At 49.7% G+C, this 72089-nt stretch overlaps 1 pseudogene; it reads left to right on the top strand.

The window, feature by feature from the left end:
- The first annotated feature begins 36003 nt into the window (after window positions 1-36003).
- On the top strand, window positions 36004-37168 carry LOC144098188 (uncharacterized; annotated as a pseudogene).
- The last annotated feature ends 34921 nt before the right edge of the window (window positions 37169-72089 follow it).

Raw genomic sequence — 72089 nt, 5'->3', positions numbered from 1 at the left:
TGAAGGCAATAACAGCGCAATGAGCAAAGACGAGCAAAAAACTGGCGCGGAAAAATGTAGCTAACAAGTGAGTTTACTTATGCAAACTAAGAGGCTGTAGACTCGAGAAAAAGCAATATTATACATGAAAAAGACAGAACATTGCACAAGGCATGTTAGAAATGTGCAAGAAAATCAGAATTTAACACAGTCTGCAAGGTGTACCGTAGCTTCTGGCTACCGTAATTTGTTCCCGTGTACAGTAGCTGCCACTGTTCCGATGTCCTTGTGTCATACATAGTGTGATGTAACGGGCCTTTTTCATGGTGGCACTCTGCGCATGCGTTCGCAGTGTATTGCGGGAAGCATAGTTTCTTACTATTAACTAGAGGGAAAGCTGCCGACACTGCACCTGTACCTCCATGGGCGCGCAAAAAATCATTGGGTGATGAGGTACTTTGTGCAGGACAGTAAGTTTTTTCAGGAAAACAGAGTGGCATTACTAAGATGTCCCATTCCGTATCCACTTCGGCGTAAAAGTAGTGCGCAAAAGCCATAGTATCGAAAACGCAACACCACACGCCGCCAATAAAAGGTTTTTGTTTTCTGAAATGCTGCGGGAAAACCTTTTAAAATCTTGCAGCCACATTTTTTTCAAAAACATTTATTTTCTTTAAAATGCGCCTGCTAAGCACAGAATATTGGTTTTTAGGGTCTGCAATGCTTGGCCAATAGAAGAGCAAGCCAGCGCTTATTTGAGCAAAATTTGCATTTACAAGCTTTTCTGCTTGTTTGACGCGATTTATAGACAGAATATTGAATAATAGGACGTTCTTAATTATCGAAGAACGTTTGTTCTTTTATTATCCTTTGGACTAAAGTTGTTCTGCAGTCGGTAGCTCTCCGCCCCATGATGCTTAGAGCGCCCATGGTGGTACAGGTGGTCTCGAGGAAGCTTCATGTAAACTCCCAAAGGCGGGGCGCCAGCTTTCCCTCTAGTTAATAGTAAGAAACTCTATGGCTGGAAGCGCGCAACCGCCAAGTTTTTTGGTGGTTAGTCGCAAGACCTACTGAACTAGAGACCTGCACACTTCGCGGGGTCCTATGGGACTGCGTGCACCAACTTTCGTTAACTTTTTGGCCGTTGATTGCGCTTGGTTGACCTGTTAGTCATTTGTGAGTTAACTGGTTTAGACAGGTAGTTAGTATTCCTTTCTAGGTGATTGGCTTTTGCGGTAGGCAGAATTTTATTTGAGCACGCGGTTGCAAGTATTTTTTTTTCTTTTCTAGCATTTTGTGGTAGTAATAATAGAGTGCTCCAAGATGGTCAAGCAACTTAAGGTTAAATGCAAGGAGAGTGAGGCGTCGGTGAATTTGAAGGAAACGCGGTTCGAATCTGTAGAGGAGGCCGAAGGCGCGGATTTTATGTGCAAATGCTGCGTATTAAGCGCACGCCTGGACAGGGCTGACGAAGCGAACACCAGCCTAGCGCTACTTTTGGATGTCCTAGCAAAAGAGCTACAGGTAGAGAGAACAGAGAAGCGGAAACTTCAAGAACAGCTTAGTCAAGTGTTAGAGGCAAAAATGGCTGACACCGCCAAGCGAAGCCACATGCGGAAACTTCAAGAACAGCTTAGTCAAGTGTTGGAGGCAAAAATGGCTGACACCGCCAAGCGAAGCCACATTGGCGGACATTCCAGCGCCAGCCACGTGAATGGGGCCTGAGCTGACACGGACTGCGTTAAGGAATCAGGTCAGGCAGGTTCAGACAGGAACAGCTACGCACACGTGGCAGCTAGGAAGTCTGGAGGAGATGGAGAGAAGAAGAACAAGCTAACTTTCAGGAACGAGGTCGCAGTTACAGATAAGAGGCGGCATAATAATCCGGAAGTTAGGATGGAGGAAGGGAATACCCAAGTGCTTATCGGTGGTGACTCAAATATGAGTAGGTGCAAAAAAACTATAATGGAGCGTGTAAAGGGGGATAAGCGGGTAGCAGTCGGGGCATTCCCAGGCAGGAAAATGGACGCAGTTCTGAGAACGACAAAAAACGAACTTTCTGAGAATGTTGCAGAGCGCAATTTGGTAGGGATAGCTGCGGGACTAAATGGTGTCTTGAATGGTAAAGCCGCAAAAGTAGTGGAAAGATTAGCGGAGGGAGTTGACGATTTAAGGGCGATAGCACAGCAAGTCCACATCGTGGTGTGCACAGCGCCGGAAGTGCAAGGACGAAACGGATAAATTGCCAAGGACGTTGTGGCTGTTAATCGGGAGACAAGGAAGTTAAGCCAGGAGAAAGGCTTTGAAGTGGCAGATATAAAAAAAAGAAGTGCATAGAGCAGGCTTTGGCGGAGGCTTTACACGAGATGGCATCCACTTTAATGGAAGGCTAGGAGCCGAGATCGGGTGGCCCCTGGCAGGCCGGGCAGTAGCTTCTTTAGGGGGTCCACTGCGGCTCAGGGCATAGAGGTAGGTAGAAGCAAAGTATAAAGTGTAGCAGTGAAGGCTGACGCCAATAAAATGGCCACTAGGAGGTCCAGGAAGAAAACTACAAGAAGAAATTTAGCACCAGGATTAGGTACATAAACATGCAAGGCGGTAGAAAGAGAGCGAAGTGATTAGGGATAGAACAGCAGTTGAAGGACGAAGAAGTAGGTGTATACGCGCTATGCGAGACACATCTCAGGGATCTAGAAGACCCACCATTTATTGATGGCTACGTCTGGGAAGGGAGCTACAGAAGAACAACAGAGAGGAAGGGAGGAGGAGTAGGTATGCTGATACATCAAGGAACAAATTGGCAAAGAATAAAGTCAACTTGCAAAGAACATGTCTGAGTATCGGGTACAATTGCCGGCAAAGGACATGGCTAGGAGTATAGTTTATTTAGGGACAGATGCAGGCAAGAGAACACGGATCTAGTTAAGTGTCTCAATGACGATATAAAGCAGTTTGGAGAAGGCGCCGATATTATTCTGTTGGGGGACATGAATGGCGACATCGAGGATCTGGATGGATACACAGATTGTAACGGGAAGTTGATGCTAGATTTCTGTGAGCGACACAACCTAGTTATTGTAAATAGAAAAACTAAGTGTGAGGGACAAATCACGTGGGAATCCCGTAACAGGCAAACGACCATTGGCTACTGCTTAATCTTGCAGGGGATGTATAGCAAGCTCGCAATAATGGAAATAAACGAAGAGGGGAATTACAGCCTCGGCAGTGATCATAAGCGTATTAGTCTACAGTTTGGAGCCCTGCTCAAAAGAGAAATGAAGGGGAGGCAAAAAGAGTACGCAAAATTAAATGACGAACAAATAGCGCAAATAGCGGCCAACATAGAGGAAGCAATAGAGACATCCCATGGAAAAGTGAGATTATAATAAGTTAGAACTACTCATTAGTACAAAAATAAAACAGGCCGCAGCGGTGGCTGAGTGGTTATAGCGTTCGGCTGCTGGCCCGAAAGACGCGGGCTCGATCCCGGCCGCGGCGGTCGAATTTCGATGGAGGCGAAATTCTAGAGGCCCGTGTACTGTGCGATGTCAGTGCACGTTAAAGAACCCCAGGTGGTTGAAATTTCCGGTGCCCTACGGCATCCCTCATAGCCTGAGTCGCTTTGGGACGTTACACCCTCATAAACCAAATCGAACAAAAATAAAACAAGTAAAATGAGTAAACCGCTGGAGAGGAAAGAGGAATCCACAAAGTTCGTGGAATAAGGAAATTAGAGAGGCCATCGAACAACGACTGTTGGCATCACGGGAACACAGAGAAGCAAAGAGGGCTCAGTTATCTGAAGAGGGAATATGCCGAAAATGGGTATCTTATCGACAAAAGAAACAGCATGTGCAGGTCCTCGTCCAGGCTAAAATAAAGCAGTCCTCTGATCGCTGGCTGGCTGAAGTTCGCGATGCAACTAATGGGGGACGAAGAAAATTCTGGAAACATATAAGCTGGCTGGGCAAAGCGAATCACAGAAAGCAGGAACAGATTCACGATGCCGATGGAAAATGTTTAGAGGGAGATGACGCTGTGAACCACATTTCATCAGTTATAGCTGAGTCATTTAAGAAAGACGATAGAGTAATCACCTCAAATGAGGGAGCAATACAGGACAGCACAATAGAAAACAGCGTGGAACTGACGAATCTTAACTGGAAAAAGGTGAAAGCAAATATTCGAAGATGTACGTCCGCAGGGATCGACGAAATTCCAATCAAGCTAATTAATGAACTTGACCCAAGAGTCAAGGAAACGCTGATAAATGTATTGGAGGCAGTCATAACAAATCAGCAAATTCCGCACAGCTGGAAACAGATTAAAATGAATTTGATTTATAAAGGGAAAGGCAATAAGACGAACATAAAATCCTTCCGACCGATTACGATAACATCAGTTACATACAGGCTGGCAATGCAGGCAGTGAAAACAAAAATGCAGTCATGGGTAGAAAGTTATAGAATACTCGGAGAACTTCAGAATGGGTTCAGAAGTGGTAGGCGCTCAGATGATTGTCTGTTCGTGCGTACCCAGTGCATAGAAATAGCTAAGGCGGACAACAGACCTCTGTATTTAGCCTTCCTGGACATAAGCGGTGCATACGACAACGTGAACAGGGAACTCCTGTGGAACATACTAAAAGGTGAACGTGTCGGTCATTAGGTAATTAATTTTCTACACGAAATATATCGAGAAAATGAAGTTGAAATAACATGGGAAGGAATAAAAGAGTGCAAGAAATGTCCAGGTACTCAAAGGATTAAGACAAGGTTGTCCTCTATCACCGCTGCTGTCCATGCTTTTTATGATAATTATGGAAAGAAGGCTACAAGGAAGCAATCTAGGTTATGATCTCTCGTACACATTAGGCGGAAAGGTTGTTGAGCAACGACTACCGGGTTTAATGTTTGCGGATGATATTGTACAGTTAGCAGATAGCCAGGAAGATTTGCAAACTTTGGTGATTTGCTGCGGAGACGAAGGAGACAGTCTAGGTTTCAGTTTTAGCGCAACTAAGTCAGGGGTGAGGGTTTTCAACGGTACACCTGATCAGGAGCTTACAATGCAAGGCCATGAAATACCCCGAGTGGCCGAATACAAATATCTCGGGGTATGGGTAAACAAAGGGCATATATACACGGAAAAGCACGAACAGTCTCTCATAGCAAAATGCCGAAGAGATGCCGGGGTAATGAAACATAGGGCATTGTGGGGGTACAACAGGTATGGAGTCCTCAGAGGTATTTGGAAAGGAATAATGGTGCCGGGGCTTACTTTCGAGAATGCGGCTGTATGCCTAAGGGCTGAAGTTCAGTCGCGATTAGAAGTAAATCAGAGAACTGTTGGAAGATTAGCACTAGGTGCACACGGGAAAACCACAAACGAGGCAGGGGGGGGGGGGGGGGGATATGGGCTGGGCAACGTTCGAAGCACGGGAAGGGAGAGTAAAGTACTATACGAAGAACGCCTGAGGAAATTGGACGATAACAGCTGGGCAGCTAAGGTATTTAAATACCTGTACAGAAAGAGCGTTGACACGCAGTGGCGGAAACGAACTAGAAAGCTGGCCAGTAAGTTTTCCAGAGACGAGGAAGGAGAAAGAAAGGGCATTAAACGACAGGTTAAAAGCGTCGAAGGTAAAAATTGGATAGATTCAATGACAAGGAAGCATTGTGTAGAACTATATCGATGCTGGAAAATGGAGATCAGGAAGGAAACGCTTTATGATAACTGAAGAGGCAGTGCCCTCCTCTTTGAATATTGTGATTCTCGATTGGGGGAGGTACATCAGGATGGGGATGGGGGAAATATGGGAAAGCTCAGCCCGGTAATTGCCTCCTTGTAAGGGGTCACCTCAACTGGGCTTCGCTGGGTAGGGGGATTGATAGGATAGAGGGAGAAAGGAGGCGGGTCTGGGGAGGAGAAGGGGCACTGGGGGGGAGACAGGCCGGTATGCCGGCATGGCATACGGGGCGTCCATATCAACACCTGGGCAGCGCGGCGCCCGCGTGCGCCAGCGAGGAGCATCCACAGTGCAGACGGCGGCGAAGTGTTCGGCTGGCTCCGAGGTCCAGACGCGGCGCGACCGGTTTGGCTGCGGTGGGCGGGGCCTCCGAGTTGGGCGGGCGCGAGGGGGAGCGACGCGCCGCGGGCAATCGGGGAAGGGCGGCGGAGACGGCGGATGCTGGAAAATGTTTTGTGAGCTTCAGGAGCGGCGATGCGGGAGCAGGCGGCGGCGGAAAGGGGCAGATGGGCCCAGGGTTCAATTTGGGGAGACAGCCATGCGCTCTGCCACCCTCAGTGCACACAGGCGCCCGCACCCGCCTGGGGACCACCGCCATGCAGCCTAACCCGCAACGCCACAGCCGCCGCACACACCGTCCGTCTTCACAACACAGAATCCGACCCGATGCGGCCTCGCCGGTAGTCTCCCATCGTGCCGACTAAAGGCGGGGGCGGAGGTCGCACCTGCCAATAAACTTCAGTAGGTGCCGAAGTGCTGTGGTCTGGCTCACGGGGGGGGGGGGGGGGGGGGTGCGTCGGGAACAGCAGTTGATCCAGCGTGCTGCAGGGCAGTCCCAGTTCACCATACGCCTGCCGCAGCGCCAGTCGCTCCCGCGAGGAAGCTGGGCACGTGCACAAAATGTGCTCGAGGCAGTCGGCGCTCCCGCACAGCGCACACAGCACCGCCGGGGGATCACGGTGGCGGCGGAGGCGATCCGACGTCCAGCCGGAGCCGGTGCGCAGACGAAGGAGCAGGACGTAGTCGGCTCGCGCGAACTTTCCTGTGTTGACCGTTGTGAAAGGTGCCGCCGAGGCCACTCGGTGGTCAGGGTGCAGGCGCGTCACAATGCGGCGCAGAGCCAGCCTAGCGCTGTCATACGGGGTAACAATGCGCGACAGCGGGACAGTTGGGTGCAGCGCAGCACAGGCCAGTTCGTCTGCCGCCTCGTTGCCCTCTATACCCATGTGGGAGGGGATCCACTGCATGGCGATGTTGCATCCGCGAGCCCCGAGCAGGTGAAGTTTGAGGGCTGCTATACGCAGCAGGCGAGAGCCTCTTTCGGGGTTGTGGAGTGCCTGCAGGGATGCCCGTGAGTCGCTCAGTATGGCAGCCTTCGAGATGTCCGGGTTTGCTGCCAGGATGTCAGTCGCGAGGGAGATAGCCGCGAGTTCCGCTGTCAGGGATGACGCCGGCGTTTTTAGCCGCGTCTGTCGGAGTGGGGGCGATGCACGCCGCTCCCGCGGCCTCCTCTCTCACGGACCCGTCCGTATATATGATGGTGTGGGCAGCGAAGTCCCGATGGAGTTTTCCAGCAACCTCCTGGCGCAGGGCGCAACGTGGGGTGCTGCGTTTGGATATGACGCCCGGCAGCGTTGTGGCGATTAGTGGCGGCGGCGGAAAGCGGGGCGGCGGAGGGGATGGCGGGCCCAGCAGTTGGTGAAAGTGTCGGACCACCTTCCCCATGTGACTGAGGGGTTGTGCCTTCAGATGCGACAGCAGGTTTTGGCACGTGCCCGATCGTTGCATGCGCTCGGCGTGGTGGAGGGCGGTGAGCTTCGCTCGCAGTGAGATAATAGTAATAATAATAATTGGTTTTTGGGGGAAAGGAAATGGCGCAGTATCTGTCTCATATATCGTTGGACACCTGAACCGCGCCGTAAGGGAAGGGATAAAGGAGGGAGTGAAAGAAGAATGGAAGAGAGAGGTGCCGTAGTGGAGGGCTCCGGAATAATTTCGACCACCTGGGGATCTTTAACGTGCACTGACATCGCACAGCACACGGGCGCCTTAGCGTTTTTCCTCCATAAAAACGCAGCCGCCGCGGTCGGGTTCGAGCCCGGGAACTCCGGATCAGTAGTCGAGCGCCCTAACCACTGAGCCACCGCGGCGGGGCCGCAATGAGATGGGCCAGGAGCGTGTTTCCGCGTATGTGGCCGCAGTTGGGGAGCTTCGCGGTAGGCCGTAGAATTGCCGGATGGCGTTGCGATGTGCCATGTCCACTCTGTTCCACTGCGCCCTCGAGAGGCCGACGAGAGGAAGTGCATACAGAGCCTTGGCCGTCGCCACCGCATCGTAGACGCGGAGGCAAAACGCGGGAGAGCAGCCGCTGCCCTTTGCCAGGAAGCGCCGTGCTAGGGAGGCGATCAGGGCTGACGTGCCGCGCAGATCTCTCAGGGCGGGTCCCCAGTTGAGCCTCGCATCAATAGTAAGCCCCAGGTAGCGGACGGTCTTGCGCCACGGGAGCGGGGTGCCATCCAGGAGGAGTGGGCGTGTCCAGCGTCGAGCCACGGTTCTCGGATGCACCATCAACGCCTCACGCTTTTGCGGCGACAAGGCGAGGCCGACTCCCCGAAGGTAGTCCGCGATGGCGCCGAGGGTCTCTTGGATGCGGGCAGAACGGCCGTGGCAGGTGGGCGCCCGTGCGAAGACCGCGATGTCGTCCGCGTAGATTGCGATGCGCACTCGGCCCCGCGCGCGAGGTGGAATGCACTTGGGGAGCTGCGCGAGCACAAAATTGAAAAGGGCTCAGCACACTGCCCTGGGGCACGCCACGCGGACACACATGTAGCGGTTCTGCAGGAAGGCCTTCAGAAAGCGGTGGAGGCGGCCACGGACGCCCAGCGCCTGGAGGGCGTCGATGATGGCCCGGTGGGGCAGGCAGTCGAAAGCGCTCTTTATGTCGAGCAGCACGAGGAGGGCCACCTCTCCGAGGTCGCGAGCCTGTTCGAGTGTGGCCACCACATCGGAGAGGCAGTCCGCGGTGCTGCGCAGGTGGCGGAAACCGCTCTGCTGCGCGCGGGGAGCGCGTCGCAGGCAGCCGTAATCCAATTAAGCCGGCCCAGTGCCATTGCCTCCATGGTCTTCACCGCGGCGGAGGTGAGTGATATGGGGCGATACGATGTGAGCAGCCTCCTCTGCCTGCCCCGCTTGAGGACGGGGATGACGACCGCTGTTCGCCAGGTGTCTGGGAGTGCGCCGCTCCTCCACACCTCGTTGAACGACTCGAGGAGAGTCTGGCGCTGCGGCACGTCCAGGTTGCGCAGCATTTGGTATGTTAAGCCGTCCTCCCCCGGTGCGCTGTTGCGTTTGCGCGTTGATAGGGCAGATTGTAGCTCTTGGATGGTTAGAGCGTCCTCGCATAGCGCGAGAAACTGTCCCTGAACTTGCTCGGAGATGACACGAGCAGGGGGAGGGGGCAGCGCAAGATCTGGCCGTGCAGGTGTTGCAGCGGGGATGAACTGGAGCGCCAGGCGCTCAGCCAGCTCCTCGGTGCTGATGCCCAGGTGGACGGCTGCCGCAAGGACGGGGTGTCTGGGCAGCCCTGGGTTGAGGAGAGCGCGCACTATACGCCTGGGTTGGTTGTGCGGGTCCTCGAAGGTGTAGCAGAGCGACGCCCAGCTCTGTCGGCGGCGGCGATGTGCGTGGCGACGGCAGACCGCGTCGATGCGGTTATAGGTAGTCTTGTCCGACGGGCGTCGCGTGCGAATCATGCGCCTCTGTGCGCGTGGGCGGGCGGCGCGCAGGTTGAGGAGCTTCACGTCAGGCACAGGCGCACCGATCGGCACCACGCACACGGTGGATGACGCCCTCGCGCACTGCACTATGCACGTGAGGAAGTCCGCACCCTCCGGTATCGACGCGCACTGCTCACGAAACACCTCCCACCTGATCACAGTGCACGAACGCGTGATGGCTGGTAGGACGGCGATGGGGCAGTGGTCGGAGCCGTGCGTGTCTGGTGCGCACTGCCACACATAGTCTGACACACAGGCCTGCGAATGTGACGTCGATGGCGGTGGGCGCTCTCAGTGCATTAAGGAAAGTTGCGTCTCCGCGATTGAGGGGAAGTAGCCCGGCAGAGAGAGCAGCGTCATAAAGGTCCCGTCCGCGTCGATCACACCGTCGGGAGCCCCATGCTGTGTGATGAGCATTGTAATCGCCGCACAGGATGCAGTCCCCGCCTAGGCGAACGGCGGGCCGCGTGTACACGCTCGCCACCGAGGTGTCAGTGCCCCGGATGCGAACAGACACCGCGACACACTCGGTGGGGCCAGAGGCGAGGTCCGCGACGTTGTGTACTGTATGTGGAAGGTCGGCGCGCACATACACGGCTGTACGGGGCGCGTATTTCCGTTTGCTAGCCGTTGCAGACAAGCCCAATGTTGCCCATGCCCGTTCCCGACAAGTGCAATGTTGCCAAAACAGACGCTGCAGCCAAGTTCAGTGTTGCCTACGCCCGTTCCCGACAAGTGCAATGTTGCCAAAACAGACGCTGCTGCAGCCAAGTGCAGTGTTGCCCACGTCCGTTCCCGACAAATGCAAGCGTCTGCCAGGCCCAAGTTGTATTGTAGTAACGCTAGCCTGGCCTGCATTTGTGCGACTAGGTGAGTGTCACAGGCAGTGTGTAAAATTCCTGGCCTTTCACAATAAGAAAGCCAACATTCCTTCTGGCACTTTTGTTTCATTGTCGGTGATTTTTCTGCGTAACCGTCGCTTTGTTGAGTCTTTTCTCTTAGCGGGGCTGCTGCTGTAATGTCCCTGCCTGAGTGGTTTTTGTATGATGTAGGTTTTCAGCGTATATTTTCGTGGTTTACTGCAAAAATTGTCACTACAGTGCATACTCATTTTGCCCGTTCTTCGTCTTGGGTTGTGGCATTTTTTTTTTCAAAATGCTGAATCATCAAACGTTCATATCTATCTCACACCTCTCATGAAAACTGCGCGCGGTTACGGGGGACGTTGTCGTATGATTGATTAGGCGAAACTGAAATAAAGGATCTTGTGTCAATTGTGTCAGGCAACCTAGAACAGTGTATTGGGCTGTAAGATCATTTCCTTAATTGGGCTTGTCTGCAGCGGCTAGCAAACGGAAATACGCAACCCGCGTAGAGATAGCTGTTCGGCGCGGCAGTACGTTTCCTGCAGTTCCAGCACGTCGAAGGGGTGTTGCGGCAGGTGCTCTGCCAGCTCAGCCTGTCGGCGGCGCAGGGAGTTACAGTTCCACTGCAGCACGCGCGGCCGGGACGAAGCTGGGCTAGCCATGGTTGGTGAGGGCACGCTGCGCGGCGAGCGCCACTGCACACAACTGTCGTGCTGGGGATGAAGCAGGCAGCTCCTCGATGAGGGCCTGTACGGTCGCCGTTAGCGCAGCAATCACAGTGTCGCGGGTGTCACGGGGGGCCTCGACTGTGGTTGGGGTCTGTCCCGTGAGTGCGTCCCTGAAGGATCGCTTGTCCCGGATGGCGGCAGGGGCGCTGATCGGGGCGGATGGGGGGGGGGGGGGGGGGGGGGGGGGGGGCGGCGCTGTTGCTTGCTTGCGCCGTGTTGTTTCGAGCGGCGAGCGCGGCAGGGGTGGTCTCTTCAGCTGCAGACTTTTTGGGGCCTGGGGCCGAGAGCTCTCTGGCGCGGACGAGGCGCCTGGCTTCAACGCGTGAGATGCGTGTGGCAGAGCTGGCGATGGTTGCCGCAACGCGCCGCTCGTGCTGCCAGCGAGGGCAACGGGGCTCGGTAGCGCCGTGCGTTCCCCCGCAGTTCACACAGCGCGGTTTGGCTGCGCTGCACTCGTTGCTGCTATGTGCGGCTCCACAGCGCAGGCAGCGAGGTTGGGTGGTGCAGGTCGCTGTTGCGTGCCCAAGTACACCGCACTGTGTGCACTGCAGCGGGCGTGGCAAGCGCGGCCGGACCCCGCGGCGCAGTTTGAACAGCGTTATTTCTTCAGGGGGCCGCAGGCCCGCGAAGCGGAGGACCACGTTATCGCGGTTGCGCCAGCAACCCACCACCGGAACTCAGCTTTCGATGCCGGCCAGGACATCAGCCTCGGACAGGCCCCTGTCCACGCCGAAGATGAGCCCCGTGGATGTTTTGGGGCCGAGCTCCTTGGCGCGCACCGGAACTCCCCGGAGAGACTTCAGAGTCAGGAGCGGCGCCAGGTCTGATGAGGGGTGGGCGTCGACAGCGCAGACGTTGCGTCGTCTGTTCACTCGCACTGCCGTCACCCCGGGGAGCTCTGCCAGTTGCGCGGCTATCGCGTCTCTTGAGGCGGCCAGGAAATTTCCCTTCTTGTCCGAGGGAAAGTAAAGGATGGTGCAGGGGCCTGAGTTGGTAGCAGGCGGCCTTCCTGGCGCTGCGATGCGAGCGCTCGCCGCCGGCTTGGTCGCGGGGTCGACCGCGCTAGCAGACGACGCACCAGCGGCTGTAGACATCGGTCGCAGCCCCGGGGAGCGCTTCCTCGAAGGGGCGGAAGGCCAGGTGCCGCCTGCGATTCGCTCGCATGGGGGGGCTGTGACGGCTTTGATTGGCCGGCTCGGCCGCCGCCTGTGGTGCCATCTCTTGACCGGTGGGGCAGTTGGGCGCCGGTCGGAGCAGTGGTGTCGTTGGGCAAGGGTGGCCAGTCGGCGAAGCTCGCGCTATCCTGGCTGGTGGTGGTGGTGGTAAAAACATTTATTAATTATAGAGAGAGGTGTTGGGGTCCGTGACCTGAAGGGTCACGCCCTTACAACCACTAGGTGGGGATGCCTAGTCAGGCACCCCATTGGCGGTTGCCGCAGCCCGGGCACGCTGCGTTAAGGCCCTTTGGGCCTGGAGGGTGCAGCAGCCGGACAGGGTCGCCTCCCAGTCCTCTCGGGTGGGGTTTGGGATAGGGGGTAGCGATGGGTTCTGCTGGCAGGCCCACACCATGTGGTAGGTGTCCGACACCTCCCCACAGTGTGAGCACCGCCCGTCGAATTGAGGATTGAAATGCTTGAGAGTTGCCGGGCACAGCATCGTGTTAGTGAGCAGGCGCAGGAGTACCCGCTCGTTGGCCTTCCCCAGCCCTTTGCAAGGAGTGGGAAGAGTTTGGTGGGTGGATTTGTAGTAATCGCATATTTCGTTAAAAGTGTAAACCTCGCGACCGCGTCAGGAACAGCGCGTGTTGACGCGGCTTGGGCGCGGTCAGGGGATGCCACTGCGTCTGGAGTGACGGCAGAGGCAGCGGTGCCTTGGTGGGACAGCGGTGTGGAACGGGTTGTCGCCCTGTTGGTCTCGGACCGTGGGTGCTCGATGGCAGCATCGCTCGGTCCTACTCGTGGCGTTGAGTGGTGGGGGTGGTTGCCGCCTGGTTTAGGGCTTGGTGCGTGCGACCCAGCTCTCCGGAAGAGAAGGGTGCTCTCGTCCATGTGGGGTAGAGCCGGCGGGCGTCTTTCGGTGGTGGCAGCGTCCTGTGCCTCGAGGAAGAGAACGCTGCTCTGGGGGCCTGCCTCCACCAGTATAGTGCTGACCAGGCTTGTGCCCGTAGCCTGCTGCGGTAGGCCTGGGATCGGTGTGCGGGCATCGCCCTCCGCGCCCGGTGTCTGCGGCTCGGTGACGAGCGGCAAGGGGCTGACGGGGTGCAGTGTTGCAGAGATTAGGCGCTGGGCCTCCTCCTGCGAGGACAGGATGTCGTGTGCCTCGTCCAAAAGGCGCTGCACCATGCGCGGACAGCCGATGCTGCCCCCCCCCCCCCCCCCCCGTCGATGTCGGCCGGCGAGCTTGGAGCGGGTGTTTGGGGGCTTTGTTTAGGCGCCTCCATCGTCTGTTTAAGACGGGGGGGGGGGGGGGGGAGAAAAAAGAGAAAAGAAGAAAAAAGAAAGACTATGTAAAGGGAAGCAGCCCCATGGCGGAGTGGGTTCTTCGCGACTGTTGACGCGAGGGGTCGGAGAGTGGGCGAGAGGGACCGTTATCCAGCGGGGATTCCGACCGGAACCAACCGACCCGTACGAAATCCTAACGGAACTCCCTCCTCTTTGAAGCTAGGTGAGGGTGAACAAGCGTTTGCGGGTCGGTAGGCTGTAAACGCTGATTGGTTTTAAAAATTGTGACGTGACGTCGTGGTCACGTGACTTTTAATGACGTCATGTCCGGTTGGGGTTAGACACATTTCCTTTAGGTTTTTCTTGGAATTCCCCACGTTTCTCCAACGCGCGCGGGATAAAAAAGAAGCGCATCTTGCACGTGTCTCTAGTTAAGCTAACTGCGCCGCTGATTCCGTATTGACCATTCCTGCCGAAGAGGCTCCAGGGAAGTCTGCCCTGTCTGCGTTTGATTCTGTTTACTTGTTTACTCGTTTTGGCCAGCGGCACGCGAGTACATGCATCTATAATCCTTATCTGTTCCGCGAATCCGCCACCGTCTGTTTCTGGACTAGACGCCGCTCTGCCTTGAGGGCGCCTATTCTCCCCTCCTGCTCCTCGTTTTCCTTTTCTCATTTCTCTTTTTTTTTTCTGCCCGCTCCCCACGGCTGCTCGGTGGACAGGGGGCGACAGCGCGGATTTCTTTTTCTCTTTATTCTCTTTCTCCTTTGAAAAAACGCTCTCCTTCGAGCAAACAAACAGATCACACAAGAGACAAACAGCGAGGGACCGGACTCCTCTCTTCGACTCAGGGGAAGGAGTAGGGTTGTCAAAGGAACAGACGAAAAAAAAAAGGGAGGTGGGGGGGAATGGAAAGCAGAGGTTAGAGACAGTGGGGGCGGAGAGGGGTGAATTGTCCGCAAGAAAAATAGGGGGGGGGGGGCGCCAAGAATTATAATGGGGGGAAGCTTCCTTCGGCGGAAGCGAGAGGTTCGAACACGAGGAAAGAAAATATCATAAACAAGAAAACAGCAAGAAAAGAACAAAGAAACTGAAAACAACACTGCGCGCATATGCCTCAGAGCGCGATGCGCTCCCCGCGGGTGCGGCTGTTAACAGTTAAAATGTGAGTTACGGCGGCGGTGCGGCCGGCCAAACGCACCGCAGAAACCCGATCCCGCAGCCGGGCGCCGCAAAGCGCAAATGTCTCCGCGCTGCCTCGCGTCAGAAGGGCGCCTCCGCCCCGCGTTCCGTCGCGGAGACAAAAAGAGGGCTCCCTCCTAGAAACTGAGAGAGAGAGGACAGTAAAGATAGAAAATGGGGAACGAAGGCACGAAATCGCCCAAGTGTCCGTTATTGCAATGGGTTACTGTCCTATATGGAGCATCGCGCTCTACTATCTGCAAAGTAGGAAAAAAGAAATAAAGAAAAATAAAATATATAAGAATATAGAAAGTAGAGGGGGGGAATAGGCAATATGCTTTGCTCTCAGAACTGTTTTCTCTGGTCATGAGCAAGAAAGAATGGCAGGGGGAGGAGAGGCCGGCATGTGGAAGCAAGCACGTAAATTGGCATGACCGCAGGCGGTGCAGTCGGGGTGCTGTGAATTTCAGTAGGGCTAGGACTATGATCTCTGAAGTGTGGAGAGAGTGCCAGGGTTTTCATTCATACCGGCCTGCACAGTATTAAACTGATATATAAAGTATGATTCTCGTTGCTCACGCTCACGGGTATTTTGGAAGCCGCTCTGTAGCAGCGTAACTTTTAGTTTGTGAAACTCGTGACCTTCCTGGGAAAGATTTTCGACGGGGGAGGAGAGGAAGAGATCTGGTGTTCGCGCGGTGTTTGTCGAATCTAATTCGGAAGGAATTCTCGGTTTGGCCAATGTATTGCATCTGACAATCGCCACACTCGAGCATACCACGTTACTACTGTTACAATTCAATTTCACGGATGAAGTGTTTGAAGTTAGAGTGTGTATTTTGAGCTAGTGTTGTTGTCCGTATATGCTGGCAAACTTGACATTGATTCTTCCTGCAAGGTAGGCAACCAACAGGCTTTCCCTTATAGACAGTAGAGTGAGCTACATAATCATGTATGTTTTTTTGGTAGCCTGTAGGTAACGTGTGGAACTGTTGGAAAAATTTTTGACAGCCTATCGTTTTGTTCGATTATGTTGAAATATTTTTTTTAGAATTTTGTTGACATTAGGAAGGTTGCTTGCGAAGGTTAAGACGAGATTAGAGCGGTGTCAGTTGCGGCTGCTGATGGGGGATCCCCAAACATTTCGTTACGTCTTTTTGCTTCCGCTTTCCTAATGGCACCATTGAAAATAGAGGCCGCGGATAGCATTGGTCCCTCAGAACCTCCCGCATACGGTTAGAATTTTCTTTGAAGTCTTCTGGTCGTGAGCAGATTCGTTTGAATCTGATGGCTTGGGAATATGGAATTGAAGTTTTGCAGTGGCGTGGGTGGCAGCTCTTGTAATGAAGGTACTGTTGTCTATCCGTGGGCTTTCTATAGACACTGGTGATTAAGCTACCCTTCTCCACTCGAACTGAGAAGTCCAAGAAATTATACTTCCCGCTGACAAAGGCAACGCTACCGTCATCTTGGACAGCAACGACTACGTTGAGAAAATGACTGGCCTTCTGCAGGACGACAGCACGTACTTGTCACTGAAGCGGGACCCTATACGCTCAAGGTAGAAAGAAACTTGCAGATTCTTTTGACTGACGTCTTCCGATTTGTTTCACCGGACCACAAGTCACTTTATTTCAAGCTCCTCTGCCACAATGGGTCAGCTCCCGCCTTGTATGGTCTCCCGAAGATCCATAAGCCAAACGTCCCGATGCGACCAATAGTTGACTTTACGCGGTCGCCCTTATACCGCTTGTCGGGCTACTTACACAAGGTTCTTGCGCCACTCGTTGGAAAGGGCTCGACTTTCATACGTGACTCTTTCGATTTTATTGAAAAAGTACGTGATGTCACGGTGGAGGACGACGAGGTCATGATGTCCTTTGATGTGAAATCGCTGTTCACCAGCGTACCCGTGGATCTGGCTGTGGAGGTGTGCCGCTCAGCGCTGCAGAATGACGACGGATTGTGTGAAAGAACCCCCATCGAAGCATCGGATCTTCTGAAGCTGTTGCAGTTCTGCCTTGAGAACACTTATTTTGTTTTCCGGGGTACAGTCTATAGACAAGTTCATGGCACTGCTATAAGCGCATCTATATCGGTGACAACCGCAAACCTTACCATGGAAGCAATAGAAGCTCGCGCACTGGCTACCTTTGAACCGCGCCCAAAGGTTTTTGTGCGTTACGTCGACGATTGTTTCTGTATTATGAAACAGAATGCGTTAGGTCCTTTCACCGATCACATCAATAGCATGGAAGATTCCATTCAATTCACTGTAGAGGAGGAGGCTGCACGCCGTCTTCCTTTTGTGGACGTTTTGGTGGAACGCCGTGGAAACCGCCTTTCTTTCAAAGTTTATAGAAAAGAAACCCACACAGACCGGTACCTTCATTTTAATTCTGTCCACCCGGTTTGCCACAAACGCTCCGTCGTTGCTTCCCTCGTCCGACGTGCCAAAAACATCTGCCCAAGGCCAGAAGATCGGGCTGCTGACCTACGCCAAGTGCGCCGAGAATTGAGTGAATGCGGCTACCCCAAGCACTTCGTGGATTCTGTTCTTCAACGGTCTTCACGCCCATCAGAACCAGTTGGTCCTCCTTGCCGAGCCCGAGCCGCTATCCCATATGTGCCGGGCGTGAGCGAGTCTTTGGCTCGCGTTCTGCGCACTCACGGTGTGCACGTCACTCACGTTCTGCGTGCAAGCTGAGGCATGAGCTGGTGGCCGCCAAAGACAAGATAAGGAAAGAGAAGTTTCGTGGCGTCATCTATAAGATTCCCTGCGCAGGCTGCGACTACTGCTATATCGGCGAGAGCGGGAATTTCGAAAGGCGATTGAGGGACCACAAGAACGACGTCAGGAACAAAAAGATTGCATCTAATGCACTTGCGGAACACGTGGAAGCCGCGACGCACAATGTAGCTTGGGAAGAAGCATCAGTCATCGCAAGAGAAAAGAATTGGCTGTCACGTCGTTATCTGGAATCCCTGATAATCCAAACCACAGACAAAACCCTTAACCACAACGCAGGCAATCTCCCGCCTACGTACGCAAGATGCTTGGGGCGATTACTGCGACGTACTTAAGCTTTGTGCTTTGGGCTTTCCGCCCAGTGATCAAGGCTTCCGTATGGAAGCCGAAACGTCTTCGTTTTAAACAACCTTTGGTGGGCGTTCCCCTTTTCTTCATACATGAATCTTCTACCCGACCAGACGAGTTTTCGTCAGACTTTAGATTTCATCTTCGCCTTTCGTAACTTCACTTAATTGAGGCCTCCTTCGTTTTAAAATTGCGCTCGTGGTGGAAGGCGTTCCGGAACGGCGCTGACCTTCGACGCCGCGCGAATGCAGGAGCATAGCTTTGCGCCGGGATGCAGCAAACTCAGGCGCCAGACGCCTCTAAGTAAGTAGAAAACAGTGCCTTCCACTGGTTCCATGGTATTGGTGGCTGGCCCGGGGTTCCCAGGAATGTACGAGGGGGCGTAAGATCCCGTGAAACTCATAGCAAAGGTTTACCTCGTCGGCACGTTGTTGTATTGTAGATGCAAGATCGAACGACACACCGGAGCGAACGATGTCATGCTGACGCCAAGTTTCCGCCCCCCCCCCCCCCCCGCCCCCTCTCTACTTTTCCTGCGCCACGTATACGTGGTGTCAAGCAACATGCATGTGACTGAAACTGAAACTCTGAAGAAGAGAAACTGAAAGTAAGAGAACTGAAACTGACAATAAGAGAAGAGAAACTGAAACTGCCGCACAGTTCATTACCTGATGGACACAACGGTATCACGTATTACTTAACGTCTTCATAACACTGCTGTTTGTTCTTCTATAGGATTAGCAGCATTAGTATATGTCTGCTATTAATGACACCCAGGTAATGAACATGATTTACCAACTTAAGTAGTGTTGGTTCTGGTGTAACGCACGAATAATTTATAGGCATGCCTTTGTGTATACGTCAGAAATTAAATTGTGAAGCAAGCCTTGAAACTGCCTGTGCATTTCTCATAAAAAAGGAAAAAATTATCTTGCTTTCATAGCATGAGTGTCTTCTATATCAGATGTGATTGTAATCTTGAGCTATAACTTGAAATGACCCGTACTAGCTGCCATCAAAAATCACTTTTTTAATTGTCCCAACAAACCTCATAACTCATTTCTGTCACGAAAGGAATGAAATGCTTCACTTATGTCTCATTGCTTTGGTACAGTCATGGTTCATTATGCAATGTAAAATCTGATTTAGGAATACTTTTGTTACTTGTTGCACGGTCTGTTCCTGAAATTCAGCACATCCGCCAGTGTTGCGTTCCCGCGTGGTTTTTTTTTTTGTTAATTGAGTACAGATTAATAGCCACCGGATTCTTGGCCAATCGCCCAGTGTGGGTATGTGCCATCTTTTGATAGGCTATCAACAACAGCAACATTGGCCTCGCTATCAGCTTCCGCAAGTTAGGTTCACGCAAGCTCCGCTTCAGGTTGATCTGATCTCCTTGCAGCGAGTTGCTGATACGCAGGCTGACCCAGTCTTCTATTATACGACCATATTTACCCGTCCCATGGGAAACATATGCCCGCAAATATCCTAAATGGTCTTCTTTCTGAACACCTACACAATTTTCCTCATCATACTGTTCTCTCCACTGATGCCTCCGGCAGCTGTGAGAAGGCAGCGATTGGGATATATTCGCAGGGTCTGGCTTGGAGCTATTCCGTTCGTATCCCTGATTATACTTCTATATTCTTCGTAGAGTTTTTGGCTATTGGTTTGGTTCTTCTCAAAATTCCCAGACATGCAGCACGGGTTCTTATTCTTGCAGACTGCCTTTCAGTTTTAGGCTCTCTCCAAAACTCCGGAAAATCTTTATTGAATCGGCCGCTTAGGTTTTTTGTTCCGTGCACAGTGCGTGAGATCCGCTTTGTCCGGGTACCTGCAGGCATTCGGGAGTCTATTTTAACGAGGTGGCTGATTTATTGGCAAGGTCAGCTCTCAGCGCTCCTGTAATCTATCCCGTCCCTCACCTCATTCTGTTGGAAACTTCACGTTTCCAGTGGTTCCAACATATTTCAACCAGCTTGAGTGATCCGTTGCTCGATACCGTGGATTTCACCACTTAAAGTACCCATGTGATGTCTGGTGGTGTAAATCAAGCCGTTTTGAGGTGTCAATGACGCTTCTGCGATGCAGAATCCCTCACTTAAATTTGTACTTACGCAGATACGGGTTCCCTGCGACAAACCTTTGTGTCTCATGTGGGCAAGTTGAAACATTAGACCATTTTCTCCTCTCTTGCCGGCGGTTGTTCAAGGAAAGCAGTATTTGGAGGTCCCTCTTTCGAGGCTAGGACTCCCTCTGTCTCTTACAGTTCTTCTCTCGTAAGGTGCGAGCGCCAAGGTATTCGCGTTAAGCAGTGTTTGTGGCTACCTTTATGATTACATAAGTGCGACTGATCGGTTACCTTGTCAGCTGTATACAAAATTCTGTATCATGTACAAAATGCTTGATTCTATTCCTGGTAATTCATATTTCTGAAATTTAATTGAATTTTCCTATCTTTATCTTGATTCAGTCTTCTACGCCGCCGCCTCACGTCTTTTTTTTCCCCCGTGCAAATACTTCATTGGCAAATCTGCACTGTACCTTGGCCAATCCCCCGCGTGTGTATCTGCCATATTTACTGAGGTGAAGAAGAAGAAGAAGAGTGTGGGCTACAAACACTATCTGTACTTCGACTGCCTTGCTAAGTGTTTCAACCTTTTCTTTTCTATCAATTATTACATTTTGACTAAATCATTAATATTTAATCACTCTCTTTATTATTATTCTTAAAATTCTGAAACCAAAACACTCATCCCTTTTCGGTTCATGACGAAAAATTCACCGGTGTTATGCTCCCACGTGCTTTTCCTTTTTGTTAACTGCGTTCAGGTGAATAGCCACCCGATTCTTGGCCGATCCCCCAGTGTGGGTATGTGCCATCTTTTGATAGGCTAACAACAACAACAACATCTGTACTTGTGCTCTGTGTGTTTTTTTTTGTCTGTTTGCAATGTAAGCCATTACTAGGTGGAAAGGCATGCACGTAATGGGCATACCCTGTGCACATGAATGCGGAAAGCTGGTCATAGCTGACAAAGCATTGCCAACGAAGCAACGGGACCTTCAAGAAACAGGATATAGTTGTGACCCCTCACATGCAATAATTTTCACACAATTTGAAAATGTGGCAAGTTACAGCAGTCCTGTGGTTATATCTCTGCAAACCAAGCTAGCTCATTTATGCGGAAACATTTTTAGAGGCTGCCAAAAAGGAACATGTCAAAAACTTACACATAGCATCCTGTTTCATTGATGTTGTTTATATGTGTGGTAAACGATAAGAACAAGCATCTCTGTGTTGGCTAACTGCTCTGCAATCCACGCGCAGTCATGCAGTGCATACACAATCACAGTCCAGTGACTGCAGAGCGGTCTGCAACCAGTAACTTGCAACTATACTATGCAGCAAGCTTCTTTGCACGGTATTTGTTAATTTATCGAACGATGACATGGAATTGGTATGGCTATTTCTACACAGTGCATTTCCTAAAGACTCCTTTCTGCCATACTGTACTTTTTACCCAAAAAGCTTCCTACATAGTCATTTAACTTGCTACGTATAAAGATGTTTGTAGCAGGTGTGTGAGCCCGAACAAAAAAAATGTTTTAATTTTCCTTAATTCTTCAGTATTCCTGATTATCATGATATGGGCATTTATATGTTGGTACAACTTTTTTCAGGCATCACAACTGATGCACCGATGTGTTTGGTACTAATTCATCTTCAGACCTTTCATGTCTGTTGGGTCAAAAAAAAAACGAAATAATAGTTGGCTGCATTAGTTTTCACTGAGATAACTAGCATCACACAGCATGCTCTTGAAATTCCTCTAGCTGTCTGTAATTGGCTTCATTGTATAGCTTCATACTTGTTTCATTTAAACTCTGCACACTGCTCTTTTCACCGCACATGGCGACATGGCACGCGGAGCCCCGCGGGAATGGGCGAGGATTATTAGGAGGTCGGCTGCTACTTCCCTGGAATCCAAACACAGCTACAGGCACCTGCAAGTCACGGTTACTTTCGGAAAGGCAGCTTTGCCCGCTTTCTTTCGTCGTCTTGTCAGTCGTGCGTCGCGTGTCGCGGCGAACCCGACAAAGGGGAGGCCATCAACCCTCCTTCCCCTCCCCCACCCCTCCTGAAGCAGAGGAAAGATCCCGCAAATAGTTTCCTAGAGACGAGGGGTCAAACGACAGGCTCAAGCAGTGTGAGGCAACGTTCTCTGTTCATCCTAGAGACGCAAGGTTACACTGCAAAATGAAACCTTGTCTTTCTCTTCCAAATGCAATTTCATTTCATTTTTACAAAATGCAAGTTACATCCTAGAGAGATGCAAGGGCTAAAAGCTGCTAAAAAGCAGCTTGACTGGGCCCAAGCGCCTCTGAAATGGCACTACACGACAAACGCACTTCAAGCAAAAAAAAAATGTTTACATATACGTATGAAAAAGCATTAAAAAATGTTTACGTGCTCTTAACGCAGCGCTATCCACGTTCTTTTATTGATGACGCCATAAGCAGAGCTTCAAATCTGAACCGTAGTCAAATACTCCAGGGGCACCGAAGAGATAACCGAAATGATTACACTACAAACCTTATTTTCACATTTAACAGTAACGCACCGAACATAAACAGATTTCTTAATAAGCACTTTAATATTCTCCAGCAATGTCAACGACTATCGAAAACATTTACATGCGCACCCCGCGTGATTTACAGGCGTGCCAAAAACATTCAGAACCATCTAGTCCACTCCAAGGAACGCAAAACCCCAAAATATGGATGCCAGCCCCGTGGTAAAGGTCGCTGCAAAGTTTGCAAGCACATGAAGACTACGTGTTCCGCAACTAGTACGAGGTCAGTTTTCCAGCATTCAATCAACGGCAAGTTTGACTGCGACTCATCAAACATTATTTACCTTCTTGAATGCACTGTGTGTAACCAGCAATACATAGAACAGACAAACACTGCATTCCGCATTCGATTTAACCGCGCACACACCGTCTCTCCCCAATTTTCCCGTATCCAAGCATGTAAACTCAGAAGGACACCGATTTGACCAACTAAAAGTAACAATTATTCAAAGGGGCTTCAAAAACAGGCGAGAACGTGAACAACGTGAATTCTATTTTATCCACAAGTTTAATATTATTCAAGAATATCTTAACGAAAAGCCTGGTATCCTTTCTTTTATTCACGACCTCCAAACAAAATAATACTACACCTCTCGTTAATTGGCTAACTCTGATATACCCTTTATAACTCCTAGTGTATATCCCAGGCAATCATACCCCTCCTTACTTACACTATCCTGCCTCGTGCAGTATTGATAAGCTTTGACGTTCTTTCCTTACTTTTTTCCGACAATTTGAAATCTTTGTACACAGCTAGCCCAGCCCTCCGCCCCTACAAACAAGTATTCCCGACGAAGTAGGTTCAACTACCCGCCCAGGGAGAGGGGTGCACCGTTCAGTGAAACCCAGACCCCCTGAGTAAGTTCTTACACATGTGCTCGTTAACGTAGCCCACTCCTTCCTTAACGTTCTAGCCCTCGGCTCACCGGAAATTAGTGAGACCCCCAAAAGGCGCCTGGTTTGGCCTGTTCGTCGCTGCAGTGTCATTTGCGCAGCGGCGCCTCTTTGGCCACGCATCTGCAGTGGCGCCCATCTTTGTGTTTGTGCATTTTGTTTGTGTCTTGTTTGCACGTTTTGCTTTCGTACGCCTGTGGTTGCCGCGCTGCCCATGTCCCCCGGACCGTCTTCCTCTCCCTTTCTCTCGTTTCGCCATCTCCTTTTTTTTTACCCCATCCTTCCTTACTATCTTTTTTTTTCTTTTTTTTCTATTTTTTGCTTCCTCCCTTAATTTTGTCTCTGTCTGCTCCCCGCACCCCTAACTTTATTTTTTTTACTTTTTGTTCAATTTTTTGAACTGTTGTTGCTATTTGCTTGTTACACTCCTTTTGCCCTCCTCTGCAGCTCACAAGCTTAAAACGTCCATTTGACGCGAGACCACTGCAGTCCTGAAGAAGACCGCACCGCGGTCGAAACGTTCCTTAATATATATATATATATATATATATATATATATATATATATATATATATATATATATATATATATATATATATATATATATATATATATATTGGAATGAAGAAGATGAAAACCAGCCCCGAAGCCAACGACGACGAAATGCTCGTGCTGGATGGAACACTGCCGCTTGTGTCTGGTCTCTCGGCTCTCTGCCTCGTAGATTGCCTGTGCCAAGGTCTTCGCAGCCGGCGCTTCCATCGTGCCAATAAACCGCTCTACATTTGGTGGAGGTTGCTGTGTTCCCCTTTTCACCATCACCGTGGACCTTCGCAGCCGCACCATCCCGATGTCCACTACCAAGGCCAGCCAACAGCCCGCCGCCACGTCGCAGCCAGTCATCTGCTCCGGTGCCGTCCGGCAGCGCGACCTCGCTGTCTTCAGCGGCCATAGCGACCAGGACGTGGAAGATTGGCTGGAATCGTACGAACGGGTGAGCCGCCACAACAACTGGGACGACCGCGTCAAGCTTACCAACGTCATCTTCTACCTCAGCGATGTCGCGAACCTCTGGTTCCGCAACCACGAGGCCGACATTCCCACTTGGGCCGTTCTAAAGAGCACCCTTGCGGAGGTTTTCGGCCGTCCTGCAGTGCGGGAACTGCGCGCTGAGCAAAGCCTGCGCGTCCGAGCTCAGCACACGGGTGAGACTTTCACCAGCTACATTGAAGACGTAGTAGACCTCTGCAAGCGTGTTGATCCGGCTATGTCCGAGGCTGACAAGATAAAACACATCATGAAGGGTATCGATGACGATGCTTTTCAGCTGCTGTTAGCGAAGAGTCCCACCACCGTTACCTCGGTGTATACCCTTTGCCAGAGTTTCGACGAGTTGCGCAAGCAACGTGTGATGACCCCCATAATGCGCAGGTCCACACGGGACGGAGCGGCAAAGAGACACCGTATGGCTCAGTTTAAGCAAACAGATATATTCAATAATTATACATGATTAAGATTCAGAGGCTGGGGCGTCCGAGCTTACGTGCCGACGACTTCATGGGGACGATGGAGGGGCTCCGGAGTTGAGCTCGAGCGGTTGCTGGCAGAAGCTGCACGCCGTCGGGCTTCGGCGCTGAAGGCCCTCTTGGCGAACGATGTCGTCCTGAGCGTCCTTCTTCCGTACTGCTTGTCAATTTTTATATCCTCTTCTCCCCACACTCCCTAGGGTGAGGACGCCCACGCCGGAGGGGAAGGAGGGGGCTAGGGCTTTCACTTGAGCGCACAAACACACCACCGCACTTATGGTCTCGCCCCCCTCACGTGTTGAGTCCGAGGGAAAGAAGGTTGTCTTCGAGGTAGCGCATAGCGTCGGCTGTGGTAAGGCGCGCTCTGGCCCGCTGACAGTTCCCGCGGGTCACCGGCCTCCGTTCTCCATCAAATGACACTCGCTCCTCAAGGTAAGGTGCGCTCTGGCCCGCTGACAGTTCCCGCGGGTCACCGGCCTCCGTTCTCCATCAAATGACACTCGCCCCTCAAGGCCGGAACGCGAGGTCACTAAAAGGCCGGGAAAGTGGTCCCTTGTCCTGGGATGTGCTCGGGAGGGTTGATTGATGGTGCCCACCGTCTTGCCACGGGGCCAGGCCCGCCGAAACGAGGCCCCCCGGAACGGCCACGGTAATTGGGGAGGATAAAGCCCGTTTCCCCGCGGCGGCGGCGGCGGCGGCGTTCGACTCGTGCCGACACTATGGAAAGGGGATCCGGTTGGGCTTAAACCCCTTCGTTCTGGTCGTCACTCTCAAAGAGCATGGCTGGGTAATTGATGATGCCGCTGTCATCTGGGTCTCCGTCTACGCCGCGCCGTCGAACGCGGAACCTCGTAGCACACACAAGGAACGTCACACTCGCTCACCCTCCAGAAGAATGTTCTCCGAACATTTGAGTCCCTGCAGCTCCCCTTGTCTTTCTGAATCGCCTCGCACAGTGCGTCCGACAAAACACTTTTCGCTGCACTCAACACCACTGCACAACACCATATGCCTCAGCTGTCATAACTGGCGTCTCCAGGGGCAGCACTGATCTTCCTTTACAGATGAACATGAAACTCAGCACACAAGCCTCTCATTTCTAGTCCAAACTGGACGAAATAAATTTACCACAGTTACAAAGGAGCTCCCACTTCTAGCACAATCACGGCACAGACAAAAATATAGATAACGAAAGGAAGTAGGGCAGGTTCTGCATGCGCTCCACATGCTCTCCTGTGAAGGTGTTACTTAATGACAGAAATGTTTAACTACCAACTCCGATATCTTAACACATAAGCACATAGCAATGTTATGAGCTGCGGCATTACACAATTCTAACCAGTTCACAACTCCGCTCTGTTTACGCCATTAGTCCGACTTAGATTTCCGATTTCGCAGCGGATATCGGCCTTCATGAGTCATACCAAGTAAGTCTGTGACCCTTTGTCTGCTTTGAGACTCGCGAGGGCTCGTGGAAGGAGCCTCTCCTGGCGTTATCTGCGCGGCAGCCTCGCGCGCTTCTTCTTCTAGCAATGCATGAAGTAAATCCGGTGGCATTCCGGCCGTCACTTCTGGCGCCTGCCGAACAAATGCAGGAGAGGGCGTTTCTTGCGAACTATCTGCGCGCTCCGCTTCACTTCTGTCCCCATCAAAATCCGCGCTTTCCCTTTCCTCATTTCGTGAATACTGAACCGGTGCCGACTTGAGGCGATTTGCGTGTATCCTTATCAAGCGCCGGTTCACGTCTCGGACTCTGAAGTTTACCGGAGAAAGCTTCTCGACAACCTCGCACGGTCCTCTCCACTTCGTCTGGAACTTACGAGCTAGCCCAATCTGCCTTTGGCAGTTTTCAATGTACACGCTGTCCCCCACATTAAACGGCGCGTCTCTAGCACTGCGATCGTGCACCTCCTTCCTGCGCTTCGCCGCTTTCTTTAAGGCCTCCTTTGCGATGTCCCTCGCCACTTGCAAGCGCGATTCTAGCTCAACCTTATAGTCGTCCAGTGAAGCGTATGGGACACGACGGGGGCCCTCTGGCACTTCACTAGGCTGGTCCGGGTCTCGGCCGTAGAGAAGAAAGAATGGCGATTCGCCCGTGCTCTCGTGTGCTGCGGAATTGTAGGCAAACATTGCATACGGGAGCCACAAGTCCCAGTCCCGCTGGTCGCGCGAAACAAAATGCGACAGGAACCCGGCCACGGTTTGGTTCAGTCGCTCCACCGCGCCGTTGCAAGCCGGATGGTACGGTGTTGTCTGCTTCTTAGCGATCTTAAGCAGCTCGCAAACTCTCCTCATTAGCTGCGACACGAAGTTCGTTCCCCGATCTGTCAAGAGTTGCCTCGGGGGTCCATGTCGGAGCACGATCTGTTCGACAAATGCTCTTACAACCGTGTCTGCCTTCTGATCTGGCAGTGCTACCGCTTCCGCGTATTTTGAAAGGTGATCGACAAATACTAAAATGTACTTGTTTCCGGAAGCGGTCGTGGGCAATGGGCCCATTATGTCCATACCTGTCCGCTCGAAGGGAGCCGAAACCTCAGAGAACGGCTGAATTGGAGCTGGTCTTCGTCCCTTGGGTGTTTTTCTTTCGAGACAGTAATGACACTTTGCACAGTAGTCTCTAACATCCTGTCGCATGCCACTCCAAAAGTACAAACGCTCCACACGCCTGCGTGTCTTCGCTACGCCAAAATGACCGGCGCATGGCGCATCGTGAAACGCGCGAAGAACCCTTTCTGTCCACGACCGAGGTATGACGACTCTCTCCCAAGCAGTTTTCTCTGGTCTCCCTTTCCTGGTTGGCCTCGTGCGCCGACACAGGGTGCCGTCTTTGCCAATGAAATAGCCTAGCTGTTCGGGGTGAGACGGTGCGCCCTCTAAGCTTTCGATTATTCGCTTCAGGTCAGGATCTTTGCACTGCTCTGTGCGTAATTCGGCGGGGTCGACTACGGGGACAAACTCATCTATAGCTGCCACGGCAGCTGTGCGGCTGAGTGCATCAGCATTCAGATGTGTCTTTCCTGACTTGTGCTCAACTTCAAAGCAGTATTCCTGCAGGTGTAGATTCCATCTAGCGAGTCGCGAGATAGGGTCCCTGACACTCATCACCCATTTCAGGGGATGGCAGTCTGTGACTAGCTTGAATTTGCGGCCGTAAAGGTAGCATCTGAAGTGCTTTACTGCCCAGACAACGGCGAGGCACTGCCTTTCCGTAGCTCCGTACTTTTGCTTTGTGGGGCTCAGCTGTCGGCTAGCAAAAGCAACGGGATGTTCTTTGCCCTCGATAACCTGAGATAGCATGGCACCAACTGCGAACTTTGACGCATCTGTGGCCATAACGAAGGGCAAATTAAAATCCGGGTGGCGCAACAGCGGTGCACTCATTAGCTTCCTTTTCAGGGCCCCAAAAGCATCCTCCGCGTTTTCGTCCCAGCGAAAGGCGACATTTTTGGCTGTTAAGGCGGTGAGCGGCTTAGCGAGCTTGGCGAACTCCTCTATGTGCCTTCGGTAGTAACCGATCAGGCCGAGAAACTGCCGGACCTGGCGGACGCTAGTCGGGGATGGAAAATCCGAGACACACCTTAGTTTCTCAGGGTCCGGTCGCACGCCGTCAGCTGAAACAACGTGCCCGAGGTATTTCACCTCGTTTTTGAGGAATTGGCACTTAGAGGGCTTCAGCTTGAGACCCGCTCCTCTTAGTCGCACCAAAACCTGCTCAATATCGCCCAAATGGTTCTCAAAACTGTCACTGTATATGATTATGTCATCCATATACACGAAGCACAGCCTCCCCAGCAGACCTGCCAGGATAACATCAGCTGTTCTCTGCCAGACAGCAGGGCTGTTGGCCAGACCCATCGGCATTCTTTTCCATTCATAGTGCCCTGAGGGCGTGTTGAATGCCGTTTTCTCGGCATCTGCCGGATCCATTGCTATCTGCCAGAATCCCGCCGCCATGTCCACTACCGTGAAGTACCTGGCAGAGCCCAGCTGAGAAAGCGTCTCCTGTATATTGGGGATGGGGTATGCATCGATGCGAGTTACGACATTTAGTTTGCGGTAGTCCACTACCAATCGATACGAGCCATCTGGCTTTTCCACCAATAGTGCTGGTGCTCCCCAGGGTGACTTTGAGTGTTCGACAATGCCGCGATTAATCAGGTCCTGCACCTGCCGCTCCATCTCCTCACGTTGGGAGTAAGGAATCCTGTACGCACGCTGGTAAACGGGCGATGAAGTGCCGGTTTCTATCCTGTGCTTTATAACGCTACAGCAGCCCAAATCCAGGTTGGACGCGGCGAATACCTCCGAGTAGTCGTTCAGCAAACCAGCCAGAGCCTCCCTCTCCCTGGATTTTACGTGAGAAAGATCGAACGACACCTTTGGAGCAGCAGAAGGACTAGCATGCTCTACAGTTGCGAGTACCGTATCGGTGGGCTCACGTTTCTCTATCGCAGAGGTGAAGAAAGCCAATGTTTTGTTCTTGGGAAGGCTCATTGGCTGCTGACTACAGTTAACCACTCGTATGGGCACTCTGTGGGCGTCATTAACTGTCACGAGGCACGCGGCTGCCTTCAGGCCATTGCTGAGAGAGTCGACCGGCTCAAGCACTCCCACGGCGCCGCTCTCTACATCTGAAGGCACAAACGCGTACAAAATGTGCTCCGACCAAGGAAGGACGACCGCCTCATCGACCAGCCTGACGGCAACCCGCGAATATACCTTCTCCAATGATCCCACTGATTGACGGGTGTCAATATCCGTAATGCGAATCTCAGCCCCTCTCCTGTTCAAAAACGGAACTTTTGATCCGCCCGCATTAACCTCTTCCTCAGAGAATGAGACTACTACCTTCCCTTTTCTCAAAAAATCCTGCTCTAATATACCTGACACTCCGTTTGGCAGAGACACCGTGTCCGGGCATACGTAGCAGGGGTGCTTCAATGCAATTCCGCCGAGAGAGAAGTGTAACCGGTAGAGTCCACTTATGCCAAGAGGATCCCCCGTTATGCCTACAAATTTGGTTGCCATACCACCAGACGCTTCCAACAACTCGCGGTCCCCCTTCCTTCGAAGCGTGTTAAAACTGCTCTCCTTAAGCAATGTCACCTTTGACCCCGTATCTATCAACAATTCCATGCAACAACCATTTAACTTGCAACGCACAACAGGGCATGCCTCGTCGGCCACACAAACTACCACCACCTCATCATCCACTGCTCCCTCCTCACGCTCCTCAGGCTGGGGAGGACTACCTAGTTTTTTTGTCTCGGTATCTGGAGCCCCGCTGTAGGCTTGCTTAGGGCGTGTCTCGCCTGCTTCTCTTTGTGGCTCCCCACGGCGCACGTTTTGGCAGAACCTGGCGATGTGTCCGCGACCCTGGCAAGCGAAGCATACGATTTCTTCAAAATCTCGCATACCGCGCCTGTATCTTTGTGGCGGTCTCCGGTTTCCAGCGAATGGGCGCTGTTGAGCGCGCGCTTCAACCTGGCGTTCTACCTGCTGAGATAGCAGCTGTTCTAAGTGATCTAACCGCTCTGTCAAGAGAGCAACCTCAGGGTGGAGCACCGCTCTCTCTATGACGCGTACTCTCGCTGCGGCTGTCGTTAACGCCTCATTTCGTTCCTCATCCAAGGCGGCCTCCACGGCTTGGTCGAAATTGCTCGGCTTGCGCGAGAGCACGAACCGGCGCACGGGGTCTTGCAGACCAGCCACGAAGAAAGCGGTCATTTCCTCTTTAAGTATATCCTCCGCGTATTTCTTCTTTAGCTGGTCTCCTTCCTCCTCCCTGCTTAACGTATCGCGCGCTAAGCGCTGAAGCCGCGACGCAAACGTTCGCACGTCCTCCCCTACCATCTGTCCGGCGTCACGGAACCTCTGTACCCGCACGTGACGTGGTTCAGTGTCGAAATGCTCAAACGCGAGCTTCTTAAATTCCGCAAATGATTTTGCGGATTTTACTTTTTCGTCTCGCCATGCAAAATCATGAGCAGCTCCTGCCATCTTACACCTTGCCATTCCCAGCATTTGAGCATCGGACCATCCCCCCATTTTCCCAATCTCTTCTAGCATGGAAAAGAAATCGCAGATTGGAACCCCTGTCTTATCTCCTGTAAACGTCGGAATTACGCTTCCTAATGCCAGCATGCTTGCTCCGAGCGACGGCTGTTTAGTGGGAGCTCCCTCAGATAAAGACATTTTTTTTTTCAAGCCCTCCGGTGCCTCAAGCCTCTCAAATGGGGGTAAAAGTCCCACAATCAGTCCCGTGATTCCCTTTTGATTACAATTTTGAAGTCATGAATGTCGCAGCATTCAGAGGACATTTGCTTTTGAGACCCCACTTCTGACACCAGTGTGATGACCCCCATAATGCGCAGGTCCACACGGGACGGAGAGGCAAAGAGACACCGTATGGCTCAGTTTAAACAAACAGATATATTCAATAATTATACATGATTAAGATTCAGAGGCTGGGGCGTCCGAGCTTACGTGCCGATGACTTCATGGGGACGATGGAGGGGCTCCGGAGTTGAGCTCGAGCGGTTGCTGGCAGACGCTGCACGCCGTCAGGCTTCGGCGCTGAAGGCCCTCTTGGCGAACGATGTCGTCCTGAGCGTCCTTCCGTACTGCTTGTCGATTTTTATATCCTCTTCTCCCCACACTCCCTAGGGTGAGGACGCCCACGCCGGAGGGGAAGGAGGGGGGCTAGGGCTTTCACTTGGGCGCACAAACACACCACCGCACTTATGGTCTCGCCCCCCTCACGTGTTGAGTCCGAGGGAAAGAAGGTTGTCTTCGAGGTAGCGCATAGCGTCGGCTGTGATAAGGCGCGCTCTGGCCCGCAGACAGTTCCCGCGGGTCACCGGCCTCCGTTCTCCATCAAATGACACTCGCTCCTCAAGGTAAGGCGCGCTCTGGCCCGCTGACAGTTCCCGCGGGTCACCGGCCTCCGTTCTCCATCAAATGACACTCGCCCCTCAAGGCCGGAACGCGAGGTCACTAAAAGGCCGGGAAAGTGGTCCCTTGTCCTGGGATGTGCTCGGGAGGGTTGATTGATGATGCCCACCGTCTTGCCACGGGGCCAGGCCCGCCGAAACGAGGCCCCCTGGAACGGCCACGGTAATTGGGGAGGATAAAGCCCGTTTCCCCGCGGCGGCGGCGGCGGCGTTCGACTCGTGCCGGCACTATGGAAAGGGGGTCCGGTTGGGCTTAAACCCCTTCGTTCTGGTCGTCACTCTCAAAGAGCATGGCTGGGTAATTGATGATGCCGCTGTCATCTGGGTCTCCGTCTACGCCGCGCCGTCGAACGCGGAACCTCGTAGCACACACAAGGAACGTCACAAACGTCTTTGCGCTCGTCGGCCTCCTCCGCCTGCCGACTCCATCTCCGGCCTGGCCATCAATCCAGATCTACTTGCTACCATCAAAGACTTTGTGCGGGACGAGGTATGCCGGCAGCTCTCGCTCCTATCTCGCCAACATCAGACACCGACCCCCCTCAGCGCTGAGATCCGGCACGCCATCACGCAGGCTGTCGCTGACGCCCTCCCTCCTCTTGCACAACCAGCAGCACCCTTGGATCCCCAGGTCGGCCTTCCCCCGACCCCGCCACCGCCTGTTGCTGCTCCGTTGAGCTACGGTCCTCCAGTTGAAGTGCCGCCTGCCCCCACTCCCGTGCCTCTCACGTATGCCGAGGCTGTCGCGCGACCACCGCGACCGCAGGCTTATACGTACGTTCCTCAAGTGGTGCCTGCGCCTGCTGCTCCACGGACCCGCTTCACGCCCCCTACCTACAACCCTTGGCGCACAGCTGACAATCGACCGATATGCTACGCCTGCGGTCTTCCGGGCCACGTCGCGCGCCTCTGTCGACGTACTCTGCATGCGCCTGTCCACCCTCTGCCAGACTACCCTGATGCAGACCGTACCTTTCGCCCACGTTTCGTACCACAACCTCAGGAGACCTCTCCTGACCGCGAGCACGGTCGCCAGCCCAACGTTTCCCACCGCTCGCCTTCGCCTCGCCGCCGCTCATTACCGTCCATGAGGCGTCGCAACGTCCGCGCCGATTCGGAAAACTAGCAGCCGCAGTTCCGGGGGCACGAACAGCGCACTCATCGCCCTGCTTAAGTCCTCGCCTTTCGCCCCCGAACCTTCTTGACGTTTTTGTCGACGGAGTCAAGACACTTGCGCTTGTGGACACTGGGGCCACCGTTTCTGTTATTCACGAAAACTTCTGCCGCTCGCTTCGCAAAGTTACAACCCTATATTCTGGACTCTCACTCCGTACCGCCAGCGCCGATACCGTTCATCCCTCTGCCGCTTGCACAGCACGCGTCGTCATCGCCGATGTTTTGTATGTTGTCGAATTTTTAGTCCTCCGTGCCAGCTCCCATGACGTCATCCTTGGATGGGATTTTCTCTCCCTGCACAGTGCCGTCATTGACTGTGCCCGTGCGCACGTCGTCTTCTCTCCGCTCTGCGATGCGCTCCTCGACGAGCCTCCGATTCGTTGTGCTGCTAAGCTTGTTGTCGCCGAGGACACTGACATTCCCCGTGACAGTGCCGTGCTTGTCCCTGTTTGCGCCGCCTCAGTTTTTGACGCCACCGTTCTCTTCATGCCTTCCCCTGTACTTGCCTCTCGCCGACACCTATGTCTTCCCTTCGCCGTCATCGACATTCACCACGGTGCTGCCGCCATCCTCGTCTCTAACACCTCATTCTCCGCGCTCTCCCTGCTCCGTGGCGAGTGCCTCGGCCATTTTGAAACCGCTGCTTTGATCTCTTCCTTCGACACTGATGTAACCTTCTCCAGTGCCGAAGTCGCTGCCCTCACCCCACGTGGTGCTACTCCAGCTTTGTCATCGGACATTTTCGACCGCTGCATTGACCGCGCTCTCGACACTGCTCACCGCGCGCAGCTCCTTGCCCTGCTCAACCAGTTTCGCTCATCGTTTGACCACCAGTCGACTTCTTTGGGCCGTGCGACCACTGTCGAGCACCACATTGACACCGGAACCCATGCTCCTCTCCGTCAGCGCCCCTACCGTGTGTCGCCTCCCGAGCGCCGCGTCATAACTGAGCAAGTTGACGACATGCTACAACGCGGCATTATTCAACCTTCCGCCAGTCCTTGGTCGTCCCCAGTCGTCCTGGTTAAAAAGAAGGATGGCTCGATACGATTTTGCGTGGACTATCGCCGGCTCAACAAAATTACGCGCAAAGATGTCTACCCGCTACCACGTATTGACGACGCCCTTGACTGCTTGCAAGGCGCCGAGTTCTCCTCCTCCTTGGATCTCCGTTCCGGCTATTGGCAAGTCCCGATGGCTGAGTCCGACCGCCCTAAAACGGCGTTCGTCACCCCTGACGGACTCTATGAGTTCAACGTGATGCCATTCGGCCTCTGTAACGCTCCCGCAACGTTTGAACGAATGATGGACACGATCTTGCGCGGCCTGAAGTGGACTGTTTGTCTCTGCTATTTAGATGATGTGTTTTCGCCCGATTTTCCGACGCATCTCAAGCGCTTGCGCCAGATACTGAGCTGCCTCACCAATGCTGGCCTTCAACTTAATATCAAAAAATGTCACTTTGGTGCCCGGCAGCTGACAATACTCGGCCACCTCGTCTCCAAAGACGGCGTCCTGCCCGATCCTGACAAACTCCGTGCTGTCGCTGACTTCCCTAAACCGACTTCTACAAAACAAGTGCGCCGATCTGTGGGTCTCTGCTCCTATTTTCGGCGATTTGTTCCCAATTTCGCCTCCATCGTCGCGCCCCTGACGAAACTTCTTAATGGTCCCGCCGACCTGTCTACGTGGGACTCGGCCTGCGACGACGCTTTTGCTGCGCTCCGTCGTTTTCTCACCTCTCCACCTATCCTTCGACACTACGACCCCAGTGCCCCTACTGAGGGGCACACCGACGCAAGCGGAATCGGCCTCGGGGCTGTCCTTGCCCAGCGCAAGCCCGAATTTCCTGAATACGTCGTTGCGTACGCCACCCGTGCCCTCACCAAGGCTGAGTCGAACTACACCGTGACGGAAAAGGAGTGTCTCGCCGTAGTGTGGGCTCTAACAAAATTCTGCCCATACTTATATGGCCGCCCGTTCACCGTCGTCACCGATCATCACGCTTTGTGCTGGTTGGCTTCACTCAAAGATCCCTCAGGGCGCCTAGGCCGCTGGGCCTTCCGTCTTCAGGAATTCGATATCACCGTAGTTTACCGATCGGGCCGCAAGCACTCCGACGCCGACGCCTTGTCCCGCTCCCCACTGCCCTCTCCTGCGCCCTCTTCGCCAATATCTGCATCCCTACTCGCAGCGCTCCCTACCATGGACATGCCCCATCAACAACGCCAAGATCCATGGATTTCGTCGTTGCTCGACGTACTTCGTGCACCCTCTACGGCCTCCTTCCCTCCTTCCCTCTACGGCCTCCTTCCCTAGGTGGGCTTGGTGGCTGTACCATGAAGCAGACCACTAATCCGCTTCTGCTCATAATGCAGGTGCTCGCAGCAGTCGTCACACACGCGCTGCTTCCCGCCCTGGTTTCGGCTGGGGTGGAATGCGCGCCGTCAGACCTGCCTGGATACCCCTGCAGTGATACGCATGTCCGTTGTCTCAACGCCATCAGCGCTTCAAACCTGCCAGCGTCATCGCTGGAACCCTGGACACTTCCGGAACCTTGGACACGCCCATCGTCATCGGCGGCACCTGGCACACCGTGTATAAAAGAGCGGCAATCACCGGCTGCGCTCTGTGGGCTTGGTGGCTGTACCATGAAGCAGACCACTAATCCGCTTCTGCTCATAATGCAGGTGCTCGCAGCAGTCGTCACACACGCGCTGCTTCCCGCCCTGGTTTCGGCTGGGGTGGAATGCGCGCCGTCAGACCTGCCTGGATACCCCTGCAGTGATACGCATGTCCGTTGTCTCAACGCCATCAGCGCTTCAAACCGGCCAGCGTCATCGCTGGAACCCTGGACACTTCCGGAACCTTGGACACGCCCATCGTCATCGGCGGCACCTGGCACACCGTGTATAAAAGAGCGGCAATCACCGGCTGCGCTTTGTGGGCTTGGTGGCTGTACCATGAAGCAGACCACTAATCCGCTTCTGCTCATAATGCAGGTGCTCGCAGCAGTCGTCACACACGCGCTGCTTCCCGCCCTGGTTTCGGCTGGGGTGGAATGCGCGCCGTCAGACCTGCCTGGATACCCCTGCAGTGATACGCATGTCCGTTGTCTCAACGCCATCAGCGCTTCAAACCTGCCAGCGTCATCGCTGGAACCCTGGACACTTCCGGAACCTTGGACACGCCCATCGTCATCGACGGCACCTGGCACACCGTGTATAAAAGAGCGGCAATCACCGGCTGCGCTCTGTGGGCTTGGTGGCTGTACCATGAAGCAGACCACTAATCCGCTTCTGCTCATAATGCAGGTCAGTAACCCATACGCCTTATTTGCTAAGAAAACTAGTAATTACTGCCTGGTGCAGCTTCCGAGCCCACAGTGTTGTCGATGTTGCTATTGAATGTTTAGAAACGATTCGCATCTTGCTACTATTGTCCGGGGACATAGAAACGAATCCGGGACCTGCCAGTGCAGAGGCAGTACTTGCTGAATTGAAGTTGTCATCAGGTTAGGCTACAATAATTAGTGACGTCCAAGACATCAAAAACAAGTTAACAACTACAGAGAAAACCATTACAGATCTGATTCAGAGGATTGCCGATTTAGAGAGCCACTACCAGCACCTGGCTACTTTGAAAACAGATGTCGAATGTATGCAATGCAACACAGAAAAGGCTACTCAACTGGTGCGGGATCTGGAAGCCCGAATTGATGACGCCGAAAACCGCTCACGAAGATGCAATCTGATTTTTTACGGCCTTTCCGATCCTACACCATCCGAGTCATTTGCCGATTCCGAAGAAGTCATAATCCGCCACTGCTCCGATCAGCTCGATTTGTCGTTAGATAGCAAAGATATCGAACGTGCACACCGTCTTGGGCGTCACAACACAGAACGCCAGCGTCCCATAATTGTAAAGTTTGCGTCTTTTAAGACTAAACAAATGATCCTCTCAAATGGCCCCAAACTAAAAGATACTGATTTAAGCACTGGTGAAGATTTCTCCCGCCGAGTTCAAAATATAAGAAAGCAACTTGTCGCGTTTGCCAAATCAAAAACAACTAAATTTTCCTTGCGGTACAAAACCCTCCATATAGGCCCCAAACGCTATTTTTTTGATGAGTCTGAGCAAACAGTAAAAGAAATCTTCTAGCCACCACGGCGACGCAAGTCTGCACTACACCGTTCCCAAACATGTCCTCGTCCTAATCTTACGTTTTCGGCAATCTTTACCAATATACGCAGTTTCATCCCGGAGCGAGAGCTCGTGTCAAACCTGGTGTTATCATCTGATAGCAACTTGCTTATATTAACTGAAACGTGGCTAACAAATGACATTAGTGATAGCGAGGTGCTTGCTGATCTGCCTAATTTTTCTCTCTTTTGTTCAGATCGTAAAAACGCACGTGGTGGTGGTGTTCTGATTGCGGCAAGCAACCACTTATCATGCACTGCTTTAAACATTTCATCCGACCTTGAATTAATTTGGCTTATCTGGCGATCCGCACCACATTCCGTGCTTCTGGGTGTCTGCTACAGGCCGCCACACAACACTCCCCATTTTTGCCGCCAGCTGAACGCAACCTTGTCTAAATTAACCTCGCGGTATCCTAACGCTCACATTCTCCTCTTCGGGGATTTTAATTACCCGACTATTAACTGGCATAACCCGGTGCACTCCATAGATAATCGAGCGGATACAAGAGAATTCCTTGATATCTGTTCGAATTTTAATCTTGCCCAACTTGTACTAGAACCTACGCGTGTAGTAAACGACACTGCAAATATTTTAGATTTAGTATTAACAAGCCATCCTGAAAGTTTCTCCTCCATGACTTACTTGCGGGAAATTAGTGACCATAAAGTCATCCACACAGTCTTTAATTTCAAACAAATTCCTCGCCACAGTCCGGGAAAGACAATCCGGCTGTACGATAAAGGCAACTATGAAGCAATAAATAGCGAGCTGCACGCTTTCTTTCCATCTTTTAACGCAACTTTTCAAAGCAGATCTATCCAGGAAAACTGGTCAATATTTAAACAAAAGCTTAACTCTCTGGCAGATAAATACATCCCAAAGACTGCTTTTCATGACACTCGAAACCAGCCGTGGTTCACGAAGTCACTGAAAAAACTCGAAAATAAAAAGAAACGCCTATTCCGCGCAGCTAAAGCCAATCACAGCACCTGCTCATGGGACAACTATTATGCCGCCGAGAGCTCGTATTTATCAGCTGTCAAAAACGCTAAGCAACACTTTTATCACGACGACTTGTCGAGAATCCCAAAAAGTAACACAAAAAAGTTCTGGCAAATTATAAACCCTACTAATACGCATTCAGTTAACCTGAATAAAGATTCAGGAGAGCCATTTAGCGATACTGAATGTGCTAATATCTTTTCAGTTGCTTTTTCCTCTGTCTTCACAAGCGAGCCCGATGCGCCCTTACCTATTCTGCCTACAACCATTCCGCACACCATGCCTGTAACCAATGTTTCTGCTAATGGAATAATGTCCTTAATAGATAAAATTAAACTTTCATCTGCAGCAGGCATGGACGAAATAAATTCTAAACTTTTAAAAAACACAAAGTGCATTTCTGCCGAATGTTTATTGTTACTGTTTGCTCAGTCACTTTCCACGGGCACCATACCTGATGATTGGAAGAAGGGGAAAGGTCGTTCCAGTCTACAAATCCGGTAACAAAAATTCACCATTAAATTACCGTCCTATCTCGCTCACAAGTGTACCGTGTAAAATCATGGCGCATATCATCTACTCAGAATTCATGCAGTTCCTGCCTGATGGTAACAAATTCTTTCATCCTGCACAACATGGATTTCGCAAAAACTATTCCTGTAACACACAATTAGCACTCTTTCTTCACGATCTGCATGCGAACCTCGGCCTAAAAAGTCCAGACTGACGCAATTTTTTTAGACTTTGCTAAAGCCTTCGACAAGGTTTCCCACCGACGTTTGATGCTAAAACTTTCGCAGCTGAACTTGCATCCTAACATCTTAAAATGGATTGAAGCATTTCTAACGTGTCGCTTTCAGTCAGTTGCTGTTAATAACCAGTCATCCCCTTCTGCCCCCGTAACCTCAGGCGTACCTCAGGGCTCGGTCCTAGGTCCTCTTTTCTTCTTAATATACATAAATGACTTGCCAGAACACCTATCATGCAATATCCGTTTATTCGCCGACGACTGCGTTATCTACCACTCAATAACTAACACTTCCGACCAAAAAGCCCTTCAGGATGATCTTAACCGCATTGAAAAATGGTGCGATGATTGGCTAATGACACTTAACCCTAACAAATGCAAGCTTATTTCGTTTCACCGCAGACTTAATCCGTTGTCCTTTTCCTATAGAATTTCTAACAATCCAATAGAGCACATTCATTCATACAAATACTTAGGTATCACTGTGTGTCATGATCTAACTTGGCGGGAACATGTTACTAATGTTATTTCATCTGCAAACAGAACCCTTGGCTATCTGAAGCGCCATTTACGTCACGCAACAAAAGAGGTCAAATTACTCGCTTACACATCATTGGTAAGACCAAAACTAGAATACGCATCCCCCATTTGGAGCCCCCATCAAGCATATCTAATCGATGCACTTGAAGCCGTGCAAAATCGCGCCGCCCGTTTCATTCACTCCCAATATTCATACGAGGTCAGTGTGACATCCCTGAAATCACTGTCCAACTTACGAAGTCTTTCTTGCCGTCGTCGCGTCGCAACCCTATCTTTTTTTCATAAATTTTATTACAGCTCACTCGGCCATGAACCATACATCTGCGCACCTCCGCCGCGCATATCACATCGCACTGGTCACCCCCTTCAAGTTACTCGTCCACGTGGCCGTACTGTAACCTTCTTCACCTCTTTCTTTCCACGAGCCGCGACAGACTGGAACGGCCTCTCCCACTCCGCTGCTGCTATCACCTGCCCGTCACTCTTCAACGCCATTATTGAACTTCATATGTCATCGTGAAAAAATGTACCAATTTTTGATTACCCCACCCCTTATGTAATACCCCGAAAGGGGCCTTTAAGGTAAATAAATGAAATGAAAAAATGAAAAAGCACTTCGTCGCCAGGCTTCCCATTTTGCCCTTCGCGACGGTCTTCTGTACGGGCGCAACTATCGTCCAGATGGCCGCAAGTGGCTTCTCGTGATTCCCCGACATCTTCGCACTGAGATTTGTTTAGTTTAGTTTTTGGGGTTTTAACGTCCCAAAGCGACTCGGGCTATGAGAGACGCCGTAGTGAAGGGCTCCGGGAATTTCGACCACCTGGGGTTCTTTAACGTGCACTCACATCGCACAGTACACGGGCCTCTAGAATTTCGCCTCCATCGAAATTCGACCACCGCGGCCGGGATCCAACCCGCGTCTTTCGGGCCAGCAGCCGAGCGCCATAACCACTCAGCCACCGCGGCGGCGCACTGAGATTTGTGAACACCACCATGCCGATCCTCAGAGCGCTCACGCTGGCTCGCTGAAAACGTACGAGCGACTACGCCAGAGGTACTATTGGCGGGGCATGTACAACTTCGTTCGTCGCTACGTTCGCTCCTACACGGCCTGTCAGCAGCGGAAGTCGACACCTCGCCCTTCGACTGCCCCGTTACAGCCAATACCGTGTCCGGCTCGCCCTTTTGATCGTGTGGGCATCGACCTATATGGGCCACTTCCCTTCACGACCGCTGGGAATCGCTGGATCATAGTCGCCATGGACCACCTCACTCGGTATGCTGAGACAGCTGCCCTACCTTCGGCTACTGCTCGCGATGTAGCCTTCTTCCTTCTTCATCACTTTGTCCTGCGTCACGGCGCTCCTCGCGAACTTCTCAGTGACCGCGGCCGTGTTTTCTTGTCTGAAGTTCTTCACGAGCTTCTCGCTGCGTGCCACACAGTCCACCGCACCACTACTGCTTACCACCCTCAAACCAACGGCCTCACCGAACGCTTCAACCGTACTCTTGGGGACATGATCGCCATATACATTCACTCCGACAGCTCCAATTGGGATCAGGTTCTTCCGTTCGTCACCTATGCATATAACACCGCCACTCAAGCAACCACCGGCTTTTCCCCATTCTTTCTTTTATTCGGGCGCGAACCTTCTTGTATTTTGGATACAATCCTTCCCTACAACCCCGACAGCTCGGAATACGCTTCCCTCTCTGACATCACCCGCCATGCTGAGCAGTGCCGCCAGTTGGCTCGCTCCTTCACCGCCGAACGTCAAGGTCTCCGTACCCATGCTTCCGATCAAGACACGCCCGCGGTTCACTTCTCCACTGGCTCACTGGTCTGGCTCTCTGTTCCGAATACGTCCAAATTTTCGGCCAAGCACATCGGCCCTCACCGCATCTTGGAGCGTACGTCACCAGTCAACTACATTATCGAACCGGTGACACCTTCTTCGGACCATCGCCGCCGTGGCCGCGACGTCGTTCACGACAGCCGCTTGAGGCCGTATTATAGCCCCCTCGTAGTCTCCTCTCCTTGAGTCGCCAGGATGACTCCCTCTTTCCGCCGGGGCACTTGGAATGAAGAAGATGAACCAGCCCCGAAGCCAACGACGACGAAGCGCTCGCGCCGCCGGTTGGATGCTCGTGCTGGATGGAACACTGCCGCTTGTGTCTGGTCTCTCGGCTCTCTGCCTCGTTGATTGCCTGTGCCAAGGTCTTCGTAGCCGGCGCTTCCATCGTGCCAATGAACCGCTCTACAATATATATATATATATATATATATATATATATAATATTAGAACAAACAAAAACAACGAAGCAAGTGATTATAGATTAAATGCAATGAAAACAATGATCATGTATGTTCACTAACAATAGTTTACAGAGGCATGAAAACAAAGAGAAGACCCGAGAAAAATAAAGAGAAAAGAAACACTCAATAGGCATACATGACACCGGCAGACAACAGAGGCACATAAAATGCAACCTGGCTATATATTAACAAAATACATTTTTAACTCGCTTGGTTTAACACTAGCCAAAACTTTGTACTTATTAAGAGTGGTCGGTAAATTGTGTTCAAGCGTTTGTAGTGTATGATTAATTCGAAAATACGGAATATACCAGAGATCGGTGTTTCAGGTGTAGAGTCGATTCGAAGCGGTCCTTAAATGTGTAGTACGTATTAAGAAATCTCTAAGCAGAAGAATGGTAAAAGAACCTCAAAATGCGAAAAACATATATATGTTCAAAACGAACTATGTTATAATTTCTAAAAGCGTTGGAGAGACAGATAAGGAAGGTTTGCAATGTAGCGGATCATTTTCTTCTGCAGAACCTGTATTTTTATCACATTTGTTTTTGTGGTGGTTGCCCAAACAGTTACGGAACCGAAAAGAGCATGATAAATTTGAATTCCCACGTGAGTGGGGAGGAGCCATCGACATCATGTTAGAACACCTGCTACAGAAGAGAGCTTTTTGCAAATATTTTCCACATGCCGATCCCACCTGAGATGCGACGAGAAAGTAACTTCAAGGATTTTGTGGCTGTCTACAATTTGAATTTCTTGACCTGCGTATTTAGGAGCGCGTTGTAGTTCGACTGGCTTGTTCCTTGCACGGAAAATTATTACCTTAGTCTTTGTAGGGTTTATTTGGAGACAATTAGAAGAGGACCAGTTCTCTAGTTTCGTAAGGATTACGTTGCACTCTTCAATTAACTTGTTTATGTTGTGACCAGAGATTAGTATACTGCCATCATCGGCGTATATAATAAATTTCGCTTTGTCATAAATATGCGCAATGTCATTTATATAGATGTTAAAAAGCATCGGGCCCAGAATGCTGCCTCGAGGCACACCATTTCGTACCGCCAGAAAAGAAGACTGATGGTTGTGGATATAGAAAGATTGTTTTCGATATTGCAGGTATGATTTCATGAGGTCTAAAGGTGTTCCACGAACTCCATTTTGAGAAATTTTATGATAAAATTTGATGGTTTAGGGAATCGAAAGCCTTACTAAAATCAATGAAGAGTCAGACAGTGAGAATACCTGCTTCAGTGTTTTGCAGGATACATTCCTTAAGTGATAACAAAGCCGTTTCCGTCGACTTGCCCCTTCGGAAGCCAAATTGAGCATCAGACAGGTTTTGTTTTGCATTAAAAAAGTTCACTACACGGGAAAAGATTACTTTTTCCAAGCCCTTTGAAAAGACTGGAATCACAGATATTGGTCTATAATTGGACACATCTCTATCTCCCCCTTTAAACACAACTGTCACTCTTGCTTTCTTCATTTCTTCCGGGTAAACTCCCGTATCAATTAACAAATTGAAGGTGTATGCAAGCACAGTTATAATAAAAGATAGATAGTACATATTTGACTGGTTTTTTCTGAATATTGCCAACATCTAAGGATTTGCTATTACTTAAATTCATAAAGGTTGTGCATACTTCGGTCTCACTGGTGGGCTCAAAGAAAAGGCTTTTGAAAGGGCTACAAGATGAAGGAACTTCAGGTAGATGCATCATAGATAAATGGGTAGTTAAAAATTGCTGTTGACATGGCGAGCAAGAGCCTGACCGGATAATTCAGTGCCCTTATAGATTTTCGTGGAGTTGGCGCATTTTTCGTATTGCGACGTAGCCAGTTATTTACAACTGTCCAGACAGCGTCTGAATATTTCATTCTAACATCAGAGAACATGGTGTAGGAACAGCGCTAAGAACAGGACAGAAGTCAAACATGGAAGCACAGTTCTTGATGTTACACAATCTTAGCGCGCCTAAGCTCAGCATTTAGTTAATTTCTTGTTTTTTAAAAAAAAGAAGATTAGAGATTCTAGAGAGGGATTATTCAAAAAGGCATGGTACAACTTGTTTTTGTGCTTTATTATTCTTTTGAGCTCTGGCGTGATCCATGGTTTTCTTATTCGTTTAGACTGCTTACTGTTCTTGAAGGGAAAGTGCTTTGAGTATATTTCTACAAAAACCTTGATAAACTCTTTAATATGCATTATTTGAGTCTTTCATATCGAATAAATAGGAGTCCTGTCCAAAACCAGTTCAGCTTGTTATCTGGGTACCCCCAACCTTTCTTTATTTGCGTGTAACTCCAGCCCTGCTTCACCTTTGCCATTGTAGCCGGTATTGTTTCTCAAGTACGATGCACCATCTTAATATTAGCAGTTCCTAATTCAAGCCTTCTGCAGGGTTTGAAAGACCTATTGGAAATGTGGAGAACACGTGCACAGGGTGCAAAGCGCGTGATCTGCCAGGAAACACTGAGGCGGATCCGAGAAGGGCCTTTATTAAGGTTGACAGCCGTTTTGTGCCTCTTCACTTGGCAGCGACGACACAGCGTGTGCGGTCCCCACGGTTTTGCCCCAGCTGTCGAAGCAATCCTCGGACACGACCATGACCGACATCTGATGTTTTTATTCAAAAAACACAGGGACCAAAGTCGTGCTGTATGCAGTGCGATCGCCATGTGGTTCCATTGACGGCGTACAATCATCCACCTAGCCCGGCTCTTTGGACGGATTCAGGAAACGACTGAAAAGAACAGAAGTAACGAGCAAACGAAGGTGTGCTGCATAGAAGTTAGAACGCAAAGAAACGAAGGCGCGCTGCGCTGAGCTAATGCTCTAGCGAGGTCTAATATGTAAATTTTCACGGCTGGCGTCGATTTCTACAAAGCGCGAGTAGTCGGTACGGAAATAAACAAAGGCGCACTGGAGCTGGGTAAGTCTGTAGCTACAAGCACGAGTTTTCTGTCTCTGCCGCCGATTTCCACACCGCGCGATCGTCATAACTTTTCTTGTACTTGCTGTTGAAGCTGACAGCGATCATAAAATTAAGGGCGCCGCCTGTAGTGTCAGAGGCTTGCCATTGAAAGGAACAAATCCATGCACTTTGTCAACCCGGCAGCGAGGCCTAGCGCGAGTTTTAGAGCCGACTTGGACAAAGCGCGAGACGGCGTGCGCTTCTAACGCTTGCCAACGCAAAGAAACAAAGGTGCGCTACGCTGGGATAATGCTGTAGCGAGGTCTAATATGTAAATTTTCACGGCTGCCGTCGATTTCGACAAAGCGCGAGGTCTCTACGGAATTAAACAAAGCTGCACTGCACTGGCAGACGGCGGTTCAGCTGGCGGCGCCGGCGGTCCTCAAACCGCGCCTTATGTTGGTCGTCGTAATGGCGTGGCAAAACTTTGTGAACACCAGCACGACACTAGCCACGTGCTCCTGCAGCAGTAAAACGAGGTCCTGGAATGCGCAAGGCATGTAGGTAAGCGGTACAGCACTGCATTAAGCGAAATTTGAGATAAAATGCGTACCTTTATGCGGGTCGTCGTAATGTCGTGGAAGCGAGAACTGTACAGAAATTTCAGCGGGCTGTCGCCGAGTAGCCCCGCCGCGGTGGCTCAGTGGTTAGGGCGCTCGACTACTGATCCGGAGTTCCCGGGTTCGAACCCGACCGCGGCGGCTGCGTTTTTATGGAGGAAAAACGCTAAGGCGCCCGTGTGCTGTGCGATGTCAGTGCACGTTAAAGATCCCCAGGTGGTCGAAATTATTCCGGAGCCCTCCACTACGGCACCTCTTCCTTCCTTTCTGCTTTCACTCCCTCCTTTATCCCTTCCCTTACGGCGCGGTTCAGGTGTCCAACGATATATGAGACAGATACTGCGCCATTTCCTTCCCCCAAAACCAATTATTATTATTATTGTCGCCGAGTAGCGCACCACGCAAAAAAGCGATACCTGGACAGCTCCCGAAACGCGCGCCCGCCGCCTAGGCTCACGAAGGGAATGCCCGCGGACCACGCACGCCCGGCGGCCGGCCGGCCGGCCCTAGCGATTCCCTAGGCCCTCTAGGGACAGGCCGAGAGAAGCGCGGCGACCCCACATCCGGTTGAGAATGAGGGTGAAGCGAAAAAAACGTCACGCAGACACGCATCCCATCGACCAATCGGCGTTTCCAGCCTACCGACCCGCAAACGCTTCTGTCTTACAACGCGCAGCTACGAAAAGAAATTTAACGAAGAAGATGACCCATGTGCTGTGTGTGGCAAATCTGTAGAAACAATTGAACACCTCATTCTAAAATGTGATGGTATCCATCCCGATGTGGATGCAGGCACATGTAATCACTCTTCCAGAAGCCTTAGGATGTAGAGATAACAATAGTCATGTAAATAAACCTGCGGTGGAAATTAGCAAAATGCGATTGGAGGATCAAAAGCAGAGAGGTGACATAAGTTTGACATTTAGGAAGACGTATTTTAAAGAAAATTGCGAATTTTATTAACATTTTGCAGCAGAGTTAAACAAAAATAAAGGAAAAAAACTGAGAATGGTGGAAACTACCACTCTCCGTTTCAAAGGGCACGCTCCTACCTTCCATCCATTCAGTCTGTCATGATCATCATCATCGTCTCCTTTCGACAAATGATTTCTCTCATCTCACTGCCTCCCTGTGCATTTGTCCTGTCTTGTTATTTTGAAACCGAGTAATGAACAATGCAAATATGACATTTCCTCAAATCGTAGCGGTGAATATTTTGTTTGCGCGCTGCAGGAGTGAGACTTTTTGGCATCTTTGGTAGGCAATGAATGAATGATGAATACTCCAAACGTAGACAAATGACATAACAATTACATCCTCGAAGTAAAATAACCGACGCCACCTTGCTCAACAGGTTAAATGTAGCGCCAAGCCGCCCGTAGCTGCCATTCCCTAGCGGCAAAAGGCATGAACTAGAACATACGCGCTGGAGCAGTGCCAAGTGTGGAAGTCACTAGTTCAGTAGGTCTTGGTTCGTCGGTCAGTTGAGCGGTGTGGCCGGTTGCGTCGCGCGATCGGCGCTTCGCTGCGGCGTAGCTGTCGCCAACTCTGCGTTTTGCGTGGCTGCTGAAATCGCTGGCGGGGTGCCGCAACAATGCACCTTAGTGGGATGCTTTAATTCTACCAAAAACGCCAGGAAAAGTAAGATTTTTTTTGGATTCCCTGCGACATCCCTGCATGAAGCCAAAATAGCACAGTGGGCGCAGGCAATGTGGTATGTGAGTGTTGATATAGATCTCCGTGACAGCCAACTCGTGTGTCTGCAGCGACGACTTTGTGTCATGTACAACTCCTTTTCTTCGTTCTTGCACTCTATTTTCTAGGAAGCTGTAGCGCGAAGCGCAAGGTGCGACGCCTCTGTTGTCCATTTGCTAGCGTAGCAGAAGTGGCTGCATGGAAGAATGAGCGCGGGACTGACTGCTAGCACCCTGGACATTATAATAACTTCAGTAGAACTTGTCGGGCTGGTTGGTTTATATAGATGCTAAGATCTGCGCGAACGAGACACGGACGGCGAAGAGGCAAAGACAGCGTTTGAGTGCGACTTAATTGGCTCCTCGCCGTCCGTGGCTCGATCGCGCAGTTCTTTCATTGCAACTGCAATATCAGTGCCGCATGCGAGTTGAAGGGACCCTAAAAGATAGGGTGAAAGGTAAAAAGGAATGTAGTATGCCTGCGGGAACGTGCGCGCGCCGTGGCACGGCCGGTCTCTGGGGTAGCGCGCGACCAGTGTTCGCCGAAACGACGGCTCGAGAATGCCGGATACCTTCCGCTTAGGAGCAACTCTCCTGCGAAAGCAGTCGCCTTGACATATTTTGCTGCAGTGGACTGTGCCCATTTCAGACCACCTCAGTGGAGTGGACTGTGCGAGTTGACGGCTTCCTCAGCGGAACTCTCGTGCGCCCGCCAGCCAGCCAAATACGCCAGTCAGTAAGCGCCTCGATTAAACAGCGTACGCTAACAGGACGTACACAGGAAACTTGGATAACGTCCTGTTAGCACACGCTGTTTAATAGAGATGTACCAACTAGCCCGTCAGAAAGTTCTACTAAGCGCCTCGGTGCCTCCACATCGATGTAGCACGCTGTGAGACCATTTGCGCATCATCGACAGCCCTGGCACAGCCTTGTTATCAAACGAGCACGCTCGACTAGGTATCCCGACTGGGGTTTCAATCCATTTGCTTCCCGTTTGTTATTCCTGAAGCTGCGCTTGACGAGAGTGCACAGTTGTGAAAAAGGTCAGGTTGGCGTGCATTTCCCTTACGTTTTATTTTTTGCAGGGGTGCCTTCTCGTTTCATGGACCATCCGGATTACGTGCCATATATCTTCGAACGCAAGAATGCTAGCTGCGTCGGCGCTGTCGCCCGCTGTCTCCGCATCAGCAGCACACCCTCGGACGAGTGCTGATGAACGCTGCATTCAATGCGGCGAATGTATTTCTCCTCTTTGAAAGCCCATTATTTCTGCAGTTGCCGGTTCGATGCGCCAAAGTGAATATCAATCACATTCTCACTAACTGGCGGCACAGAAGTCTGATCGTTGGTCCACTGCTTGCTCGCGTCCAAAAATTGCGCGAAATCCATGGGCGAAAACAGTCAGCTGAACAGAATTAAAATGTTCACAGCAATTAAGGCAAAAGCATACTGAAACGCAATAGCGACGTTCGGATGAGCAAGAAAACATCAACAAATGATCAACTGACCAAACTGACCGCGCGACGCGAACTGGCCGACCGAACCACCAGTTGTGATTCGGCGGCCGCCGCTAGGGGCGCTCTCCCAACGTGAAAAATGCCCATTTCAGAGCCGCAAGTTCCTTGAGATAAGGGTTATTTTTCTTCATCGAGGTTTGATAGCATCAGTCAAGCAGCGTATTGTAGAGATTAGGAAGTCGGACTAGACCTAGTTTCTCAAAAATTGGCCCGGTGTGTGCGTCGAAAGCAGCATTAGAAATGATACGCACAACTCTTTTTGCAACTTATGTATTTTGGTGATGTTCGTAGCAGTGGTAGTACCTCACACTAAGTAGCAATATCCTATAGTGTGGAGAAAAGCAGGCAATGATAAAGCAATAATTTTATCTTTTGCGGCAAAAGAAAGCGCAAGCGCGATATTATTCCGACGTTGCGAGATATATTGGAGCAAGTCATTTCAACGTGAGCGTCCCACGACATGTTTCTTGGAAAATAACTCTGAGACTTTAGACAACGGACACCATTTCAAAGTTGGATCCAGCAAGGCTAAGTCTGGAGGTTACGTTCGCCTGTTTGTTTTTTGGGGCGGAATAAAACTGCTTTCATTTTCGAAGCATCTATAAGTAGAGAGTTTACCACGCTCCAGTTTGTTAAAAGCGCATGTACTCTGTTCGCTTTATATTCGAGTTCGGTCAAGCTAGGTCCAGGAAAGAAAAGACTCGTGTCATCGGCATATACGATAAATCTAGTATGATCACTATTGTTTACTAGGCCATTTACATAAATTTTAAATAATAATGGGCCGAGAATGCTGCCTTGAGGAACACCACTCCGGAGACGTTTAAAATTTGGAGTGTAACTATGTACTTGCTGCGGTCTATTGGTTAAGTACTTTTGCAAAAGCATCAGAAATATGCCTCGAAAACCGTAGTGTCTTAGTTTAGCTAAAAGAGGGGTATGGGTAATTCGATCGAAGGCCTTCGAGAAGTCCACGAAAATACCCAGCACATAGTGTTCTCGCTCAATAGAGTCCAAAATGATTTCCTTTTGTGTTAGTAACGCTGTCTCAGTTGAACGGTGCTTTGTAAACCAAAATTGCAGAGGTGTTAATATGTTGTGCTTAGCGAGAAAACTGTTTATTCTTTTATGCATCAATTTTTCAATGCCCTTTGAGAAGACTGGTAGGATTGATATCGGTCTGTAATTGGACATGTTGTTTTTGTTTCCTCCTTTAAAATGACATACACTTTTGCTATTTGTAAAAGCGACATGGAAAATGCACTGTCGAAAAGGAAACGTTGTTAACATGTTCCAACAGGGGCGCTAAAGTATCAATGGCATGCTTAATCGGTTGAATCTGCAAGGAATCAACATCGACACACCTACTTGTTTTCAGGGAAAATAATACTTCTTTGATTTCAGGTACAGTCATCGGTAACAAAAATGCACTTTCGGTTGATAATTATGTTACCTTGGAATTTCGTCTGTCCCGGTGGATGTGCATTTTGGAATATTTGCTTCCACCTTTTTCCTGCTAAGACTGGTCTGTTCTAAGCTGTTTTCTATTGTACTGTCCTGCGTTGCTCCCTAATTTGGGGAGATTACCCTATCGGCGTTTCTAAATCGCTCAGTTATAACTGATGCAATGTACTTCATAGCATCGTCTCCCTCTAAACATTTTCCCTCGGCATCTTGAATCTGTTATGTTTTCTTTGATTCGTTTAACCTAGACAGCTTATATATTGTTCCAGATTTTCTTGGACCACTTTAGTTGCCAGCCAGTGATCATAGGACAGCTTTATTTTAGCCTGGACGAGGACTTGCACTTGCTGTTTCTTTTGTCGATAAGATTCCCATTTTTGGCCTATTTCCTCTTCAGATAACTGCGCCCTCTCTGCTTTTCTGTGTTCCCTCGAAGCCAACAGTCGTTGTTCGATGGCCTCCCTAATTTCTTTATTTCACCAACTTCGTGCCTTCCTCTTTCCTCTCCAGCAGTTTACTCCTTTTACTTGTTTTATTTTTGTACTAATGAGTAGTTCTGATTATAATTCCACTTTTCCATGCGGCGTTTCTCTATTGCTTCCTCCATGCCGGTCGCTATTAGTGCTATTTGTTCGTCAATTAATTTTGCGTTCTCTTATTGACTTCTTTCCATTTCTCTTTTGATCAGGGCTCCCAACAGTGGACTAATACGCTTATGATCACTATCGAGGCTGTACTTCCCCTCTTCGTATATTTCTATTATTGCGAGCTTGCTATACATACCCTGCGACATTAGGCAGTAGTCAATGGTCGTCTGCCTGTTAAGGGATTCCCACGTGACTTGTGTTGTCCCTCACACTTAGTTTCTCTATTTACAACAACTAGGTTGTGTCGCTCACAGAAGTCTAGCATCAACTTCCCGTTAGAATCTGTGTATCCATCCAGATCCTCGATGTGGCCATTGATGTCACCAGCAGAATAATATCGGCACAATCTCCAAAGTTATTTATATCTTCATTGAGACATTTAACTAGATCCTTGTTTTTTTGCGTGTATTTGTCCCCTGTCCCTAAATGAACTACCCTTAGCCATGCTTTTTTACAGGCAGTTGTACAGTCGTGAGCAAAAGTGGTATACTCCGCTCAGCGCATGGTGGAGCGAGCGAAAACTAGCGAAAACTGCATCGCAATGCCATCTACAGGCGACATCTGAGGCCGAAACAGACGATCAGGAACCCTTCCTAATCTGCAGGCATGTCGCTTGACTAGTTTGCTTGCAACGCCCTTCAGCACGCCGAAATGCCGAGCATCGCCGCTGCAGCAGCGGTCCTGGGGGCCGTCGACTGATTTCTTTCTATTTTTTCATTCTGTGTTCGAGATATCAGCGCCGACCGGCGCATTTCATGCGCTCGCACTCGAAACCTGCCTATGGATGCAGCTGATACTTGAACGGTGTTTGTGACAGACCGCAATGACTTGTATGATTACAATCTTGGCTCGGCTGATTGTCGCTGCTGCGGTGGCGGATCCTTTCAGCTCCGTGAAAGATATTAGAGACTCCCTAGGTTTGGACATGTCCTGCTCGAGAGTTCGAAGGCGGCTGAGAGAGGCGGGGCTCAGCAGCTACACAGAAGCCTCGTTTAATGACAGACAAAGAAGTCAACGACTAGAGTTCGCACAGACAGTGAAAGATTGGGCTGCACAGGATTGGAAACAAGTCGTCTTCACGGATGAATGCACATTTTCAAGCAGATGGGACAAGCAACAACGTGTGCGGCGCGCCGTCAGCTGCAGGTATAGAATAAATATTTTGTGTTATCTTAACAACTGCACGCAGGCATAAGATATGGTCACAAGTGGCTGCAATCCCAATATTTTTCAGCTTGTGTAACACTGAGATGCATAGGTCATATCTTCAATCGCTGCCTGAGTCCTTTGATATTTGAGAGAGTTATGATTATTGACAAATTATAATAGCCGCATTTTCGCATTATACATCTGGCAGACAGGTCTGTCATTAGGAGAATATTTGGGAGATATCTGCCTCAACTCAAAATAGCCTGTTCTTGTGTTGGCAAACGCCTTGCGCCATAAATATTTTTTGACATCGGCTGAATATTACTATTCGAGATAGGGTTATCATTTGCAAGCATTGCTACTACAAAAACGTGGTGTGGCCACACAAGGAATAAAATAAGGATGCCCGCAACCGTACCATTAGATGTCGCCGGCACACTCATTGATGTTTCTGTACGATCCAGGAAGTAGTAAAAAGACTAATACGTGCCGTGAACTGCGCGTAATAGTCTGTTTTCTACCTCCTGGGTGGTATAGGTAATACATTCTGGGAGACTACTGTTACAAAATAAAATTCGGTAGATTACTGCTTCACTTCATGAAATTCTCGGCATATTTTCTCAGAAAAATATTTTGCTCTGTGTATTGCTGAGACTATGCTGGAAGTCAGCGCGCAGGCCGAAACTTTTATCTGTGGCAGAAGCCAGACGGAAGCTGCAAAGCCATTTAGAACTAAAGCATTTGTACACCCCGTAATTCTGAATGATAAAATATGGCGCTAACAACTTTTGTAACTGCCCATGTTTAAAATTGCAATGGACGATGTTTCGCCCCACCAAAGACCATCACTTTTACTGAAACGACGCCTTCTTTTCCGCAAGCAGTACTAAAAACTTGTGAAAACTTTCGCCAATCCAACATAATCCAACTGAAACAGATTACCGTTACATCGTTTACAACGGGGTTCGACGGGGATTTGTAAATTGTTCTTCAGAGCTCCGAATTGTTTTTTTACTACAGCATTCTACGAATGTTAATGACCTCCCTTCTTTTTAGTTTTGTTAACAGGCATCTGCCTCCGTGGGTGCGTGACGTTTCAAGTGGACGGTGCGCGGTCAACGTGTGGGGCGCAGTTACTAAAGATGGTTTGGGTCCAATCGTACGCATCGAGGGGAGGTTTGTGGCCGAGGCGTATCGAGCGATACTCCGTGATGAGCTGCTCCCTCGTTTGCTGGATGAATAATTTCAAGGCGGTTGTTTTCTGTTGCAACCTGACAGAAGCCGTGTGCACAGAGCGCGCTCGGTTACCTTCCTGCGGGAAGAACTCTGCATCCGGACTGTGGAACGGCCGCCGACCTCAATCCAGTTGAGAATGCTTGGGGCCTTATGAAGAAGCGTTTAGCGGCTCGCCACCTAGGAAACTCCAGTGCCCTCTGGCCTGTGATTAAGTGGGAAGAACTACGAGCGCAAACTGACCTTATCACCGCGGCCCTCTATGACTCGAGGCCGAGACGTGTAGCTGGAGTTGCCGATCTCTCGGGTAATTTCACTAAACATTGATTCTTCCACGGCATCCAAGGTGGTCAACCTACGCTTTCATTTCAATGTAAATAAATTCATTTCTATAATCTTAAATGCTCACATGGGGATTAAAACAGCCTTGTTACTTGGACAGACATGCTAAGGGTTTGAAAGCGCGAACTGCAGACTAGGAGGGACACTGCACATGACGCAGGAGGGAGGGGAAGGGTGTTGCGTCCCTCCTCGTCTGTGTGTAGAGCCTACCAACCCCTAGCATGATAATTTACAAACTAGTGGTTTCTCTTCTTACTTGAACAAGCGTAGGACGAAAATCGAAAAATTATCTCCTACACACCCATAGGCAGCTAGAGCGTCTGCCTATTGTCTTCAGACGTTTCTTATCATGAATCGTAAGCGAAGTACGCAAGTAACGTTGAACTATGCGAGTGCTATTACGAAAATTACATTAGGGAAATAATATATAGTTAAATAATTTTTACAGAAGTCTAACATCTAAAAGAACGTTATACGAATGATTTTCGAGCAATGTCAGCCATATACGCGCACGATCGACAATCCTCTGACTTCTAAAACGAGGCAGTAAGTATAAAATGTGGCATAACCTCTATATTAAGCTCGACAAGCCGTCTCGCGTTCACTGGCACCACAAATATCATTTAATCAAGTGGGAAAGCGAGAACAGTAGACTTCGGTAACGCTTTTAATACATTCGGCCAGGCGACAGATTTTGCAACAGTGACGCTACAAGTTATTGCGATCTGTCGAGAACGCAGTTCAAGATATCAGTTGCTTCCACGACGGGTTAGCGCGCCAGGACTTATATACCGAAAGCGCAACGAAAACAAAAATAAAACTAAGCAAACGATCCCTGGATCGCTGCTGCAGCGGCGATGCTCGGCATTTCGGCGTGCTGTGATGCGTCGAAACCAAACGAGTCAAGCGACGTGCCTGCAGATTAGGAAGGGTTCCTGATCATCTGTCTCGACCTCGGACGTCGCCTGTAGATGGCATTGCGATGCAGTTTTCGCTCGCTGCGCCACGCGCTGAGCGGAGTATACCACTTTTTCTCGCGACTGTACCTGACACCCAGACATGTTCTTTGCAAGATGCCATTATTCTTTGTCAGTTTGTTCCTTGATGCATCACTGTACCTACCCCTCCTCCTTTCTTCTCCGTTCTTCTGTTATTCCCCTCCCAGACGTAGCCATTAATAAACGGTGGATCTTCTAGATCCTTTAGGTTTGTCTCGCGTAGCGCGTACACAACTACTTCTTCGTCCTTTAACTGCGGTTCTTTTTTAACCATTTCGCTCTCTTTCTACCGCCTTGCATGTTTATGTAACTGATCCTGGTGTTAAAGGGGCCATAACAGCCTATTTTCACGCATACCCTGATCATCGCACTTAATTCTCAACACGGTAAATTAGAATTCCCCCAAGTTTCAGTTGATTCAGTGCGGTAGATATTTTTAAAACGAGTTTTTTCTGTTTCTTCTGCGAACTGCTTACTGGTCTGGCAACCTCTGATCGCTAATGTCACAGGGGAATACTAGCCCCGCGTCGTCTGCTGCGCGCTTGCACGCACACTGTAGACGGCGGTCGCTGGAAAATTTTTGTTTTTAGCTTATCGAAACAAAAATCAATTTCCGTATTTTCTTTCCGGAAGCCTTCAGCTTAGTACGCGAGCTGAGTGATCCTTAAGAAAGCGGACTTGCTCGTTGTGGAGTTCGCTGACCGTTCTTCGAACGAAGACTGAGAAAGGCCGCGCCAGTGTCGGCGCCGCGTGCCGCATCAAAGGGAGCCGTCTGGTCCCTACTTCCTCCGTCTTGCAGCGGACGTCCTTGTTTACCCGCGCCGCCTCGGGCATAATCCGCCTTGAAAAAGCCTAACCAGATACAGCTGTCGACATGTGTGCGTCGTCAAGGGGTGACGAGACTTCGGCGATGTGGGAGATATACAGCTGGGTGGGGACCGAGTGCAGGGTGACCAGGAAACGGATTATTCCCTTAACGACTGTGTTCTCTTTGTTGCTGTCAACAACCTGAGTCATCGCCTCGTCGGCACATGTTTCTAGCATCTGTGGTGCCGTGGGTGGCGTGGGGAACGGAAGTCGCATTTGTGTTGTTTGTGTGGTTATTTGAAACCTCCTTCCCAAATGTTTTAATCAGAACTTTTTCCCCAATCTCTGATCAGTGGGCGGACCTTATTTTCTTTTCCCTAACCACTGATTGGCGAGATGGGTCGTTTGTTATCTTATTGGTTGCTGTCCCTGCTAAGGGAGGAGACAGAGGGTTTAAAACCAAGCGCTCTGGGTTGAGCGGGGGCTGAATTCGTCTGATCCACGATTTAGTCATGTAAATAGTTTTCTCCTTGCTTTGTTTCTTCTCGTTTTTTTTACCTATGTTGTAAATAAATAGTTCACCTTCTCCTTTCCTTGAGTAATATGAATGTTTGCGAGTAGAACCACCGGGTCATCAAGAAACCCCGATTTCATCATCAAGTAGTTTCCTCTCATCGCCACCGGAAGGGGAAACTCAACTGGCGCAGTCGACACAGGATCGCAACTTCTTTCTACTCAAGGCATTCGACGGAAGGTGAGAAGAACAAGTCGGTGGACAAGCTGTTTGTCCTAAAGGAGAAAACGTGAAGCTGCGTCGAAAGACGACGTCGAGAGCTTCAGGTCACGGGTCGAGTTCGAGAGGACGTCGGAGGCTCAAGTCAGCGAGGAGCTGAAGGAGCCGGGCAACGACAAGCCATTGGGGGTCGAGTCAGCGAGCAGCTGAAAAGAACCCAGCGTCCACATCGAAAAGGTTGAGAACCAAGCGACCAAGTCAAGCGAGGTCCGAGGCAGTGAGCTGCTGAGGGACCAGGATCAACTCGTGGGCGTCTATACCTTCCCGGGAGCCCGCTGTCATCACGCTGAGATTGACAGCGCTGCGGTCGTCGGAGCATCGAAAGAGGTAGGACACCTGTTTGCTTTCTCCGAAACTGCCATGTCTGTGTAGTAGTCGTTCGCTATAGGGTAGCGCTATAATGACTGATGCAGAGTTGGATGCTGCAGGGGGGAATGGTCTAGAGCCTGTTGAGCAACTCGTGTCATCAGAGTCGGTGCTAACGACAGAGCGGGCACTGGGAAATATGACGCAAGCTTTGCTAATAGAAAAAGAGCAGAAGGTTCAAATGTTCGAAATTGAAAAATTGAAGCTCCAAATTGAACTGGAAGAAATAAAATTGACGCAAAGGCAACTTCCACCGCAACTGGATGCGCAGCATGGACAGCGGTCAGGTCCAAAGTTGGGCGAGTACGCAAAAGAACTGAGAGCGGTGCTGGCTCCTATGCCAGAAAAGGACCCATTAGTTCTCGCATGGTTCAGAAGTGTAGACACAATGATAGAGACCCTTAATATTCCTAAAGAAAGTTGCGGGGCTATCCTATTGCCATTTCTGACTGAGAAAATGAGGGCATTTGTAGCTAGCGAGTCCAACGGAACGGTAATGCCATACGAGGAGCTTAAGGAAAGGGTTCTAAAAGAGCTCAAAATGGCTCCGAATGAGTACAAACGGTTGTTCATGGCGGTACGTAAGGAGCAAGGTGACTCGTGGCATCAGGTAGCGACCGAGCTCGAGACAATGTTCATGTACTATGTGAATAGCCGAGAGGTTGAAAGTCTGGAGGATTTGAAAGACTTAATGATAGCAGATCGTTTCAAACAAGTGCTGCCAGACGAAGTGAGGACATATGTCATGCAAAATGAGAACCGGAACTGGCTTACAGCCGATGAGATTGCCGGATTAGCGGAGACGTTCGAGGAAAGTCGACGGGTAGGCAAACCGAGGGAGCGGTTCGAAGGTGTTAAACCACCACATCAAGGTGGGGAGAAACGGGAAAGACAGACGCCAATCCTAAGCCCTAACTCCGGAGGTAAAAATCGACACGCAGGGGCGAAGTACTTTCGCTGCAAGAAATATGGGCACATCTCTATTCACTGCCCAAGTGCACAGCAAAGACAGGACGCAACAGAGTCTAAGAAGGACGCGAGCAAGCTAGTAGCACGAGCTCAAATGTTGGTTCCTGATAAGCTAGAATCCGAACTGGAAAGGACGGCTAAACTTGAGCAATTGAGTAAATCTCACTCTCTTACCAGGGTAAGGTTACATATCGGAGATAACCAGGCAGAAGCTTGTATAGATTCAGGGGCGGAGATTACAGTGTTAAGGGCAGAGACGGTGCCTCTATCGTGTCGAAATGACTGTTCCGGTAAAATAAAACTGAGGGGTGCTTTTGGACAGATCGTGGAGGCAGACTTAATATATGTGCCTATGTCTTTAGTACCGAAAGGAGAAACAGTCAATCAGCAGTTGCCAATACTATGTGCAGTCACCGCAGAACTAGCCGAAGGTGTAGGTGCGTTGCTCACACCCGAAACGCATGCAATGCTAGAAGGGATGGAAAAGCAGCAGGTGGCAGTGGCTGAAGAGAGAGCTGTTCTTGAATGAGAGGTAAACACGGCACATGGATTGGAAGAGGACAAAACAGAGATTACACTCGAGTTCGAGGAAAACGAGAATGCGGAGCCAATAGTTGTGCCAGCTTTTGCAGTAGGTCAGGAAGAAGTAGTGGCAGAAACTACGTCGAGGGTTCGAGACTTCAAACTGAAGCAGCGAGACGATCTATCGTTGAGAGAAGCGTGGAGACAGGCAAGAGAAGGTAGTCATGGGATGGTAGTGCAGGAGGAGATGCTTTTCCATGAAGAAAAGATTGATGGAAGGTTATACAAACAGCTAGTGCTGCCAGAACCGCGAAGACGTGAAGTGCTCGAACTGGCGCACGACAGACCAAGTGGAGGGCATTTTTCAGAAAAGAAAACCAAGCAGAGGCTTAGAAGTGCGTTCTTTTGGCCAACGATGGTAATTGACGTGAAGGAGCACTGCCGCAGCTGTCATACGTGCCAAGTGTTTTCACGTACGACTGTTCGAGATCGAGTGCCGATAACACCGCTAACTAGACCAGAGACACCTTTTCAGGTAGTGTTCCTCGATTGTATAGGACCACTTGAGCCCGGGTCAGCACGGGGACACCGCTATGCGCTGAGCGTCGTTTTTGGCAGCGGAGGCAGTGGCCTGAGCGGAACCTAACAGCTACCTATTTCACAGGCGTTCAACGTACACCAGTGCTGCGTGCCGTCTTCTGTCCCGGGAAGTGCCCCTGCTTTCCTATCAACCACATCGAGGTACCACGCCCTGGCTATCTCGACCCCGGACCACGTGACCTTTCACTGCAGCCTGAACTGGATTTAAAACAGCCCCGATCGTCATCACCTTCATTTGGCAGCGGAGGCAGTGGCCTGAGCGGAACCTAACAGCTACCTATTTCACAGGTTGGACCTCATTTGTATCATTTTTTCTTTTTTGTTTTTACTTCTGCCACCGCTGCCTACTGCTGCCTACTGATCTTTATGTTGTATGGTGCTGCTTTCATTTGATTTTTTTTAAATACCTTCTTGCAATCAGTTTCTGATTTTGGGTATGGGGACCGAGATAGAAAGTTTCAAGCGCGAACTTCGGAAAGAAATTAGGGAGCTGAAAAATAGCCTGGAATTTATAAACGACGAGTTTGAAACCCTCAAGACCGAGTGTAGTGATGTGAAGAGGGAAAACTCTGAGTTACAAGCGTCTAACAAGTTACTGATGCAAGAAATTGAAGCTCTGAAAAAACAAGTGCAAGAAAATGCTTTGAAGATCACTGCCCAAGACCAGTATTCAAGAAACAGAAATATAGAAATCAAGGGAATACCACTAAACAAAAATGAAAAATTGATTGATATAATTGGCAAAGTTGGCGACACTCTTGGTGAGCCAATAACACAGGAGGATGTTGAGGCATGCCATCGCGTACGTGCATGGAATCCATCTGAGGGCCAAAACATTGTTGTGGCTTTCAACCGCAGAGCAAAACGGGATGCGGTTGTCGAGAAGGCAAAAAAGACGAGGTTCACGACTGAAGACTTGGGATTTTCCCCCACCCAATCAGTGTTTGTAAATGAGCACCTGTGCCCGCAACTGAAAAAACTGCTCGGAGAAGCTATAAGAAAGAAAAAGGAAATGGGCTGGAAATTTGCCTGGTCGAAGGGCGGAAAGATTTTTGCGTGGAAAACAGAAACTTCCACTGTCGTCCCAATCACATGCGAAGCTGACTTAGCAAAGATATCTTGAAGTGCCACCCTCAAATGTGCTAGCTTATCTTAAAGATTTTCACGATGACCGCAACGCGCGATGTCACACTACCAAACAAAAATGGCTATCTTAGTTTTTTGCACTGCAATGCGCAGTCTGCAAAAAATAAGAATGACGAATTGACAACTTTCTTTAACAGCTTTAGTTTCAAATTTGACGTCATCATGGTAACAGAAACCTGGTACACTTCACAAGAAGACGTACTTAGCATGGATGGCTTCAACAGCTTCTACTTAAACAGATGCCAACGCCGAGGTGGCGGCGTATTGCAACTTGTCTCCAACCGCCTTACTTGCAATATGCTCTCCGAATTCTCCGCCGTGACAGCTGATTATGAAGTGTTAACGCTACAAAGCCAAAACACTGTTTTTTCCGTTATATACCGCCCACCGGACGGTAAACCTGACCTCTTTTTCACGTTTCTAGCTAAGTTATTAAGCTTTACATGTTCCCATCAATTGAATCTCATTATTGGTGGCGACTGTAACATAAATTTGCTTGAAGACACTTCCAGCTCCCATGAGTTTCAAACACTTCTAGATTCCTTTCACTGCACTAACGTCATAACAGAACCCACACGCATCACCTCCTGTTCTGAAAGTCTTCTTGACTTGCTTATCACAAACAAAACAACGGAGTGCGCCAAATCAGGTGTCGTTGCTGCACAGCTAAGTGATCATTTGCCAATTTATCTTATCTGCAAACAAAATGGTGTTTTGAAAGACTGTGCCAATCCCCCAATGTCTTTTCTTTCACGAAATATTAACCTGAAAACTCTCAATCTTTTTCGAAGTCGGGTGGAATGCACAAACTGGACCTCTGTATATGAATGCACAGATGGAAATCTAGCATATGACACGTTTATGACTGTCCTTAAGAATGTTTACGATAGTTGTTTTCATGTGAAAAGAGTAAAGAGTTCAAAAAAAATTCGCAAACCATGGCTCACAGATGAGTGCCTCGAAATGATACGCGAAAAAGATGAAATGTACTTTAATTTCGTGAAAACTAGAAATCCCGCAGACTTTTCTGCTTTTAAAAAATACAGAAATAAAGTCACGAAGTTCTTGCGGAAATCTAAGAAAGATTACTACGAACATGTTTTTAATGAGGCATCTGGCCGCAGTGACCTCATATGGCGTGAAATAAATCATTTATTGAAACCAGGTACTAAACAGAATGATAGTCTGCAAATCACGATCAACGATCAGCAATTAACTGGTATGCAATTAGCATCTCATTTTAACGAATACTTCACAACTCTTGCAAATAGCAACCATAATGAAAATGCAAAACTCATTTTAGGTGCACCTAATGCAAACTCTGCTTTTTTTTTTAACCTATTACACCACAGGAAACTCGCTCAGTTTTTATGTCATGCAAAAACAGCAAAGCACGAGATATAGACGGGCTGGGAATCAGGCCTATTAAGTTTGTTGTCGACCTCCTGGAAGATGTTATTGCCCATATTTTCAATGTTTGTCTAGCCACTGGTGTCTTTCCAGTGAGCATGCAGAGGGCTAAAGTAACTGTCCTGTACAAATCTGGAAACAAAAAGGAGCTTTCGAACTACCGCCCAGTTTCGGTGCTGCCAGTTATCTCAAAGGGATTTGAAAAAGTCATCTGTAAAAGGATTATGTCTTTTTGTAATAAGCATAATGTTTTGTCGGAGCGCCAATTTGGTTTCCGCCAAAATCTGTCTACGGAACTGGCTCTTCTAACCCAAAAAGATTTCATTATCAAAAAATTCGAAGAAAGAAAAATAACATTAGGTGTTTACGTTGACTTTTCAAAGGCTTTCGACAGAATTAATCATCAAACTCTTTTCGCTAAATTAGAGCACTACGGTTTTCGTGGCATTGTCCTTGCTCTCCTAAGATCTTATTTAGAAAACAGAAAACAATGCGTTTCTATCGGAGAAGAGCAGTCCACATTACGAAGCATAACATGCGGAGTACCACAGGGCCGTGTCCTCGGACCGGTACTCTTCAATATATACATTAATGAGATAACACGGGTATCCCCAGAAGCCTCTTTGGTAATTTATGCAGATGACACGAGCTTTTTCATTCAATGTGACGATACGACGGAACTCGAGAAATTAGGAAATATTACCCTGAATAAATTGTCAGAATGGAGCAAAATTAATTCTTTAGCAGTAAACAATAAAAAAACAAAGGCTGTCATTTTCTCGCCATCACAAAAATTTGTTGACCGTTATCTTAATCTCTATTTAGGATCTGAGAAGATAGAAATAACAAAAGAAGTGAAAACGCTCGGTGTCACCCTTCACGAGAACTTGATCTGGGATATCCATGTAGACTGTGTGATTAAATGTCTGGCCAGGGCTTGCGGGATACTTTGCCGATTTAGACAAGTTCTTGCACTCAAAATAAAGCTGCTACTTTATAATGCTATTTTCAATCCTCACCTAAACTATTGTAATCTTGTATGGGGAACTACATCACTAACGAACATCAACAAACTACTTCTTTTACAAAAAAGAGCTCTCCGTCACATAGCAGATGCTCCATACGACGCTCACACAAGTGACCTGTTCCCCTTACTTGGTGTTGTTCCTGTGACACATATGTACGAGCTGAATGCCCTATTAAAATACAAATATTCCCTGAAATTTAATCGGATGCCTTTTCTACGATTATGCAATTTAACAAAACCACCCGAGGTACCGTACAATATAAGAACAAGAGAAGTATGGTTGGTGCCGTTTTCCCGCACGAATCATGGTCAGAACAGACTACAATACATTATGCCTACTTTACTTAACAACTATCATAATTCAAACACGGACATCCACACACTATCGAAACAACACCTTAAGCGTTTGTTCACTTACAATTTAGGAAGGTAACATCAATGTTTTGAAATCTTGTTTTATTATTGCAGCCTTTTGTACACGTATTTTCAATGGTGGCTGCATTACAGCTGTGTGTCGTAAAACTGTGGTCTGCGCTTCTATGCCTGCAAATGTAGCAGGAAATGTTTGTAGTCCTGTATAGCCATATGTCAATTTCGGCGTTAGATGTTCTTCAGTGTGCAAAATATTGGTGATTAAGTATTAGTATTCGTCTTATTGAATCCATGTCTATCAGTTACATTGAACCGGTATTATTACTTTTTACTAATATGCGGCATTTTGTGTTTGGAATTACTATGTATATTATGTATTTTGTGTTTCTATATATTTTGTGTTTACAATTTCTATGTATACTGCATGCTCTTATCTTCGTACAATTTTTAATCGCAGCTTTGTATTATTTCTGCTGTTATCCGTTGTCAAGAGAAAACAAGGGGTAAGAACCGTTGTCAAGCTGCTCGAGAAGCAGCTTTTTGTTCTTATCCTTGCATTTATTTCTGTATTGAAAGAAATGCTAAATAAATTGATTGATTGATTGATTTGTGTACGAGATGGGCAGAAGTGATACCACTCAAAAATCTGACAGCCAAGGCTACATGCCAGGCACTAATAGAGGTTTTCACTAGGTATGGGACTCCTGAACTTATTTGCTGTGACCAAGGAACCAACTTTGTGTCCAAATTAACTCAAGAATTCATGCAGAGGCTGGGGGTGCAGATGAGGTTTTCCACTCCGGAACACCCTCAGAGTAACGTGATTGTGGAAAGGTGGAACGGAACGTTTAAGGCTATGCTTCGACATGTCGTACATGATCATCAGAGAGAATGGGACCGGCACATTCCATGCATGCTTTGGGCATACAGGGAGGTACCGCATGACGTAACGGGCAAACCACCATTTGAACTAATGTTCGGGCGGGCGCCACATGGACCACTCAATATCCTCCACAAAACGTGGACTGGTGATGGACTCCGCCGACGGAACTGAATAAACCAGCCGCTCAATATCTGCTCGAGCTGAGGGAACGGATGAATGACGCCGCGAAAAGGGTTGACGAAAGGGCAGAGGCCATACAGAGGTCGTATGCAGCCAAATACAACCTTAGGGACAGACCAAAAGAGTTCAGAGAAGGGGATAAAGTCATCTTACTAGAAAGCGGCCATGTGGGTAAACTACAGCCGAAGTGGCGCGGACCAGCTGTTATAAAGGAAAGGAAGAGAGATAACAGCTATATTCTTGACACTGACGAAGGAAACAGATGGGTGCATGCAAATAGGCTGCGACCCTACGTAGCACGAACCCAGAATGTGGGAGTTGTCTTCGACTCGGACAGCGAGTTTGGTGATGTGTATGAGACTCCACATCGCGGAATGCGGAAACAATCCCTAAAGTTCGAGATTTCAGATAAAGCGTTGACGCAGCAACAAAGACTTGAGCTTTGTGAAGTCATAACGGGGGCATCTGAAGTTTTTTCCGAGCGCCCAGGTCGATGCAAAGTGGGCTGCCACAAAATAACGCTGCTTCCCAACACCAAGCAAGAAAGGTCACACCTGTATAAGGTACCTTTCGCATTCAGAAAGGAGATAGAGCGTCAGGTAGCACAACTACTAGAATGGGACTTCGTCTATCCAGTTGACAGCTCGTACGCACATCCAGTTGTATGCGTAGCCAAAAAGGATGGGTCAGTAAGGATGTGTATTGATTTCCGAAAATTGAATGCAGTTACTGAATCAGACAGCTTCCCTATGGCTAATATGACTGAGATGCTCTACGAAGTGGCAAGTGCCAGCTACATATCGGTATTGGACATGACTCGCGGATACTGGCAGATCGCCTTAGACAAACAGTCGCAGCGTCTTACCGCGTTTGCAACACCTCAAGGACTCTATGCATGGAAGGTAATGCCGTACGGGTTGCGAAACTCGGCAGCAACTTTTCAGAGCATTATGAACGAAATCCTACAAGAACATTCCTCCTATGCAATGGCATACATTGACGACATCGCCATCTTTTCGGCAACCTGGGAGGAGCACATCAAACACTTCCAGGCAGTACTTGAGACTCTGAGAGAAGTAGGCTTAACGGCAAACGCTGCGAAATGCAAGTTTGCGCAGAGAACGGTAAAATACCTAGGCTATGTAGTAGGATCAGGCAAGCATGCTCCCGACCCAGAGAGAGTAAGCGCGATCACAAAACTGAAAGCACCCAAAACAAAGAAGGAGCTGCGTAGCGTATTGGGCCTCTTTAACTACTACCGAGAACCTGTACCGGAGTATTCAAAGGTAGTTCGCCCATTGACGGACCTCACCAACAGGCGGGTCCCGAATGTCATTCCCTGGAATGAGAAGGCAGAGGAAGCGTTTGGTGAGGTGAAAAGGGTACTGGCGTTGTTGCCGGAGCTGGTCGCACCTGATCAAAACCAGGAGTTCCTTCTCACAACGGATGCCTCGGAGGTGGCGATAGGAGCATGTCTGTCGCAGTCTGTTGAGGGGGAACAGAAGCCGATTGCATTTCTGAGCAAGAAATTGACCCCTGCTCAGACCAAATGGTCGGAAATCGAAAGAGAAGCTTTTGCAGTCGTGTGGGCACTGGGGAAACTGGATACTTGGTTATTTGGGGTTAAAGTGAAGGTCGCAACAGACCACAACCCGCTCACGTACCTGACCCGTGATGCGTTGGTCGCTTGCATTACAAAAGTATGACCTAGAGGTCGTGCATATTAAAGGGTCACTAAACAAGTGCGCTGATGCGCTCTCTCGTCTAGAATGCCAGGAACAATGACATTAGGATAAGTCTTTGATGTGTGTTTGCGTCAGTTTCCTCTGCTATAGCCGCAAACGAGTGATTAAATAGTAGGTGTAATTTTTTTTAGGGTAACTAGTTAACTTACTGCGGTAGTCACGGGGGGAAGTGAAGGCTAGTTTGGCAGTTAGCCTTCAGAGAACGGACATGGCAAGTTCTGGAATGTGCAGACTGGTGTTCTACCCCTCTGTGCGGATTGAATTAACCACAATATGCGTGTGTGTGTGCACGGTTGTGTGATTTTTTTTGTGTTCCGGCAAAGTGTGACTGAACTTTTATGTCACACTGACAGCAAGTGTCCGCGTGACATTCTTGGTTGGGAGGTGTGGAGTTCGCTGACCGTTCTTCGAACGAAGACTGAGAATGGCCGCGCCAGTGTCGGCGCCGCGTGCCGCATCAAAGGGAGCCGTCTGGTCCCTACTTCCTCCGTCTTGCATCGGACTTACTTGTTTACCCGCGCCGCCTTGGGCATAATCCGCCTTGAAAAAGCCTAACCAGATACAGCTGTCGACATGTGTGCGTCGTCAAGGGGTGACGAGACTTCGGCGATGCGGGAGAGATACAGCTGGGTGGGGACCGAGTGCTGGGTGACCAGGAAACGGATTATTCCCTTAACGACTGTGTTCTTTGTTGCTGTCAACAACCTGAGTCATCGCCTCGTCGGCACATGTTTCTAGCATCTGTGGTGCCGTGGGTGGCGTGGGGAACGGAAGTCGCATTTGTGTTGTTTGTGTGGTTATTTGAAACCTCCTTCCCAAATGTTTTAATCAGAACTTTTTCCCCAATCTCTGATCAGTGGGCGGACCTTATTTTCCTTTCCCTAACCACTGATTGGCGAGATGGGTCGTTTGTTATCTTATTGGTTGCTGTCCCCGCTAAGGGAGGAGACAGAGGGTTTAAAACCAAGCGCTCTGGGTTGAGCGGGGGCTGAATTCGTCTGATCCACGATTTAGTCATGTAAATAGTTTTCTCCTTGCTTTGTTTCTTCTCGTTTTTTTACCTTTGTTGTAAATAAATAGTTAACCTTCTCCTTTCCTTGAGTAATGTGAATGTTTGCGAGTAGAACCACCGGGTCATCAAGAAACCCCGATTTCATCATCAAGTAGTTTCCTCTCATCGCCACCGGAAGGGGAAACTCAGCTCTCGTGGCGCCCGTTTTGTGATTGTTGAGGAAACAGAGGATAGACCTCTGCTTTATTTACGCTCAGAAACATCTTATTTTTATGTTATGAGTGTGGTCTCTTTTTGCGCAGTCAAGTGCTCCCGTATGTGAAAAGTGGCACGTGCCGTGCATGCCTTCGCCGATGTGCGCCGTGAAAGCCGCGGCGTTTTGTAGCTGGCTACCAATTTCTTGCCCGCTATACATCGGCTCGATAATTAAACTCAACTTATCACAAGGTGGCACTAGACTAACTTTGAAGCACGAAAAGAGGAGGGAAAATTGCCGAATGAGACGACTGCCCCACTGCATGTGCGCATTTGTAAGTCGAACATACATTCCCTTCGGCTCGTAGAACCCTTTTGCAGGAACCAAGCCGCTTGCAAAACCCTACGCGACTCGAATGCTTTCACTGCCCGCACCGATGAATAGACTCCGCCGTCTAAATGAGTGCTTGAAAATAATAGTACATCATTTAGCGTTTACTGTGCGTGCGCATTGTGGCCCAGGAATGCGACGATTACAACTGCAGCCCCGCGCTGAGGTTGTTTACATAGCTGTGCGCAAACAGCACAGCTCATTTGCGTGGCATAAAATGTAAGGTGGGCTCTCCTTATCTTAAAGATTACGTAGTATTGCTCACTAATCGTAGTTTTACTCATTTACACTCTGTGATAACACTGCAATAATTAAGCGCCGCTGATGCTATATCGCCTGCTTGGGAAACGCTTCGCGAAGGACAGGCGCTTCCCGCTTAATTGTATCTGCTTCCTCTTATGTGAACAATATTTGATTTTAAATCGCTTTAGCTAAAAACACGTTCGGACATTACTTGAATAATGAAAACAACCAGATTTGTTGTCCACATTCGACGCCGACGGCTGCTGCCGGCTGCCTTCAGCACATTCTGTGAAGACCAGGTCACATATCGACACTTCCTCCTTGTACTCGCGATCTGCGATGTAGGAAGTCGTCGCTTTAAGGGCACTGTAGCCAAAACTACGCTCGACAGCTATTTTCAGGCGCTAAAGCTCTCGAATTCGCTCTCCACAATCGCCGAAATCGCACACACGAATCCTGCGTACTCGCTAGGCGTCACGAAAGGGTCCGGCGGTCCACCGTCGACCGAAATTCAAGAATCTGCAATAGTTCCCCGCTGATTAGTAAGAAAGTGTGAAGATATGAAATGCAGCCGCTCGTTTCGCTTTTTTCGATAAGGATAAAGTACGTACACACACAAGCGCAGTTTTTCGGGCCGTCTATTCGGCGTGAAGCTTTCGCTCGGCCGCACAAGGCCAGGCGACCGTCGTGCGGCGTTTTCTGCCCGCGTCGCTTGTCTCGCCAATAGGTTCTATGCGCAGGAACCGAATGAAAGCACATCTTCGCTGGTGCACGCACATCGCGTATGTCGCCGTGGCTAGCTTGATCAGGTCCAATAAGTTTTAAAGTTATTAAGTTTATAGAATATCATACCAACTAGTCCCCCACCACACTCTGCCAGTACCCACTAAGCTGATTCTTAACGCTACTATATATGATACGGGGTCGTTGGTCGTGCTGGCGTCGTCGTCGGTCTAACGTGGCAGATCGGTGCGTCATCGAAGGCATTTGCATACCGACCAGCCAACCGATCGCCGTCGCATAGGCCTATAGCGTGACCGGACCCTACCTATACCGAAGAATAACTGCGTTACTGTTATTAACGCTTTTGCGGCACCAGTCACTCATATATGGGTGACGAATGCTATTTCGATCGCCCGCGGAAATACAGGAGGGAATGGGACCTCGCTGCGCACATTGCAGTAACGAGAGCAGACGACGTTGCTCCGTGTAGGCCCTAGTGACGTCACGAGAGCATTATGGCGGTCGCCGCCGGTGGGAGGAGTTCCCCGTTCTCAATTTCGATCGCATTTTTTGGAATATACAGCGTGTCCAGGGCAGCCAAAATTCGAAAGCTGAATCATAATCTCTTGCATTAGTTACTGAAGCACAAAATTCTGCAATATGAAGAACGACCATGTCATGGCCCCTTCAAATTTGTTTTTAAGAGTTTTCTCCCTGGACACTTAGTGGTCATTTTGTTGGGTTCAGCCGTCATTGTTACACGTTATAATTAGCTTATACCTTCCCCTACGCCCTGAGCTGCCGTGGACCCCATAAAAAGCTACTGCCTGGCCTGCCAGGCGCCAGCCGATCTCTGCTCCTAGCCTTCCACTAAAATGGATGCCATCTCGTGTAAAACCTCTGCGAAAGCCTGGTCTATGCACTTCCCTATTTATGTCTGCGCTTCAAAGCCTTTCGCCTGGCTTAACTTCCTTACCTCTCGATTAACAGCCACAACGTTTCTGGCAACCTCTCCGTTCCATCCACCACGATCTGCACTTGCGGGCGGCGCTACCACTACCAAATTGCGCCCTGCAACATTCTCAGAAACTTCGCTTTTTGTCTCCCTCAGTACCGCGTCCATAGTCCTCCCTGGGAATATCCCGATAGATACACGCTTATCACTTTTTACGCACTCCATTATAGCTCTTTTTCACCTCCTCATGTTTGAGTCGCCAGCACTATGCTACTCCCTCCCTCCCTCCTAACTTGGGGATTTTTCTCTCTTTTTAGTGACTCTGACCTAATTTCTTGGGATTAGCTTGTTCCCCTTCTCTCCATCGTCTCCAGACTTACTAGCTGCCACCTGCGCGTAGCTGTTCCTAACTGAACCTGCCTGACCTACTTCCATATCGCTGTCCATGCCAGTGCGGGCCCCATCCGCGTGGCTGGATGTCCGCCAATGTGGCTTTTGATGCCGGTATTAGCCATTTTTGCTTCCAGCTGACCAAGCTGTTCTTGAAGTTTGCGCTTCTCCACCCTCTCTACCTGTAGCTCTGTTTCTAGCGCATCCATGCGTAACGCTATAGGTTGGTGTTCGTTTGGTCAGCCCTGTCCAAGCGTGGACTTAAAATGGAGCATTTGCACATAAAATCCGTGTCTTCGGCTTCCCTCTACCGATTCGAAATGCATTTCCTTCAAATTCACCGACACCTCACACTCTTTGCATTTAACCTTCAGCTGCTTGGCGATCTTAGCAGTACTCGATTAATGCTACCGCAAAATGCTAGAATATGTACAGGCTAAAAAAATGACCTGCAAACACGTACTGCCTAGCAGTGCCACTGCAGTGTGGTGGTAGTGTGCTCTTAACGTGATAGCCTCAAAGGAATCCTGGAATGAATTCGATAGGCATATTCTAGCGCAACAGATCTGTTGAGTTTGTATTTGCTGGCATTTGAGTCAAATTTGTAAACTGCGCGGACCGTATTATTTAGAAATAATGTTTAAAAATCGCTGCTTGTAGAAGGCTTGCCCACTGACGTCATCGGGTTGGGAATGCGGCGGTGAACTGTCGCCCTAATCGGTTGCGAGCTTTCAAATTTGTCTCGGAATACTCGCAAAGAGTGCCTCTACTTATCTGTTGCACTAGAATATGTCCACCATGTGCAAGTAATCACAAAAACGAGGGGAAACCCTCGGGGTGCTTGCCAGCGTTTTTACAAAAGGACTTGGCTCCGTCTGCTTTGTTCACATCGAGAAGCATCTGCAGCCTCTCTGTCTACCATGGGTACCGTGGGCAGGTGGCATTTAAATTAGTGATTGGTAGCAGGAGGTTGCTTGGGGAGAGCAACCTGGGACTTACAAACCCGACCGGCAGCAGTCGAAGAGTGGCCCGGCCCAGTGGCGCATCGCTGAACCACTGCGCCTGGGGTTATATGACTCCGCGCGATCTAGGAGCAAAGCAAGGAAACTGGTCAGAGCCGACGGTGTTGCCGTTCTCTGTTCTAACTTTGCCGTTGAAAGTTGGTCGAGTTGGTGATGGTTCATGATTCAAAAAATAGCGCGAAGGAAACACGAAAGACGGACAGGACGACGCAGACAAGCACATCACGGTCTAGGAGCGAAACTGAGAATGAGCGCGTCTGCGAATGATAAGCGGATAGGCGCTGAATGGATCCATTAACGCTATCCGTCACACCCTTAAGAAGGAACTGTCCCCTCAAGTTTTTGCAAATCATTTTAGAGATGATGAAAAAGCGCTGTTAAGCCGCGCCAGAAGCTGTGACTAGTTGCAAAAGAAATTTGAATTAAGGCGTCTGGAGATCCTTCCAGCTAAAATAACGGTCTGTATTGCGGGATCCACGGAAGAGTGAAGGCACGAAGATGGGATCCTTTACAGCACGAAACAAAATGAGCGAGCATCGAGGAGGGCCTCACTCCGCTAACCAACGTTTTCACTTGTCCTGTTCATACACACTAAGCACAAATCAACCCAGATGTGTGTTTTTGGCTTTTCCTCTAGCGTCCTCCCAAATCGAGGTTCGATATACACCGTTAGACTTGGGGTAGATTTCAACACCCAAAAATACGGAGGTCTTACGGTTGGCGAAGGGAGCAGATTGGGTGTAGAATTTTACGCCAAAAAATACGAAGCACTTGCGGTTGACAATGGGAGTATATTTGGTGTTGATTTTTACATCGAAAATACGATGCACTTCCGGTTAGCAATGGGAGGTTTCAACCGCGGCGATACGCTTAGTGGTGTCTGCGGTGTCGTGTTTATGCAGGCGCCAAGATTTCGCAACGCTGGCATGTAGGAGGAGGAGGTGATGACAGCACTCCGCTTTTCTATATTGCATTTTTGCTCTTTCTTACAAGGCTACTTGAACTGCTAATTATATAGGCGGAACGGTGCTAGTTCGTTAATCACAATAATCAGGTTCGAATGCGCTTTGTAATCATGAACAAAGCCCAATCGAACTTCAATGTTGAGATATAACAACCAGCCCCGTTCCGTCCATGCCGTTACGAAGTAGTAGTGTAAGGAACAGGGCAAGAACGCTGGATACAAAGTGCATCGGACCGCTGTCTTCACCTACTCCTGGATGACTGCGTTGCACGATCGTGGCGCCATGCATACACACGACGTCGCATTCACGTCGCAGCGTACTGCCGTACATCGCGGAAACAAAACAAGACCAGCGGCGGCGGCAAGGAAACGTCTTTAATCTGACTCCGCTGTGTATACGGCACTTCTGTGAAAAATACACAAACCATGGCTCTGGCGCTAGCCGAGAGTATCTTGACGGGGTGGTTCGCAATGGACAAGAAAAGCAGAGTTGGGGAGACGACAGGCAATGAAACTGAAAACAAGACCGTGGCAACGGATTTACGTGCCAAATTCCTGCAACACATTTTTCTTCTCGTAAAAGTATACCATCTCTTCACTGTGGTCCAAAAACCGAATCCCTGAAATTAAAGATCCTGAATGGTGCACAAGCCACTTGCGGGCAGCTCCACATTGGGCAAATATGCCTTTAGAAGTTTTTAAAAAGAATGCATTTGTATATTGTATCCTTAAAATCCGTTCATTACTGTCACTTATTTTTGCAGCCCATAATGGACCTTTCTAAAGAAAATTTTGAATTCCGTGCTCCACTCGCGCACTGAAAATATTTTTCGAGCACTATTTTCATCCAGTCTAAAAGTCCTCAAACTCGATAAAAGCAGGATTCGCCGTAAGGATTACACAAAAATATTGCATATAGCTTGTGCTCCGTGGTTTTATTTTCCAACAAAAATGTAGTTCTTGGATTTTAC

This window comes from Amblyomma americanum, chromosome 7 (genome assembly GCF_052857255.1).
Source record: "Amblyomma americanum isolate KBUSLIRL-KWMA chromosome 7, ASM5285725v1, whole genome shotgun sequence".
In the NCBI taxonomy this organism is placed as follows: Eukaryota; Metazoa; Arthropoda; class Arachnida; order Ixodida; family Ixodidae; genus Amblyomma; species Amblyomma americanum.
The sequence above is the reverse complement of the archived record's forward strand: the minus strand, read 5'-3'. Positions and strand labels throughout refer to the sequence as shown.